Genomic DNA, 67604 nt, shown 5'->3' with positions numbered 1-67604 from the left:
TTTGGCGCAACAATGATAGCAGCAAAGAATAGATTTGACTTGCAGTTGTGTCAATGTCAGAAATGATGTCACCGATGTCATCATAGCAGTAAAAATGAAATGTGTCCTGTTCACTATCTCCCTGGTGTACATATACTGTATTACATGTTAAAGCCACACATATTGGCTTTTGCCGGTGACTTCCTTATCCCGCAAGAAAAAGCATCTGATTGGCTCTCGTTCATACCTAATCCCCACCCCACTTTCAATGTTGCCATTTAAAGGCCCACTGAAATGAGATTTTCTTATTTAAACGGGGATAGCAGATCCAATCTATGTGTCATACTTGTTTATTTCGTGATATTGCCATATTTTTGCTGAAATGATTTAGTAGAGAACATCGACGATAAAGTTCGCAACTTTTGGTCGCTGATAAAAAAAAGCCTTGCCTGTACCGGAAGTAGCGTGACGTCACAGGTTGAAGAGCTCCTCACATCTGCACATTGTTTACAATCATGGACGCCAGCAGCGTGAGCGATTCGGACCGAGAAAGCGACGATTACCCCATTAATTTGAGCGAGGATGAAAGATTTGTGGATGAGGAAAGTGAAAGGGAAGGATTAGAGGGCAGTGGAAGCGATTCAGATAGGGAAGATGCTGTGAGAGGCGGGTGAGACCTGATATTCAGCTGGGAATGACTAAAACAGTAAATAAACACAAGACATATATATACTCTATTAGCCACAACACAACCAGGCTTATATTTAATATGCCACAAATTAATCGCGCATAACAAACACCTCCCCCCTCCCGTCCATATAACCCGCCAATACAACTCAAACACCCGCACAACACACTCAATCCCACAGCCCAAAGTACCGTTCACTTCCGCAAAGTTCATACAGCACATATATTTCCCCAAAGTTACGTACGGGACATGCACATAGCGGCACGAACGGACGGGCAAGCGATCAAATGTTTGGAAGAAAGCTGCGTACTCACGGTAGCACGTCTGCTATCCAACTCAAAGTCCTCCTGGTTGTGTTGCTGTAGCCAGCCGCTAATACACCGATCCCACCTACAGCTTTCTTCTTTGCTGTCTTCATTGTCCATTAAACAAATTGCAAAAGATTCACCAACACAGATGTCCAGAATACTGTGGAATTTTGTGATGAAAACAGAGCTGTTTGTATTGGGACACAATGGTGTCCCAATACTTCCGCACACTCCGTGACGTCACGCACAAACGTCATCATACCGAGACGTTTTCAGCCGGATATTTCCCGGGAAATTTAAAATTGCACTTTATAAGTTAACCCGGCCGTATTGGCATGTGTTGCAATGTTAAGATTTCATCATTGATATATAAACTATCAGACTGCGTGGTCGGTAGTAGTGGGTTTCAGTATGCCTTTAAGAGCTGTGATTGGATATATTCCGAATTTGTCCCACCCATCGACAAGAAGAAATTAAATATGATTGGATTTTGCTTGTGTCAACTTCTTTGTCTCATATTTATACTTTTACAAACATGTCAGTTACTCGTTTTATCATCTTAGTCAACGTGCCTTTGTTTTGATTACTGATCATCTTGTTTTTTTAAATAAATAAAATACAAATAAAATAAAATAAACAGCTTCTAGCCCAGGGCGGGCACGGCTTACACTGTGGGCGGGCCTAGCCAGGACTGGATCTACTAAAGGTTTGCGTGTACTAAAACATGTGCAAACTTGATAGCACACGCAACCTTGATCTACCAAATTTGTGGGCAGAGGATTGCCTCTTTTAAGTGAGCAGAATAAGGAGCGCAATCCATTCAAAATCCCTTTTATTTGGGAAAACACAACAACATAGTGCAGCAGAGAAGTGCACGGATAGGAACCAGACACAGGAAGAATAAGGAAAGCTATGCAGCATGAGAAGATATACAAAAAAATAATCCAGCCTAGTTTAGAGTACAGGGATTGCATAAAAGGTATCCTAATTAGCGATTGCCAATCATGGACAGGTGAGAGAGCCAGGCAAACAGGATGTGAAAACAAAAATAAGAGCGCTGGACTGGAAATAAGAAAACTATCTAGATTCCAGCATCAAGGCTTGTGAGACACATATACTGTATAGTGAGAAAAAAATGAATGATTATAACTTATTTACATGGTGAATCATACTTTATACTGTTTCTGTTAGGGTTGTCCTGATACCAATATTTTGGTACCGATACCGTTACCAAAATGTATTTTGATACTTACTATAGGGAACCACAAAAATATGTATTTCTTGGCTTTTTTTTAACATAAAATGTTATGATACATTAAGCATATGTTTTTTTTATTGTAATCAAAGAGCAATTTTGTTATTAAAAAAAATAGTGAACATGCTGGACAATTTCTCTTTTAGTAGTAATTAAGCAAACGGGTTACACAGGCTCCTAATTTGGCTGCTGATGTATGCAATAACACATTATGTTATTTTTTCAAAATTGTGAGGGACAAGCGGTAGCAAATGGATAGAATATTTATCTACGTGTTCATTTACTGTTAACATCTTGCTTACTTTCTGTTTTAACATGTTCTATCTACAGTTCTGTTCAAATGTAATGATCACTTAGTCTTCTGTTGTTTGGATACTTTACATTAGTTTTGGGTGACACTACAAATCTAGGTATTGATCCAAAACCAAGTAGTTACAGGGTCATACATTGGTCATAATTAAAGTTCATCTGTGTCCAAGGATGTATTTCCTGATTTTATAGACAATAAAAAATTACAAAATATTTTGTGTTAATAAGAAATTTGATGTAATATTGTAGTATCGGCGATATATACAGGCCTTGTACTTGGTATCATTAAAGTGGATGTCAGGTGTAGAGCCTCCCATGGCATTTGTTTACATACAGGAGCGCTAGCTTGTTGTTAGCGGTGAGCTATTGCATCCTCCCACAGTGTGTAGTGAGGATGGTTTGGCTACTCCTTGTCCTGCGGGGAGGATTGTAAGAAACATAGTTTATTTTTCTCCATGGAGGCAGGGATTAGGGATTTAGAAGTAGCTAAAACACTGCCGACAGCGGATAGTCGTTAGCCGCTAGCCAGCTAGCCATGTTTTAAAGCATCTCTTGCTGAGCGGCGCTTCAGTGTTATAAGTTCAACTTTATTGTTAGTTTTTAAGTCAAAATGCGCCCATTCTCCCTTTTCTGTCCACAAACTGTGCCTGCTCATAAGTACTCAGTGTGTGGGTGTTGCTTAATATGCACCTCTGCTCGTAAAACCAGCAATGTCACGACGTTACGGTGGCGCCATCATGTCCGTAAAAAAAAAAGGTACAGTACCATTCTTTATTTATTAGTACCGCAGTACTTTATTAGTACCGGTATACGGTACAACCCTAGTTTCAGTTTATTCTTATTGCTGCAATTAATAAAGGCAAACCAGAATTACAGCAACACTTGTCAGTCCACAACTTATTTATTATACAAACCCCGTTTCCATATGAGTTGGGAAATCGTGTTAGATGTAAATATAAACGGAATACAATGATTTGCAAATCCTTTTCAACTCATATTCAATTGAATGCACTACAAAGACAAGATGTTTGATGTTCAAACTCATTAACTTTATTTTTTTTTGCAAATAACAATTAACTTAGAATTTCATGGCTGCAACACGTCACAAAGTAGTTGGCAAAGGTCATGTTCACCACTGTGTTACATGGCCTTTCCTTTTAACAACACTCAGTAAACGTTTGGGAACTGAGGAGACACATTTTTTAAGCTTCTCAGGTGGAATTCTTTCCCATTCTTGCTTGATGTACAGCTTAAGTTGTTCAACAGTCCGGGGTCTCCTTTGTGGTATTTTAGGCTTCATAATGCGCCACACATTTTCAATGGGAGACAAGTCTGTACTACAAGCAGGCCAGTTTTCAAGTACCCGCACTCTTTTACTATGAAGCCACATTGATGTAACACATGGCTTGGCATTGTCTTGCTGAAATAAGCAGGGGCGTCCATGGTAATGTTGCTTGGATGGCAATATACGTTGCTCCCAAACCTGTATGTACCTTTCAGCATTAATGGCGCCTTCACAGGTGTGTAAGTTACCCATGTCTTGGGCAATAATACACCCCCATACCATCACAGATGCTGGCTTTTGAACTTTGCGCCTATAACAATCCGGATGGTTCTTTTCCTCTTTGGTCCGGAAGATACGACATCCACAGTTTCCAAAAACAATTTGAAATGTGGACTCGTCAGACCACAGTACACTTTTCCACTTTGTATCAGTCCATCTTAGATGAGCTCAGGCCCAGCGAAGCCGATGGCGTTTCTGGGTGTTGTTGATAAACGGCTTTCACCTTGCATAGGAGAGTTTTAACTTGCACTTACAGATGTAGCGACCAACTGTAGTTACTGAAAGTGGGTTTCTGAAGTGTTCCTGAGCCCATGTGGTGATATCCTTTACACACCGACGTCGCTTGTTGATGCAGTACAGCCTGAGGGATCGAAGGCTTAGCTGCTTATGTGCAGTGATTTCTCTAGATTCTCTGAACCCTTTGATGATATTACGGACCGTAGATGGTGAAATCCCTAAATTCCTTGCAATAGCTGGTTGAGAAAGGTTTTTCTTAAACTGTTCAACAATTTGCTCAGGCATTTTTTGACAAAGTGGTGACCCTCGCCCCATCCTTGTTTGTGAATGACTGAGCATTTCATGGAATCTACTTTTATACGCAATCATGACACCCACCTGTTCCCAATTGGCCTGTTCACCTGTGGGATGTTCCAAATACTGTATTTTTTGGAGCATAAGTCGCTCCGGAGTATAAATCACACCGGCCGAAAATGTATGATGAAGAAGGAAAAAAACATATATAAGTCGCACTGGAGTATGAGTCGCATTTTTTGGGGACATTTATTTGATAAAACCCAACACCAAGAATAGACATTTGAAAGGTAATTTAAAATAAATAAAGAATAGTGAACAACAGGCTGAATAAGTGTACGTTATATGACGCATAAATAACCAACTAAGAACGTGCCTGGTATGTTAACGTAACATATTATGGTAAGAGTCATTCAAATAACTATAACATATAGAACAGGGGTCACCAACGCGGTGCCCGCGGGCACCAGGTCGCCCGTAAGGACCAGATGAGTCGCCCGCGGGCCTGTTCTAAAAAAAAAAAAGTAAAAAAATTAATAAATTTTTTTTTTTTTTTTTTTTTAAATTAAATCTACATAGAAAAAACACAAGATACACTTTCAATCAGTGCATCAACCCAAACAACCTCCCCCATGCACACTCATCCACACCCACTCACACAAAAGGGGTTATTTCTTTCTGCTACCAATATTCTGGTTCCCACAACATAGACAACACATCTGCAAGGGACACAGTCCCTGAAGCACACATGATTGTATAGGCTGCTGGTCCACTAACATTTTCATTAATTACTATTTTTTATGTAATTATTTTTATATTGTTTTACTTTTTTTTTTATCCAAGAAAATGTTTTTTATTTATTTATCTTATTTTATTTTATTTTTAAAAAAAAGGGCCTTATCTTCAACAGACCAGGTTGTCAATGAAATTAGATTTGTTTAAAGGTTTTTTTAAACCAGGCCCAGTCCAGATAATGTCCAAGTCGGACTCAGCAACACACACCTTCATTCATGTACACAGAAAAAAATTAGGGAACACAACAGATTGCATATAATTTATAAACAAAATTACATTTTCAAAATAAGCATTTATGTACAGTCCAGATTATGTCCAGGTCACCTAAATTAGGGAACACAACAACAGATATCATATAATCTATAAACATAATTATACTTTCAAAATAAGCCTTTGAGGACTTCTCATCTTTTTTTTAATGTTTTTTGGCATCATTATCGTTTTCAACCATGTAACTTTCTAAAATTAGAAAATACTGAATCAATGTTTTAAAGAAAGTAATACTGAGTGAATATCTGTTTTGGCCTTAAAAATAAACATTTTACCGAGTACTATAATTAAATTGACTAAATCATGATTGTCAATGAACTCTCCTAAAATAACAGAAACCACATTAAGCTTCATAAACAAACCAATCCTTAAAAACATTTTTTCAACTTCCACCCAAAACAAAGACACAATATGACAATACCAAAACAAATGCAGGGTGGATTCAGGCTCCTGACAACAAAATCGGCAATCAGCTGACTCTGTCATATTCCATAATTTTAACATTTTCCCTGTGGGTAAGAAGTTATAAATAATTTTAATTTGAAAATAACGATTTTGCACATCGATAGTGGTTTTATAGATTAGTTTGAATATGGCAAAAGTCCTCCCATTTTCCATTTGTGTTGTATGAGGCAGCCTTCAAAGATTTCTTCATTAAATAAAAATTATATCTTTTTCTATTTATTTTAGTTCCTTTTTGCCAACTAGAATTTCTTATTAGAGGTTTACAAACTAATAATTTAGTAGTTCCATAATTAATTATGTGTTTCCATCTTTTCCCAATTACTCCAGTTAGTTGATAAAATGAAAAGCTTGAGCAAGCATCACCATACATAGCTCTAAATTCATCATACTTCATAATTTTACCATTCTCATTGATAATATCATTGACAAAAATGATTCCTCTTTCAAACATATTTTTCCAAAAGAAAGGCTTTCCATCTATTACAATATTAGAATTCATCCATATTAACTGCTGCAAAATAACGTCTCTTTTTTCTGGCACATAAAATTGAAAACACCACTATGAGTGGATTGTTTCCTTTATGAACCCCGCCATGTTTCCCAGCAGACTCTCTGGGAGCGGATCACTTGTAAAAAAGGGTACAATTTCTTTTGATACAGTACATGTTTTTTGTCCAACAGGACATTTGTGTACCACTCAATGTTTAAATACATCTTTGGAACAATTGATGCTTTTAAAGACAGACACATAGCTTCAAGGTTGAGAAGTTTCAGGCCCCCATATTCATACTCTTTGTACAAAACCTTTCTTTTAATCTTTTCTGGTTTGCCGTTCCAGACAAAATCAAAGACCCTCCGCTCATAAATCTTAAAAAAGCTTTGTGATGGAGCTGGTAATGACAAAAACAAATAAATAAATTGAGGAATAATTAACGAGTTGGCAATATACATTTTACCATACAAGGTTAGGGATTTCACTTTCCATAATTGCATAATTTTGTCCAGCTTTCTTAGTCGATTATCATAATTTACTGAGCCTAGATCTTCCAGATTTTCTGGGACAACAACACCAAGTATGTTAACTGGTCCATTTGTCCACAAAACAGGCACTTTGCATTCCATTCGAAAGGACGTTCCCTTTAGATTTCCGATCCTTAACATTTTACATTTATCATAATTAAGCTTAAGGCCAGATTGCTTTGAAAATATGTCCAAAAGATTAAGAAGGTTCCGCAAACAATGAGGAAAAATCTTATCTTTGTGAATCAGCCTTTTCTGACATGAACTTCATCAAGAACAAACACAGAACACGCCTCACTGATGCACATCTGCAAGACTCACTCAGAGTTGCAGTGTCAAGTTACACACCAGAGTACAACACACTAGTTAACAGCATGCAATGCCAGGCTTCCCACTAACTGACAAAGAAACAGATAACAGATTTGGTGTCCAGTTTAAAGTGTGACATGATTTAAAAATTTGAGAGTTTACTTTTGTATTTTACATGAGTTATTATTTGTACAAACATGGTGCAAAGTAATTCATGATTTGTTAAAAAAATGTTAGTGGCTAGCTAGTTAAAATGGGATATTGTGATTTCACAAGACTGTCTTAGAAGTTATCATTTGAAAATGTTCAATTTGAAAAATGTGCACTTAGAGAAAATATAAAAATAAAGTGTTGCATATTGATATTTATCTGTTTCTATATACATTTATTGTGAGAAATCATTAAGATGATCAGTGTTTCCACAAAGATATATATCATTAATTATTAATAATAACAGAGTTAAAGGTAAATTGAGCAAATTGGCTACTTCTGGCAATTTAATTAAGTGTGTATCTAACTGGTAGCCCTTCGCATTAATCAGTACCCAAGAAGTAGCCCTTGGTTTCAAAAAGGTTGGTGACCCCTGATATAGAACATGCTATACGTTTACCAAACAATCTGTCACTCCTAATCGCTAAATCCCATAAAATCTTATACGTCTAGTCTCTTCCGTGAATGAGCTAAATAATATTATTTGATATTTTACGGTAATGTGTTAATAACTTCACACATAAGTCGCTCCTGAGTATAAGTCGCACCCCCGGCTAAACTATGAAAAAAAACTGCGACTTATAGTCCGAACAATACGGTAAGTGTTTGATGAGCATTCCTCAACTTTATCAGTATTTATTGCCACCTTTCCCAACTTCTTTGTCACGTGTTGCTGGCATCAAATTCTAAAGTTAATGATTATTTGCACAAAAAAAAATGTTTATCAGTTTGAACATCAAATATGTTGTCTTTGTAGCATATTCAACTGAATATGGGTTGAAAATGATTTGCAAATCATTTTATTCTGTTTATATTTACATGTAACACAATTTCCCAACTCATATGGAAACGGGGTTTGTACATTTCTGCAATACAAACTATGAAGTACTTATGAAATGTAATCCCGGCAGGCACAAGACATCAAAACAAAGTTGAGAACTTGTTGAATTATGTCCTGATGTTGAGCACTCAAACCTAACGTTGAAGCAACATGCTTTTTGACAATGTATAATCAATGTTGGATTCTGACGTAAAATTGACCATTGAAATTTGGTCATGTCCCAACCAATATTTTACAACACAAATACAACGTTGAAACTACATGCTTTTTGACGACATTTATTCAATGTCAGGTTGTGACGTTGTTTTGACCTTTGAAATGATGTCATTTCCCAACCAACGACGTGGACCAACATTTGACATCAGCGTCGTTGTTTAGAAGTCAGTTTGAAAACACATATATGTATAATCAACGTTGTATCAATGTCTTGTGCCTGCTGGGTTATGGTATATACAAATATTGGTTTTAAACATTCAAATTTACAGGACCATTACACTGAATAATTATCATCCAAACATACTTTAATCAGTTTATTACAATTATTACATACAGTCAGAATGTACTAAGTTACTTATATATTTTGATACAGAATTAATCTTTATATCATAGCATAATATACCTTTGTCTAGCTTTATTATATTGGTTTTCTACCAATCATTATCTCGCTACCTTTAGTGGAAGACAGAAAACAGTGGATTATTTGGGCTTAATCACAATGAATGACGACTGGAGGAGAAAATGTACTTATTACAACTCATCATCGCTGATATACTGTAAGCACAACACAGTGTATTATGTGTGACGTTTCTACGCTCTGTTTGCTTGCACACCGAACCTGGTTCTGCTCGTGTTGCACCAATTTAGAGCGTGTGAAATGTGTTTAATCACACCGGCTGAGGGAGTGTGTTACACTACGCTGAACACTTTATTCTAATTTTGTGTGAGTGCCCTTGAGAGGGAGGCTGATTTAGGCGATGAGACACACCCAGAGACAAGCACCGCTTCAGGGATGCTCCATTTGGAGGCAGAAGAATGGAAATGATTGCTTCTGTTTATCAAAACAATGTGTGCCGTCAGGGGATATTAGTCTATTTTTTGACACGTTCGGCGAAACATACAGTAAGCACTTTCAAATCTCAGGAAAAATAGACATTTATATCCTGGAAAGGCCTGCATGTTGGCTTACCTTATTTTGCTCACTATTGCATAGTCCAGCTGTTTCTTTCTATGTGTAAAGTTGTCACATAAAAGTGCAACACTTATCAACATTACTAAATCAAAAATGTTGCTGAAAGTATTTTTTTCTTTCCATAAACTAATCTTCCGAGTTCACCTCGGTTGAAGCCAGAGGTCACAGGTTGGTAGCCTTGATCCCGCCCGTCTCCTCCTCCGACGATTGGGTCCGCTCCCAGCCCTGTCGAATGCGGGTGAGAGTGCGATCCACACACGGCAGCAGGATGAGCATTTTGAGCACGAGCACCACCGACGGCACCACCAGACACAGCATGTAGCCTGGCGGTGTGTACCACTTGTACGTGGCGAGGCGCAGGAATTTATTCCAGCCGTAAATGTAACCGTGAGCAGTGCATATGAACAGCGTCACGTGGCCCAGTTTGGACTGTGGAGGATAAAAAAAAGATGCATTCTCATCAGAAAAGTGGGTACAGCAAAATTAATTCAATACTACTTAGATACACTTAAGTAGTCAATGTATTTGTCACTTCCTGTCAATGGGAGAAGACGCACAGAAAATGGCCCCGCTTTTGCTACTACTTTAAAAAATATATTTTTAAAGCTTTTTTGACCACTGATTTTGATTACCGCCACAGGAGAGTTAGCTGGCATCTTGGAACTCCATTTGGTCCGGTGGGAGGCACAGATTAGCTGACATAAGGCGAATTGGAAGAGCCGTTAGCCTCAAGCCAACGGCCCACACCACAATTCAAAGCGGTTGCCTAGTAACCAGAAACTACACTGAGATTGTACGGAGAGAGTTTGAAGCAGTTTTCAAGTGTTTCCGACCTCACAGAGTGATCTCAGTTGACGGGCTGACACCTCCAGTTGATCTTCGAATGGCGATCTTTGAATTGTTGAAATAAAAGTGCCGTAAGTCGCTGAAAGGGCAACTGCCATCAACAAGCTGCTACGATGTTAAAAGCTAAAAAAACCCAACTTAAAATCCCGGGAACATTCGGTGTCGTCTGGATCAAATGAGTCTTTGGACACGATGGGAAGCAAATATTAAAGTTGACACTGCTTCGACAACGGCAATGATAATGAAATCTGACAGTAAACCAACACCTACATTCCACACCAATACTAATACGTTCCAAGAGCCAGGATTTTGAGCATGATATAGATCCAGACACAATTTTTTTCTCCAACATCGGTAACAATTGTTTTTATTACACGGATGAATGATATACACTACCGTTCAAAAGTTTGGGGTCACATTGAAATGTCCTTATTTTTGAAGGAAAAGTACTGTACTTTTCAATGAAGATAACTTTAAACTAGTCTTAACTTTAAAGAAATACACTCTATACATTGCTAATGTGGTAAATGACTATTCTAGCTGCAAATGTCTGGTTTTTGGTGCAATATCTACATAGGTGTATAAAGGCCCATTTCCAGCAACTATCACTCCAGTGTTCTAATGGTACAATGTGTTTGCTCATTGGCTCAGAAGGCTAATTGATGATTAGAAAACCCTTGTGCAATCATGTTCACACATCTGAAAACAGTTTAGCTCGTTACAGAAGCTACAAAACTGACCTTCCTTTGAGCAGATTGAGTTTCTGGAGCATCACATTTGTGGGGTCAATTAAACGCTCAAAATGGCCAGAAAAAAAGAACTTTCATCTGAAACTCGACAGTCTATTCTTGTTCTTAGAAATGAAGGCTATTCCACGAAATTGTTTGGGTGACCCCAAACTTTTGAACTTTAGTGTATAAGCAACAAAAAATGTAGTTGCTATTAGTGTTGTTCCGATACTAATATTTTGGTACCGGTAGCAAAATTATTTCGATACTTTTCTGTACTTTTCTAAATAAAAGGCACCACAAAAAATTGCATTATTGGCTTTCATTTAACAAAATTCCTTACAGTACATTAAGCATATGTGTTTTATTGCAAGTTTGTCCTTAAATAAAATAGTGAACATACAAGACAACTTGTCTTTTAATGGTAAGTAAGCAAACAAAGGCTCCTAATTTAGCTCCTGACATATGCAGTAACATATTGTGTCATTTTCCATTCTATTATTTTGTCAACATTATTAAGGACAAGGTCATTTTCAGATGTGGTACAGTACCGAATATGATTCATTAGTATTGCGGTACTATACTAATACCGGTATATCGTACAACCGTAGTTGCTATATAGTTAATTATTCATTTCAATAGCACACATTTGTACGGAAATTGCAACGGCATGAGGAACTTTTTAGAACAATTCCACAAACCTTTCAAAGCGATCGCTGTCAGAGAAACATGGATTGATGATAAAAATTGAATATATTTTGACCTCCAAGGATGTGAACTAAAATACATCGTGGAGAAAATTATAACTGGGGATCTGAACACAGATATTCAACGCAAAGATGCGCCTGTCTTCAGATACTTCAGCAAGTTTTGTAATCTGCACAGTCTTTCCCAGCTAATAGCGCTACCTACAAGGGTGTGTGATTCCACCCAATCAACCATAGATCTCATTCTCACTTCAGACCGGCCTAAAATAAAAAATAGTGGGGCCATGATCTGTGGTCTTAGCGACCACTATCTAACCTTCTGCACCCGTAAAATAGCTAAACCTAAAGCCAATGGCCACATAACAGCCCAATCCAGATCCCTCAAAAAATACTCCAATGACAATTTCAATTTAAAATTAGATGAGTGGGACTGGTCCCCTGTGCTCTCGAGCAACATGGTCGATGTTGCTTGGGATCGCTTCAAAACGGCGTTCCTAAAGATACTAAATGACATGGCTCCCGTGAAAACAGTCAGGATCAAAGCCCGCTCTGAACCATGGATGAATCCGGACCTATTAGCTGCCATAAAAGACAGAGACAGGAAATACTCTGAATACCAAAAATGTAAAACAGAAGTAGATAAACAACCCAATAATATCAACCTCAAATTACTCCTTTCAACTCTCAAAAAGCAATGCAATAAATTAAGAAATAAGTCAACCAACCTGACTAAATCCTTAAAAAAAAATTACATTAACGACAAAATAGAGGAAAACACAAATAAGCCACGTGAGCTCTGGAAAATTCTCAACAACCAGCTTCCTGGTTGCAGCCAGAAACTTAAAACAAGACTCACCAACATCAGCATCAAGGAGGGTGACTCCCTCATTACAGACAAAATGGAGGTAGCTAGCAGACTTAACATCTTTTTCACCAGCATAGCCGCAACTTTTCTCAACAAGCTGTCCCACCACTCTGGTCGCTTTGGTGTAGAACACATTAAAGCCTTCTACAGAAAGCTAGGAGTATCCAACGATGATTTCAAATTAGAAATGGTCACAGCTGATGAGGTGTTTAAAAAATTGAGCGCGCTCCACCCTAACAAGGCCACCGGCCTTGATAATATTCCCTCCAGATTCCTCAGGGACTCTGCCTCCATCATTGCCCCGATCATCACGTACATAATAAACCTATCAATTACACAAGGCCAAGTACCAAAATATTTTAAGATAGCAAGAGTAACTCCCCTCTTTAAAAAAGGAAGCAAATTGGAACCTGGCAACTACCGACCTGTTTCTATTCTCAGTTCCATTTCGAAAGTAATGGAGAAAATAGTTCATGAACAGGTCGATAGTTACCTTGCCACTAATAAACTCATGTACAAATTCCAATCCGGCTTCAGAACTAACCACTCCACTGACACATGCCTTCTCTATCTGACCGACCACATCAAACATGAGGTGGACGCGGGCAAATACTGCGGCATGGTCATGTTGGACCTTCAGAAGGCCTTTGACACCGTTAACCACGCTATACTGTTGGATAAGCTCAGAGCAATCGGATTTAACAAAACCTCATGGAGCTGGATGCAATCTTACTTGGAGGGGAGGGAGCAGGTGGTAGAGGTGAACGACACCGTGTCGTCCCCCCCCCCCCCCTTCTCTGTGAGCTGTGGAGTCCCCCAAAGCAGTATATTGGGACCTTTACTGTTCCTAATATACATAAACGACATGTCATCGGCATGCGACTGTGAATTGTTTTTGTTTGCGGATGACTCTGCCTTGCTGGTATCCGGCAAGGACAAGTCACAGGTGGAGAAAATCCTCAGTGCTGAGCTCTGTAGAACTTGCACCTGGCTCGCTGACAACAAGCTATCCATACACTTGGGTAAAACAGAATCCATCCTGTTTGGGTCCCACATCAACCTCAAGAAAGTCAATGACTTCACCATAAAAGTAGGTGACATTGTTATCACCAGGAAAGATGAGGTCACCTACCTAGGTTCCATTCTAGAGGCTAACCTTTCCTGTGATAAAATGGCAACCAAGGTAATCAAAAAGGTTAACCAACAAACGAGATGTCTCTACAGAATTTCCTCTCTGGTCAACAAAAGCACCTTGAGGATTCTGGCGGGAACTCTCGTTCAACCCTTTTTCGATTACGCATGCACCTCCTGGTACCCCAGCACCTCCAAAACCCTCAAATTTAAACTCCAAAACATCTCAGAACAAGCTAGTCAGGTTACTTCTAGACCTCCACCCCAGATCCCACCTCACTCCTACCCACTTCTCTAAAGTGGGCTGGCTCAAGGTGGAGGACAGAGTTAAACAACTTGCACTGAGCCTAGTCTATAAAATCCGCTACACCTCCCTGATACCAAAGTACATGTCAAACTACTTCCTTAACGTAAATGACCGCCATAACCACAACACCAGGGGGAGCTCCACTAACCACGTTAAACCCAGATTCCGAACTAACAAAGGTCTTAACTCATTCTCTTTCTATGCCACATCAATGTGGAATGCGCTCCCAACAGGTATAAACGAAAGGGCATCTCTATCCTCCTTCAAAACCGCAATAAAAGTTCACCTCCAGGCAGCTACAACCCTTAACTAACACCCTCCCCGGATTGCTAATAATCAAATGTAAACAATCAAATGCAGATACTTTTTCTTATGCCTTCTGATCTCTCTCTCTCTCTCTCTCTCTCTCTCTCTCTCTCTCTCTCTCTCTCTCTCTCTCTCTCTCTCTCTCTCTCTCTCTCTCTCTCTCTCTCTCTCTCTCTCTCTCTCTCTGTCCACTACTTGATGTCCATATCCTACCCCCCCACCCCTCCACACCCCTGATTGTAAATAATGTAAATAATTCAATGTGATTATCTTGTGTGATGACTGTATTATGATGATAGTATATATGATAGTATATATCTGTATCATGAATCAATTTAAGTGGACCCCGACTTAAACAAGTTGAAAAACTTATTCGGGTGTTACCATTTAGTGGTCAATTGTACGGAATATGTACTTCACTGTGCAACCTACTAATAAAAGTCTCAATCAATCAACAGACCCAACAAGAACGGAGGAGACGTAGCTGTATACGTGATGGAGAGCCTGAACTACAAAGTGGTAAAAAAAACATGTAATTTGCTATTGATAACATCTCAGAATGCATTACCAGTGATGGGGGTTGGGGGGTAGTAAAAAAAAAAAAAAAAAATATTATTATTTTTTTTGTCATAAAGAAATACAATCATGTGTGCTTACGGACTGTATCCCTGCAGACTGTATTGATTTATATTGATATATAATGTATATATTGGGTTTTTTATGTTGATTTAACCCTTGTGTGGTGTTCATATTGTTGTTACTCAGCCAGTGTTTGTGGGTCTGATGGACCCGTTGCTTTTTGTGGCTTTTAATGCCTCACAATGAAACACTTTTATGTTAAAATACTATCCCAATAAACATCTGTTCAGTATTTTAACATAAAGGTGTTTGATTGTGAGGCATTAAATTCCACAAAATGCTATGGGTCCATCAAACCCACAAACACTGGCTGAGTAACAACAATATGAACGTGGCATGGAAATTTCTCTGCCAGTTTCTGCATCCCATAGGGATTCTTCTTTTGTGTTTCTGCACCTGCGGTTACCACACAAGGCTGCAACATTGTTTGTCAACACTGTCTGCTCTCATTTTCTCGCACATTTGACCCTCTGATGTTCTGTGTACCTACACTCTGTCATCCTCCTGTCTAGGCCTGCTGCGTGTGTGTGTGTGTGTGTGTATGTGTGTGTGGTACACAGAACATCAATTTCCACACTTATATTAGCCCCGGGTCCAGTGGACCCGGACATCTTATATGTAATAGAAATGTGTAGGGGGGGTGTATGGTGTGTGTTCATTAAATATGTATTCTGATATATGTTCTTCACAGAAAATGAGCCAAAACCAGTGAGTCTCAGTTTGAAAAATTAAATAATTGTATCATTTTTCTTTTAATAAAAATCGAAAACGGGTCCGACAGACCCGAACACCACACAAGGGTTGATAAACAAATAACATTTTTTTTTTTTTTTTTTTTTTTAATTTCTTGTTTGGCCGCGGCCCGGTACCAGTCGGTCCACGGACCGGTACCGGGCCGCGGCCCGGTGGTTGGGAACCACTGCAGTACACGATGTTTGAATGTAAACATGCTGCTATTTTTACTCAAAATTAATAAAAAAGACACATAGCACCCGGCGGCGCTATTGACAGTTAACTCTTTTGGAAACGATCGCTGTCGAACCTCCACCTGATGGGACGACTTTGACTAGTAAGACTTTTTGCTCTGTGTCATAAGAAAGGTGCAACATTATTTTCGTTAGAATGTAACCTTGAATGTATGTTCAAAATAAAGTAAAACCATAACCATAGCCAGGGTTTTGTCCCTCGAGAGGACGTTTGCTAAATATTGGGAAGGACCAACCTCAACAAGAAGAACACATGCATAACATTAAGCATAACATATGTCACATAGCGAATGTTGCTTTGGACTAACGTGATGGGTTTTCGTGGAAGGATCGAACTACTCTCCCGCTGACTTCATGAATAGAAATAGTCACATTAAGTTTAATAGTGAAAAAAAAAATCCCTTCTTCCCAGCTGTTGCAGAATAATTGGTGGTGTGGCCCATGTGTCCTTTGCTGTTTGGTTATTGTTAATCACTTAGTCATGTGCGTCCTTACACTACGCTCCTGCACAGCAAGCAAATATAATTGCAGTACAGTTGTGTCCTAAGATGATCATAATGATATTATTTTAATCACAAATGCAAGTCAAGTGAAAAACAAACACACTTGCATGATGGATATTTAAATCCGAAACATCCTCTTGTTGGCAAATGTGATCACAACAATGATCTATGCAAATCCACCTAACTCATGTTGTTTCTTTTCTCCTCTTCTCAAAGGATCAATTATTTTGACCTCTCTCAAGGAGCCACTTCCTCGCTATCGCTCCATCTGTGCACATGACCTTTACCTGTGACCTGTATTAGCAGGGGGTGGGTGTGGGGATTTTACCTGCTATCATAATTCAGTTTAATGAATAACTTAACATTTCAAATGCAGAGCTAAAAGTAGCCAAGGCATTCACTGTGCGTGCCCGTGTTCGGGAGTTAGTTAACTAGGCTCTGGGGAGCAAAGAGCCCATGACGCATTGCTTTTACAGCACTTTCATAACTCTGATAAGAAAAACTTAGAAGTTAATTGTAGATGATCAAAAAGGCTATTAAAAGAGAATTTGCTGATAGTAAGCGTAGGATAAGAACAATAGCGCTGGGGTGCACGTCATGACTAAAAAAATGTCTCTTTTTTTATTTTATATTTTAGTCCTACTGAATGGTCTCTTATCTAAAAAAAAATATAAATCATCACTTTTATCTCTGCCTCTTTCTGATGCTTGTCACAGTCATAGTTATAACATCTGATAAATTAAGCTTCAGGACACTCATGACAATTATTTTACTACAACAAATTCAAATACTATTATAAACATACTTGAGACAGTTTTTTATTCAGATCTCAAAGTTAGTTCAAACATTGTTATAACATTATTATTTTTTCTGTCTGTTTTATCTTAATATTGTATTAAGATATACACACACACACACACACACACACACACACACACACACACAAGAAAAAAATGAAAAATAAGTGTATTTACATATGGTTAGTATTTACATATTAATAAGTCACCAGAGTCACCAGTCAAAAAATTGAGAAATACATTTTTAAATTGTATAAAAAACTGACTTAAAAACAAACATTATTTGTATTTAGTCCGAAAATAACACACCAAAATAACTAAACACAGAATAACTCATATCTAGATACAGTATATGCATATTTTGCACAGCCTCTTTTTGTTGTTATTCCTTGGGAATACAGGCAAATAACTTGATTCTTAAATAATAATAAATGTTTTAATATATAGTACTATACATTCTTATCAGTTGATTTTTAAACTTATGGATGCAGATAAACATATACATAAAAAAAAAACAAAAAACATTATACTTACAACAACATCGAAACAATATTTTAGTCATGTCTAACACTGTTCATTTTGGCAAATAGTGTGATAAGCACAACGAGTAACTGAATATGGTTCCTGAAAGGATAAAAACTTAAAAACTAAACTAAAAAAACCAAACGAGTACCAATTCTCAAGTCCCCTAGAAAAAACACCTGTATTTAAAAGAAATTGAACGCTAAACTGCATATGTCATGGTCAGTTTGTAACAAACGCACCCAAGTTCCCCGGGTGTCTTTGCCACTACGCAATTAAGGAGTCACGGGTGGGACCTGATATTCAGCTGGGAATGATTAATATATTAAATAAACACAAGACATGTATAACTATTAGCCACAAAACGATCAGGCTTATATTTAATATGCCACAAATTAATCCCGCATAGCAAACAACTCCCCCCTCCCGTCCATATAACCCGCCAATATAAATCAAACACCTACACAACACACTAAATCCCACAGCCCAAAGTTCATACAACACATATATTTCCCCAAAGTCCCAAAAGTTACGTACGTGACATGCACGTAGCGTGACATGCACGTACGGGCAAGCGATGATGGTTTGAAAGCCGCAGCAGTGTACTCACGGTACCGAGACTGCGCATCCAACTCAAAGTCCTCCTGGAAAGAGTCCCTGTTCTCCCGGTTCTCCACAGGCCAATGGAAAGCACACCAAAAAAGTCAAAAGGCAGATTATTCCAAGAAGTGGCTCCGTGGCAAAAAACACTGCGTCTGACAGGTGCTCCAGGTGGTTAGTGACGTCACTTTCCGCTTCCGCCCGGTCTGATAGAACCGGATGCCTTTTATATCCCCACATATTATTTACGTACATATTTAATATTAACAAGATTATTAAATACGCCTGTAACAGTTTATAATAAGTAAATGGATGACAATAAGTATATATATATATTTATTTTCCCAGCTGAGCACAAGTTAACTGTGACTGGCAATGTATTATATATATATATATATCGATGGACCCCTATGGCCATTACATTCCCCCCCCCCCAGCCAGCGGCTTATGGGGACCATAATAGGGTTTCATGTTTACCACATTAATAGTATCCACCTTACACTTATCAGTCAACCAACGAATACTGTAATTTACAGGACCCAACTTCTTCTCTACCCGCACAGGACCTAACCATCTGGGTGCTAGTTTGGCAGAGAATTTACTTGAAGCTTTGGAAAGTGGGTGCGCCCTAATCCAGACCAGATCCCCAACTACAAAGTGTACATCTTTGTGTCGTGCATTATAATATCTGGCTTGTCGAGCTTTGGACGCGCCTACATGTCTCTCCACTTCCTCCTTTAGGTGTGTGTGTGTAAGTATGGTGTGATATGCAGATGTGTGTGGTGGTGGAGCTTTGTGCACCAGTCGTTCCAGGGATCCCATCAGATTCCGCCCGAGAGTCAACCTGGCAGGGGTTGAACCAGTCGTCTCATGGACAGCGGTGTTAAGGGCAAACCGGAATTCAGGCAGCCACTTATCCCAGTCTTGATGATGGTTCCCTACGAAGGCGGCAATCATAGTCTTGAGGGTGCGATTGACTCGTTCTGTCATGTTGGTTTGGGGGTGGTAAGCTGTGGTTAGTTTATGGGTTACCCCCCAGGATTCGCACAGACGGGACATCAGTTGGCTTGTGAACTGTGGCCCTCGGTCAGACACAAGATATGTGGGAACTCCCCAGCGAGTGAAAATGTCATTTTTGAGAATTTGGCAGACCTTGGGAGTTTTGGCGTCTTTCAGGGCAAAAAGCTCTACCCACTTGGAGTAGTAGTCCACCACCACCATCAGCACAGAGTTCCGGTCCTTACTGAGGGGAAAAGGTCCCATGAAGTCCACCCCCAGCATCTCTCCTGGGGCGTTGACAGTAGAGGACTGGAGTTGTCCAGCTGGCTTGTCGTTGGGGTTTTTGTATTGTTGACAAGTCCTGCATGCTTGGACGTGACTCCAGACGTCTTTCCTTACTGTCGGCCACCAAGCTACTTCCAGAATCTTCAAGAGCGTCTTCATTCTCCCCAGATGTCCTCCGAATGGACTGTCATGAAAGTAGGCCAGGAACTGCGGCACCAGAGACAATGGCACTACCAGCTGATAATTGAAGCCGCCATACTTAGATGGTACTCCCCGGTACCACACCCCTTGCTGAAGTTGATAGTGGATCCGGCCAGGTGTAGGTTGGTCAACAGAAGGTCCACATTCCAGACATGTTGTATCAGTTTTTTGAGCCTCAGAAAGATCTTGCAGTGTGCTGGGGAGATCTGACCAGTAGGTTTTCGGAACAACAAGGCAAATCTTCCCTTCTGGTGATTGGGGTGCCCGTGACAATGCATCCGGTACCACATTGCAGCAGCCCTTCTTGTAATGGACTCTGAATGTGAATCCCTGTAGTCTCAGCGTCCATCGTGTAAGTCGGGACGAAGTCTTAGGGCAGTTGAATGCCCAGGCAAGAGCACTGTGGTCCGTGAAGACATCAAAAGTTGTTCCCTCGAGGAAATGTCTCCACTTCTCAACTGCCCACACCACAGCCAAGCACTCTTTTTCGGCAGTGGAGTAGCGGGCTTCAGCTCCTTGGAGCGCTCTGGAGGCAAAGGCAATTGGCCGTTCTTCACCTTCAAGGCGTTGCATCAGGACCGCGCCAAGGCCCAAGTCACTGGCATCACAGTGAACCTGGAAACTGATTTGTGGATGGGGCTGAGCAAGCACTGGTGGAGACTGTAAAAGGGATTTGAGGTGGTCGAAGGCCTCCTGGCAGGTAGGACTCCACTCCCAAGGAACATCCTTCTTCTTTAGTTGGTTTAGAGGAGACGAAATGTCGGCCAGCCTGGGGATGAACTTGTGGTACCAGCCGACCATGCCAAGAAACCTCTGAAGACTCTTCAGGTCTGTGGGAGGGGGGTATGCAGTTATTGCTGATATTTTTTCCGGATCTACTTCCACTCCTTTGCCTGATATTAGGTGTCCAAGGAAGGTGAGCTGATCTTGAAGCAGGTGGCATTTCTTGATGTTGAGTGTAAGGTTTGCTTGTTGTAATTTTGCAAACACCGCTTCAAGGTCAAGCAGGTGTTGTTCTTCTGTTTGTGAAAACACAATGATGTCATCAATGTACACGAAACAGATCCTTCCCCTAAGCTCACCCAGAACTGTCTCCATTAAACGCTGGAAGGTCGCCCCAGCATTGCGCAGTCCAAATGGCATGACTTTAAATTGATATAGGCCCAGATGTGTGATCATGGCAGTCTTTGGCTGGCTATCCTCATCCATGGCAACCTGCCAGTAGCCACACTGCAGGTCAAGGGAGCTGAAATATTTTGCACCTTGCAATGACTCCAGGATCTCATGTATGAGGGGCATGGGGTAGGCGTCATGCTGGGTTTTGGCGTTCAAGCCCCTGTAGTCCACACAGAATCGGGGTGTTCCGTCCTTCCTGGGTGTCAGAACAACAGGAGAGGCCCACGGAGATGTTGATGGCTCTATCACTCCAGTGCTGATCATTTTTTTGATTTGTTCCTCGATTATTTCTTGTTTTTGACTGGACACTCTGTAAGCCCGCTTCCTCACAGGCATCTCATCCATGGTGGTGATTTGATGTTTAATTACCCTGGTGGCCCCAGTAGTCTCAGTCCACACAGTTGGCCACTTCTGCAGCAGTGGTCGCACCACCTCAGGTTGGGATTCGAGGAGGGGGATGGCAGACTGATTAACTTGGGGTTCTTCATTTATGGCCATGTAAAAATTAATGGAGGAACCTGGGTGAGTCCAGCGAAGCATTTCTCTGCCTTTGGGGAGAAATTTGAATTCTCTCCCTCCGGGCATGACATACCTCCTGAGATGAGGTTTGAGTACCATTTGTGATGTGGTCATGAAGTCGAGACCTAACAACAAGGGCATACATAAGTGGCCATCAGCCATCACATGAATCTGTAGGGTGGTATGACAGTCATGCAGATTGAGGAGCAGGGTGGCTTTTCCAACTGCTTGGTTTATTTGTCCATTTGCCATGACAAACTTTGGAATGCCGCTTGGCTCCAGAACCTCGCCGCACTTCCTCACAGCCTTCCACAGCGTATGACTCATTAGTGAGTACGTGCATCCGGAGTCCAGGACTCCATCTCCTTTAGAGCCGCGCATGCTAATAGGGACCACCAGGAGGGATTGTTCGCCCATAGCAGCGGCAAGGTCGGCCCCACTTCGACTCGGCCCATGCTCCATCTCCTTGCCAGATCTTTTTGGAGGGTTGCTTTGTTGGACACGACTCCGATAGTCTTTACTATTTGTCCAATCTAGTTCAATCAGGGAGCCCACCTTGACCAGCTGTTCTACCGTTGTCACAATTCCACGTAGACCACTGGCCAACCTGGGATTGCAGGCACCGAGTATGCGGCGCACGATCTCGGCTTCCTCCATGTCATGTCTCCACTTCAGGCAGAGGGCACGATAATCATATGCGAAATCTCGCAAGCACTGATTAGGAGTTTGAAGAATGGAGTGGAGCTGCATCTCAATCTCGGATTGGTAGTCAGTTGGCAAAAAGGCTTCCAGGAAAGACTGCTTAAATGTAGACCAGCTGGTTATGGTACTGCGGGCTGCCGACCACCAACTCCTGGCAGGACCTTTTAAGACAGCCTTGAGTGTTCCCACCAGCTCAGCATCGCTCAGAGGGCGGAGTGCTAAAAAGTTTTCACACTGTTCGATGAAATCGGTGACATCGGCCGAGCCTCTGGACTCTCCAAACTGAGGAAACTCCATCCTGATGGGTGGTCTGACTGTGGCAGCAGGTGTAATGGCGGTGACAGCAGGTGGTCTGGCAGTGACAGCAGGTGCAATGGTGACAGCAGGTGGTCTGGCGGTGACAGCAGGTGTAATAGGGAAGGTGATGTCTCGGACAGGCGGGTGGTGGTGGACTGGTATGGCGGCTGCAGGAGTGGAGAAGCTAGCTGGTCGCCAAAACCTTCGGGTTTTAACAAGGGTATTTTTCAATTCCTCTCCCCACCTTTCATCTCTTCGACGCAGACATGCTGCGACAGCTTGGTCGAAGTTCTGCACCTTCGTGTCCACATACGCTTTCATCTCTGCCGCCATGGCCTCCATCGCTGCCCTAAGTCCATCCTCCCGGTTAAGGGTGCTGTCGACCGCTTCTGTGAGTCGGTTCTCCAGAATGTCCACTCGTTGTTGCAGCGTTAGAAGTTGCTCCAGGACAGCTTCTGGTTCCACCCCATCCTCTTCCTCTGCTGCCGCCTCCTGTCTGGACTGTTCTAAATACATAGAGTCCAGCAAGTTAGTCAGCTCAGCAACACCATTTGGATTGGGCCTACTGGTGACATGGCGGAAAGGGTCAAGGGGCGGAGTTGAGTCCTGGGCTGCATCAGCAAAGTCCTGTCTGTCATCTTCCTCCATTAGGGAGTGGCTGCTGGTTGACATTGCTCCAATTAAACTAATTATGTGTAAGTATTTATTAATTGTCGTATATGTAAGTGTCTATGTGTGTAAATGTATAAAAATAGTATGTCTTTATGTACCAGAAAATGGATGTATATATGTATCAAAATGTAGAAAAAATGGTGACACAATAGGAGTGTGTGTCACACTGATGACTATTTAAGGGTAAAAATGAACCCAATATGAATTTATATTTTAACAAGACAAATAATGTTTATATACTACTTATTCCCCTTAAAGTGCTTTGCAAAAAACAACGAAAATATGAGCCGCTGATATCAATGATACACTAAGCCCCGCTACCCCCCGTACGGGCCACCACTCTGTAACAAACGCACCCAAGTTCCCCGGGTGTCTTTGCCACTACGCAATTAAGGAGTCACGGGTGGGACCTGATATTCAGCTGGGAATGATTAATATATTAAATAAACACAAGACATGTATAACTATTAGCCACAAAACGATCAGGCTTATATTTAATATGCCACAAATTAATCCCGCATAGCAAACAACTCCCCCCTCCCGTCCATATAACCCGCCAATATAAATCAAACACCTACACAACACACTAAATCCCACAGCCCAAAGTTCATACAACACATATATTTCCCCAAAGTCCCAAAAGTTACGTACGTGACATGCACGTAGCGTGACATGCACGTACGGGCAAGCGATGATGGTTTGAAAGCCGCAGCAGTGTACTCACGGTACCGAGACTGCGCATCCAACTCAAAGTCCTCCTGGAAAGAGTCCCTGTTCTCCCGGTTCTCCACAGGCCAATGGAAAGCACACCAAAAAAGTCAAAAGGCAGATTATTCCAAGAAGTGGCTCCGTGGCAAAAAACACTGCGTCTGACAGGTGCTCCAGGTGGTTAGTGACGTCACTTTCCGCTTCCGCCCGGTCTGATAGAACCGGATGCCTTTTATATCCCCACATATTATTTACGTACATATTTAATATTAACAAGATTATTAAATACGCCTGTAACAGTTTATAATAAGTAAATGGATGACAATAAGTATATATATATATTTATTTTCCCAGCTGAGCACAAGTTAACTGTGACTGGCAATGTATTATATATATATATATATCGATGGACCCCTATGGCCATTACAAGTTTTTGTGCTTGTATTATGAACAGAGAATGACTGGTTCCTATTGAATACTTTCATGTATTTCCACATTTGGTAAAGAACAGGGGTCGGCAAACCGCTGCTCTTTTGCATCCCTGTTGTGACTCTATTTGCAGAGCTGATATCTTTTTTTAAACATCAGAGTGGCGGAAATGTGCATTTTCTAAAATATTTTTTAATTTTCTGGTGAAAATGTACTGGCTGAGTCCTGACTAGTGATTGGATGAGCGCTAAGAAAGACACGGGAAGGGAAAGCGAGTGTTTGTGTGTGCAGACGTTGTCTTCTTGAGTGTGCGACAATGAATACATCAATCTGTGAAAACAAAATATGTGCAAATGTGCTCTGACCTGAATGAAGCTGAACTCTCTCCAGCTGAGTGAGCCTCCAACAGAGGGCAGCGACGTCAGGCCAAGCAGGACATAAAGAAAGAAACCAAGGATGCCTAGTACGTAGAAGGAGTCAGTTCCCCATGCTTCTGTGTTATCGAAGTCAAACGGCGTAGTTTTGTTGTTCTTCATCTGCAAAGAGAGAAGCTCTTAACTAGAACATACCTCTTGTAAATGTATTGATCACCTGCTAAAACAAGTACCTCGTCCACCACACGAGAGATGAGTTTATGCCTGACAGCGTAGCGAATCGGAATGATGAACGTATGGATTGCATGGAGAAAGGCAAACCCCAGCGCAATCAGGCCCATCTGCTTCCTGCACAGCATCCAACGGTCCAGCCAGTTAGGGAAACGCCTGCATGAAGAAGTTAGTTTTGGTTTTAGCCACGTACATCCTGCGGCATGTTTAGTGGACTTTTAAATGATTACCTGTACTTCGTGCCTCTGTATAGCTGAAAGAAGGCGGCGATAACACCAGGCAGGTAGCATAAGGACAACATGACAAGTGAAACGATCGGGAAAACCTAAAGGATGAAATGAAACACTATTAGAGGAAAGGGGACTTACAGGTGACTGTAAGAAGTTAGGTTAAACTTGTGTGGTTAAATTTAGTTGAAACTAGACACCATTGACAACATCTAAATATTGTTGATTGAGGAAACTTAATATGTTACACAATTCCTGGTAAGGATCCTGGTAACTATCAAAAATCTAAAACATTCTGATCAACTATTTACAGTATTGAAATATGCCTGTATTGATGAAAAGTATATACAATATAGACCACGATATCACCATTCTACCAGATGACAAGGGAACACGCACTGTGATCCTCAACAGTACAAGGAAAAGCTGATTGCTGAGGAGGGATCCAACTACTGAACACACAAGAATATCATTGACTCTATTCAGAAGCTAGAGAAAGAGGAAGGAATTGGCCACCAAATGTACTATCACCTGTACCCAAGAGAAGCAACACCTTGCATTGATGGTCTTCTGGAAATTCACAAGAAAGCAGCTCTGAGGAGCACTCAGGGTCCTAGCCAGCAGCGATAACTTTGCCACCATTCTTACCCCACTGGTTGTCAACATCCCAAACCATATCCCCTATTTATCCACAGACTTTACCAACAAGGTCCAGAACTTGAGACTTGCTGAAGATGAAGCCTTGATGTGGTCATGGAACGACTGAAACAAGACTACAGTCTTCAGGAGAGAACCAACCTTACTCTCCAGACTAGGTATATGAACTAATTCAATGTTTCCTTAGCACCACTTACTTTTAACTTTACAAGAAAAACATGGCTGTGGAAGTACCAAGTCCAGCCACTGGTTCATACTGTTGACAACACATGGGTTAAGACAAAAACCTGCGAGGTAGATACACCTGGGAAGACATCAAAGAAGACACATTGCCTTTTTTAGAGTGCCAGGTGTAGGCATAGAAGCCCCACACAGACCAGTACCTCATCTTTGACTTATCAAAACCCTCGCGGATAGAGTAAAAAAATATCCTCACCACTGACAAGGAAGACAGACAAAGCAGATATAGACAGGAAGGCTCTTTTTTGAAGGTATCCTAACTGGGCCTTTGTCAAATCCGCAAGGACAAGAAGGGCCACAACTCTCCACCCCGAGGTGAAATATGGTGGTCCCATATGTAGCATACCAATGCATTTTAAACCTACACAGTCAGACAAAAGCTGGTTCACCCCAAAGACAAAATTCCTCGAAGCAAACTAAGCAATGTTGTCTGGATATGAACTCTACATTGGAAAGACCAAACAACGTTTACACAAATGCATGGCACAGGCACAGGAGCCTGTGCCATGCATTTGTTTCATTGGATACAGTGTCATCAGTTTATTTTCATCTTGAAGAGAAGGAACATTACTTTGAATGTCCAAATTTTGAATAAAGAGGACTGTTGCTTTTAAAGATGTGTGAAAGAAGACATCTATGTACTAGAGGCCCTTGCTAAAGAGGAGGAGGCTTATGTCATCACCTGTCGTCTGTTTGTAGCAGTGTCCTGACATCCCTCCCCCAGAGATTGCCTTGTTCCACTGGAGAAAGGACCACTAATGAGATGTTTTGCCACTAAACAGATCAATAGCTCATTGCCATGCAGAACGGTCATTACCCAAGCAAATTTAAATCCCACACCTAAAACGTAGAACTGAAGAAGACTTGTGGATGAATGGTGGAACATTTTCAAAAAGCAATAAGGGTCCAGTTGCCTCAGTTTGATTCTTGCTGATTAGTGAAAATGTTAACTATCAAAAGCCTACTAGCTAAATTGAACAAATAAACATCAAAAATCAAAAGGACATGTTTCTACAGACATTTCCTAGATAAATGGACAGCAACATTTTTACCTTGTTAGCTAGGGACACCATGATTCTGTAGGAGATGTCTTTCCCTTGCTCCACATAGGCGTAGATGACGTCTCTGATGAGCAGATAGAAATAGAAGAAAGCGGTGAGGCTGACAGCAATTCGGAGGGGCAGTCTCCACTCTGGGAACAGCCGCAGAGGGAAGTCCTCTAGGTCTCTGGCTGCAGAGAGAGAACCTCTGTCCAAAACCGTGAGACCCATCTTGGTGGCCACCTCTGCTACGGCCTGTTTTGCTTCTGTACTGTTTCCACACAGGTAGACCTAAATGGAGTTATTGTACATTACACTATTATGATATAATTTTAGAAAGGTTTATATAACAGACTTACAGAAAATGGCTTAACTTTTAATCATTAACCCATTTTGAAAAAACAATTCTTAAAGGTGATATATGCATTTTTTTCACAGAGTAAAACAGTTCCTTGATGCCATAAGGTCCATGCCGGTTTCTCTCAAATTGTGATGAGAAACATTTTCTCATCACAATTTGAACACTGCACCAATGCAGATTGCCGCGGTAATACCACAGATCTACAGAAAATGCGGCCGGGTCCTCCACCCTCCACTCCGCATCAACCGCAGTGCCCTCATGTAGCTCCTTGATGCTTCCGTGTTTAACGCTACCACCTCTGTGTAGTTACCGTGTTCACATTGTGACGATCTAGAGGGAAAATGTGAGTGGCCGATTATGTCGATGTTAACACAGTATTATGACGGATCTTGCGGTGCAAACACAGAGGCTGTCTTTCTTTACACAGTGAAAGGCGTTTTGAACATGGTTCCCCGCGGTTCTCAGGGTTCATGGCAGAGGAGTGACGGTTGACCAGGTTTTATGTCCGGTGTTAACACAGTCTTTGGCGCAGCATGGTGAATTGCTAAACTGCCATTTAAACTGGTAATGTGTGAACACCTTCTTAAATAACATGTCTGTAATATGTATTGCTCTCTCTCTCTGTGACAATAACTACAGCACTATTAAAACACCCATGCTCAGAAAAGCCAGTTTTGGAGTTTGTGAGTGTTCTCTTCAAACAAGCCATGTCACCCACCTTAAGCAGTCAGAAACAAGCGGGCAACTCTCACTAAACAACGTATCTTTCACTCCCAAAATTAGGAAGCAGATTATCCCTGAAGTCCAGACATTACAAACTTAAGCTTTGGAACAGAAATAATTGGAAAATAAAATGCATCCACTTTTTTTTATGAACTTTGCAGCTTTGCTCAACTGTCGTTTCTTGCGAGGGAAAAAAATGACGGCTCTTTACCAAGGTAGTTGCAAAAGACATTTTCTTACATAGGCTGCTCACAAAAACAATGACTTGGCTTTGTAATGTTATACTTTACGGTTGGCATGGACTCTAAAGACCTAAATACTGTATGCTCAGGGCATTGAACCGATTACAACTGGACTGTTCGGTTTGTCTTAGAAGAAGTGTGACCTCTCATCCATGTCAAGCTGAAAATACAATGACCTGGATGAATGAGAACATGCATAGAAAAAATACTGGATGCCTACCTAAGTTTTAAAAACTTAGATTTTTTATAGAATGTTTTCCTAATGTGTTGAAATGCCAAATTAAGTCTATGAGCATAAACTGATAAAGCCTACAGTACTTGGATGAGAGGCGAAACGTCTTCTTGGACAAACCTGAACAGTCCAGTTGTGATCGATTGAATGCCCTGAGAATACAATAACTTGGATGAATGAGAACATCCATAAACATTAACATAAATAGTTTTTCACAAATGTGACCCGTGCTGGCAAAATGAGTCGGAATACGCACAGGCTAATTTTGACCTACAGGCAAATAAGTGAAAAAAATGTATCTAGGTTGAAATTGAGATTTTCACAAAAATGAGTCCATAAAGCCACAATCTAGCGATCCCAATCATCGAAATAGTAAGAAAACATATTAAATCACCTTTATTTGAAGGTTTTGTACGAGGTATGTCTTCAGAAATTAGTCCTTTGTGTTAAAATTCCTTGAGAAAATCAAGTGTTTTCAACGCTCACTCGCGGCAATAAGGGGGAATCCCCCTAGCCATATTTGGTATCATTGTGACGCCAAGTTTACGTACTTTCTAAAAATGAGCATGGAATTCCCGATGACGCCATTCTGAACCAATATAATTCGAGTTTTTAAACCTGTCCCGACGTAAACAAATCCGGCTTGTTGCTAACCGGCCGCTGTGAGGCGTACCCTCATTGGTTGAATCACCCCGCGCAATGCATTGTGGTATCATGGCAGCGCCCTGATGAAAAACAACACAGTAATTTGAGCGGAAAAAAGGTGATTTTCGAACATTTAATTATTATTTTTGTGGATAAGTTAGACGGTTTTACATTCCGTAATGGATTTAGAAGGTGGAGAGGGTACACAGGCGGTTGCAAGTGTGCTAAATTCACTGCAGTCGGCGAATTTTCTTAGTGCAGCTGGTCAGGAATATTACGGACAGCTGACCAGCTGTCAAACTGACCAGTGAACAAAAAAACTGTGACATAAGTGTTGACATTTTTGTACATAACCGTTTTCAATAGAGTTGAATATATATTTTTCCTTTAGACATGGGATTTGACTTTAATCGTACCAATTTTGGTGTTGCTACAATGACTTTTAAGGTATGGTTGCTATGGAGTTTTGTTTTGTAACATTCTGTTCTGGAACAGTAAACTTTAAGCTGGTTTTTCTCAAAACGGACCCTCAAACTTGGTCGACTTCAATCGGATGTAACTCTGTCATTTTCTGTCCGATTCCAACAAACCATATATCATTTTGAAGGTCTTTAGATGGAGAATGTGTAAATAACAATAACTCAGTTTTTAAAATTTCCTCATTGTGACTCATTTTGCCAGCACAGGTCACAAATGTCAATTCTTCACCCAACGGCTATAAATGTGTATAAACGGGCTAATCCATTAAAGTTGATCTAAAAGTGTCCTCTTCTGTTGTTTCACACTATCCAAGTAAAAATAGAAGTGTTTTCATCATGTTGCACTCAAACGTTTTGATGAACTTGTTTGGCTGTTGCTGATAATTAAAAGATGGCAGTTAGATGAGTCATAAGCGCATGACAGCACTACTGGTATCTTCGTCTTGGAGTTTTTTTTTTCTTCACGTTGGAGAAGTGCAAAGCAGGTGATACAGTACAGTACACGCGCCACTCAATCACTAATCCCATTTCTAGAGCTCACCTTATTACTGAAGCTTATTACCACTCTTGCTGTCAGGTGATAAGGCGATTAAGATGTTGGGAGATGAAAGGGGAAATTTTGTGTGTGTGTGTGTGTGTGTGTGTGTGTGTGCGTGCATGCGTGCGTGTGTGTGTGTGTGTGTATCTAAAAGAGATGGAGGTTTCAGCGAGCTGGTGGCGGATGGAGGGAGAGGCCTACAGTTTGACAGGCGAGTCAACTGAGCAGTTTTCCCCCAGGTGTGTGTAAGTGGACCGGGCAGCCAGCCATGTCTCCTTAGATTACGGCAACATAACAGCAGGGGACAGCCGACAGACTAAATCTCCATCTGAATGTAAAGTGAGAGCAAGAGAGTAAGAGAGAGAAGCGAGAGAGAGAGAGAGAGAGAGAGAGAGAGAGAGAGAGAGAGAGAGAGAGAGAGAGAGAGAGAGAGAGAGAGAGAGAGAGAGAGAGAGAGAGAGAGAAAGAGAGAGTGAGAGAGCGAGCGAGCAGTACTCTGGGTCCCATCACACTGCTGGTCACGTAATTGCCGGTGTTCTTACAAACAAGAGGCTGGTATTATTTCAAATCTATCATGTAGCATGTTTAGGTTGTTTTTGAAAACTATAAGCCCTGTAATATCAATCATTTGCAGTATCTGAAAAAAAGTCAGTACAGCCGTACAGCACATTTTAGCATCTCAAACAAATCGGTTGAAAACTATAGACATAAAACTCAGAGGTATTAAATAGGGCAGACCTGGGCATTTTGCGGCCCGTGGGCCGCATCCGGCCCTTTGTACGTCCCTGTCCGGCCCGCGTGAGGCCAATCATAAATTACAAAATACATTTTAAAAAGTATCTATCTCGAGTGTGCAATACAACGGTGCTGCTTTTGTTTTGAAAAGCGTTATATGTATAACTTCCATGTGGACGTATGCTCGTGCGCGCAGCGGCAATCACAAATTACAAAATACATTTTAAAAAATCATATATGTCGTGCATGCAATACAACTGTGTTACTTTTATTTTGAAAAGTGCTATTTATGGGCGTATGTCCTGTGAGGGAAGGCGCACAGCGACAAGTGATGCCCGGTTATCCCCGAGACGCTAAAAAGAAAAAAGTTGATGATGAATGGCGTGTTTTCAACAAGACATGGACTGCCAAGTAAAGGTAATGCCGTGTGCTTAATTTGTGGTACACACGTTGCTGTGTTTAAAGAATATAGTGTAACGACCTGCTGAAGTTGATGCTGTCTTCTTGAGTTGCGTAAATGAGGAGTGAGGAGACGTGCGTGTGGAAGGAACGAGATATGTTGAGCTGTGTTAGTATAGCTTGCTCAATAAAAGTTGAAAAAGAGCATCAGACTTGGTGTGCACTTCTTTTGGACGCTACAATTGGTGTCAGAAGTAAAACTTTGCGCATACTGCACTGTTTGTGTGCTACGTCATCGGGAGGTACGTGCCACGTGAGGAGCTCGCCCCAAAGAGAGAGAGAGAGAGAGAGAGAGAGAGAGAGAGAGAGAGAGAGAGAGAGAGAGAGAGGCAGCGTTTACAGGTGCAGCCACGCTGCTTGCCATGGGGGAATTCCGCCCTCAATGAAGACTCCCAGGTTTGATGGCAAGGCGAACTGGGAGGCATTTCATCCCACTTCTGGCATCAATTGCAGCGTCCAGAAGAAGTGCACACCAAGTCTGATGCTCTTTTTAAACTTTTATTGAGCATGCTATACTAACACAGCTCAACTTATCTCGTTCTTTCCACTCGCACATCTGTCCTCACTCCTCATTTCCGCAACAGCAACGCTTCCTCATTATTCGCCAATCACCTTACAGGCGTGCTACGTTCACAACAAAGAGGATGCAGGATAAAGTGACAGAAATTGAAATTTTTGCATTGTATTACACATCAGGAAGTGTTGTGTAAGGAAGTGTTAAAAATAAAACCATCAAAAGCCATCTGCTTTTGTATAAAGATAAGTTAGGTTAAATGAAAATATTATTATTATTATTATCTATCTTACGGTACATCAAAAATAATTTGAGCAAAATTTAATTGAAATATTGTCGGTGTGGTCCTCCAGGAGTGCTCGGGTTGCTCATGCGGCCCCCGGTAAAAATTAATTGCCCACCCCTGAAATAGGGGGTCCGCGGCTTTTTAGGGCAAGGGCTATTTAACTGGTGGAATGACATCATACCGGAGTTCTTTTCAAAACTTGGGGGACAAACATGTATGCAGCGAATTCTTAAGAACAATGGAGTACTCCTGTATAACTTGGACCATTGTAAACATATTAGCAGATATTTGCTTTGGAATTTAACCCTGCTAGCAAACATTGAACACTGGAGCCCAAACTTGTGGTTGACATATGTGAGACGTTACTCTAGGCACCCTTTTAAGTCCTGTCCTTTTTGCAAGTTCCATTTTTTTCGTAATGTGATTTATGTAATCAAGGTGTTGCTGTAGTTTGTTTACTTTTGATGCAGTCATGAGTGGTTTTTTAAGCTTCTTTAGTTATACTAGTGGTGTTCCTCAAGGTTCCATTTTAGGTCCTCTCTTTTTCATAATTTAGGCTTTCAACCGGTGCCTTGTGAATTCAGTTAAAAAAACTTCTAAGAGTCCTACATTTTTGCAGAAGATTCTTAAAACATTAGTGTGCCGTCAAAGAGATGATCTTTTACTAGCTTTTTTGCATGAGGGCTCTCAACGAAGGCAGACACATTCTTCTCCCTCGCCCTATCTCTCCTGCTTTGATCCTTCATCTTGTCTTGCCTTAACTTTGTAAGAGCCTCTCTCTCAGCGCTGTTCTCTGAAATCTGAAATCTAAAACATGGAATTAATAAACTGGTCTTTCAACTCACTTAACAAGATCTTATGAAGTTTTAGAAGCTGTGTGCTTCTTCAGGACTCTTGGGAGAAGTAGAGTGTCATGTCCCTGGCAGTAGTGTGTCATGTCCCGAGAAGTTCTTTCCATCAAAGATATTGAAAATATCTATCTATTTGGAACTGTGACAACAGTTTATCTGCTGAGTGGACTGAGCGTTGCCATGGTCTATCGACAAATTCGGAAGACAATGGCAACTGTTCAAGGAGCCCAAAGGTTGCCTGTCGTGATGGATTTGGATAGAGCTGTGCATGGACACTCAAACTTTGGCGATCTCGAAATTGAATTGCAAATTGGATAAGACCTCAGAGAAGCGTTCCAAACCGGATAACTAGAGCAGACAAACCAGTGAAATGTGATTGCTCACCCTATCCAAAACAATCTACAATTCGGCTTCCTCTGCAATGGCCTTGGTAAGGCCATGCTATAAACCCCCCAGTGAGACCATTGCAATGAAAGACAGTCTGAAAATCAATTCACCCTTCTTCAAACACACCTGGGAAGATGACTGCTCCGGGACAGGACGCCGAGCTGAGCGACCTCCAGGCTTATAGACATGGAGTACTACACAGATTTGCACACATACACCCACCCGCATGCTTTCGCCGCGTCTACCTTTTTTACCCTTTTAGGCATTTTTTTTGCTTTATATTTGGTCATAACTCTGGTATTTTTTTCCTGAAAGGTTTTTTTTCATGTCCTTTTTTAAATATTTTTATTTCAAGTTCTTTTTAATAGCTACGATACACAGGGAGCATTTTTTTTTAGTCCATTAGGGTAGTGGCAGGATACAAAAGTCCTCAGGAAGTTAAAAGTGTATAAAAAAACTGACTTCAAAACAGTCAAAACCTTGTGAGAAAAACTTGACCAAAATTGTATGTCCAATCGAATTCCAATTTTGAAAAAACGAAGTGTACTTTTATTCCACAAAATCAAAGCCTGAAATTAGAAACAGGAACAATGCATCAAATTAGTTTAATTACTAATCCAGAGGACACATTTCACCACATCTAAGTGTGTGTGTGACAATCATTGGTACTTTAATCTTAAAATTAATCATTACAATTTTATACAAGATATACAATATACAATTTCTCTGGAGAAATATCTCTCTCTCAATTAGTTTGGGGTCCTTTGCTTAGAAAATGTTAAAACACAAACAAAACAGAATGTTGGGCAAAACATGGTTAATGTCTGTCTCAGTCACATTGGAATCCATAAAAATCATATAAAACACTGACAGTAAAAATGAATACAAAAATTAGAGGGACAAGCGCTAGAAAATGGTTAGTGGATGGATGGATTTCCCAACTATTGGGGCTGTGTCATGTGCACTTTGTCGGGTCTTCACCATGATGAGGGTGAGTCTACGCCAGGGGTCCCCAAACTACGGCCCGCGGGCCGGATCCGGCCCCCCAGCATCCAAAATCCGGCCCATAGAAAGTCCCAAGTTAAAAAAAAAAGTGTTTTAATTTTTTATATTTTTTAAAATCTTTTCTTTTGAATCCATTTCATACCGCTTGTTACTCTTGGTGTCTCCTAGCTGCTCAGGCAAATCATATTGTCTAAAAATAAATGTTCCCATCGATAACGTGACAATGTTAAATGTTGATGAACATCAATGTTATAATAATAATAATAATAATAATACCTGGGATTTAAATAGCGCTTTTCTAAGTACCCAAAGTCGCTTTACATGTTTTTCTGAACCCATCAATCATTCACACCTGGTGGTGGTAAGCTACTTTCGTAGCCACAGCTGCCCTGGGGTAGACTGACGGAAGCGTGGCTGCAATTTGTGCCTACTGCCCCTCCGACCACCACCTATCATTCATCATTCATTTCACCGGTGTGAGCGGCACCTGGGGCAAAGGGTGAAGTGTCCTGCCCAAGGACACGACGGCAGTGATTTTTTAGATGGTAAGAAGCGGGGAGCGAACCTGCAACCCTCAGGTTTCTGGCACGGTTGCTCTACCCACTACGCCACGCCGCCCAAATGTTAATTGATGTTAAATGACAAAACGGATTAACTCGCCAAATTTTTTTAATCCAATGCGGCCCCCGGGTCAAAAAGTTTGGGGACCCCTGGTCTACGCGCTAAAAGGCTGAATGAATGATTGTGTGAGTGTGTTGTATTTAATGTAAAACAATGTATTTGTTCCATCGTGACCTGTTGGGCAATTTCATTGGTCTGATATAACAAAGCAAAATTTATTGGTGGCATGAGAAGCAGGTGAACCAAAAAAGTGCAGGTTTTTAAATATAAATACAACATTTGTGTCTTCTAGTCCAAAAATTACAGCACATAGGATAACATAGTCCGTCCAATCCATCTGTCCATACTGGCATACTATCATACAGTTTTATGATGGAACCAGTTCGACACTGAAATTCATTATTTAATTTTGAGGAAAAGCTAACAAGGTCAAACAGGATCCTGAAATAAATTGTTTTAGTCCTCAGATGGTCCACTGTATTGAAATATAAATATTTCTAAATTAATTGGGTGAGGTACACATGTAGTCATGGAGGGATTCCACTTTTCAGTTATTTTCATTAAAAATAGAGCACTGCAGTGGTACGAGCATGCAGAATGATGTGTGTAGGTGTGTTTGTGCGTATGTGCATGTGCGTGTGTGTGTGTGTGTGTGTGTGTGTGTGTGTGTGTTTGTGTGGGTGGGGTGTGGGTGTGTATTGTTTATGTTGAGAAGGATTTGAGGCAGATTCAGGTTTGGTCCCCAGAGGTTCCCCACATGTTTGTGTTTCCCTTTGTAGCGGCGCAGTGGAAGCTCCAATAAACACTGGTCTTTCAACTTTGTAACATCACAAAGTGCATTAGCTTGTGTGTTCTTACAAGTACTGCCCTCATTTTTCTCACATCAGTATGGAAACATGGAAAAATCAATAACGTGCAATACATAACACCTATAACTTGTTTCTCCTATAAGTGATTGACTTATATGCAGGATTTTAGGTCCTAAAGATAAGAGATGATATTGGAACACAGCAACAATTTAATATGATGTTCTATCTTCCAAGGGGCTCCGTTACAATACCCTTGGTAGCATTGTGTTATTGCCACTTTGATTCTGCTCACATCTTTTTACTGTTTTCCCCTTTCTCCCTTCTCACCTGTTTTCCTGTCAGAAGACCATTCTGCAGAGCCCAGGCAGACAGAGTGTTCAGGCCTTTCACCACAGTGGCTCCAGGGACCAGTCTGGCGAACACATAGCAAAGACTTTAGCTGACATTTTTTAACACTTCTCTCAAAAGAAGAGAAGGGGGCAACAATAGAAGCTGAGGGGTCTGAATGTCACAAATCAATGTCTCCACTTCAACTAAATCTACAGTCAGTGAGCTGTCCTGCCGCCAGAGGAGTGGGTTTTAGTTTCTTTAGGATTCATTGGGCACCTTTTGATGTCCCCCGTTCTAAAGCAGCCGTTCAGAACACTTCCTTTCTAATTAACAATGAGATGATTAATATAACTGTGCTGTCCAGAATGCCAATCAGAATTCGAATTAGAATTCGCTTTACTGTTATATCTGGTTGTGTTACGCATCTGAGTCGGATTTGTAAGTATGCATTTATTTCAGTTTTTTCTCAGTGTGTTGACATTGTCAGGAAGTAGTCTATCGGAATTAATTTGAAAGTCTTGTCTTTAGTTGAGCCACACCAAAATTACCAAATTTGGAGGTGTTGAAAAATCTCCAATGCTAATCAGCAGCGTGCATATGGCATATTCAATATAAATTACCATGGAGCTAGTGCATTTTGAAAAATTGAGCCTTACTTTTGAGTGCTTTCTTTCAGGCTCAGTGTGGTATCCGGTAGTACAGACGAAATTCGGTTGGTACTATGAAAGTACAGAGTTTGGTAGCCATCCCTACACTGTATGTTGCATTCCTGTACTTTCTGACTGCTTTTCTATCTCTCTCCAGTATCTGGATGCGGGATGAAGTTTGAAGCTTGGGGCACACGTGTTGGCAATGACTAGTTCATTATAATAGCTGATTGCACTCACCTGATGTTGCCATTGTTTTGTGTTTTATCTTCCTGTGCTTATATTAAATACTTTGTTTGTACGCACAACTACACCCCTTCTGCTTCTGGGGTCTGCTACAAGAACGTAACAGAAAGAACCAGCCAGACGGATGGACACATCTGAAGCGGACCGTCTCAAGGGGGTCCTCCATAACCAATCACTACGCCTACACCAAGCTTTGCGCCACTCTTCCTAGTCCTCCCGCCAAGATGTTACGATGGAGGCTCTAGAAGCTCAGTTTTCTGCAGTACTCACTACACCCCAGCCCGGCTCACCACCAGCGCACCACCAACTCGCTGATTCCTGCCCTTTGCTGGAGCTTTTCTGGAGACTCTGGCGATGTCCATCCATTTCTCATCTAGTTTCAGCTGCACTTTGAACCTCAGCCAGCAGCGTTCCAATCTGAACGGGTCAGCATGGCTTTCACTACCTCCCACTTGTTTAGAAGAGCAGCAGCATGGACCACGTCAGAATTAAGTTGACAGTCAACACTCTGCGGCTCTTTTCCTGCATTTTCAAAGGCAATGGAAAATATCTTCCAGCCGACTCCACCAGGAAGGGAGGCTGCTCGGGCTCTCCTACGGCTGCAATAGGGGCACCGAAGGGTCTCTGATTACGACGTTAAATTCCGGACACTGACAGTCGAAAGTGACTGAAACCCTGGCGTCCTCTTTCTGCATGCCACCTTGAAGTCAATCGGACTATGTTTCTTCTGGCGCAGCGTTTTTGGTGACCCTCCATGAGGACCAACGTCAAGGACTTTGTTGCGGCCTGCGCCATCTGTGCACGCAGTAAGCCATCACACCAGACTCCTGCTGGACACCTGAGGCCACTGCCCATGTGGCACTGGATTTTGTCACAGGATTCCCACCATCTAATGGCAACACGGTCGTTCTCACAATGTTGGACTGTTTATCCAAAATGGTCCACTTCGCTGCACTACCTAAACTCCCGTCCTCCCTGGATACTGTTAATGTGCTGGTCCAACATGTGTTTAGTCTGCACGGGATTCCTGTTGACGTTGTCTCGAAGAGAGTGCAACCATTTGCATCAGCTTTGTGGAAGGCGTTTTGCAAGTCGTTGGGGGCCTCAGATAGTCTCTCATCCGGCAACAATCCACAGTCCAACGGCCAGACGTAGCGAGCCAACCTAGATCTGGAGGCAACCATACAACCTGTTTCCTGGGCTCTCAACCTTTTCTGGATCGATTACGCCCATATCAGCCTTATTCAATACCGCTTACGGTTTTCAACCGCCTGCATTTCTATCATTGGAGTCGGAGTCTGCCATGCTGTCTGTTGCCGCCCACCTTTTGTGGGCTCACCTGGCCTGTCGCAATACCAGAGCTGTACTGTCCCTCACCTTTGAGTACAATCAGAGACTGTCTAATCGTCACCAAGTTCCTGCACCCGATTACAAACCACGGGAATATGCACAAATTCACGCAAACGCCAACCCAGATTCCCACCAACTTTCTACTCACTATTTGTTTTGCTACTTTGTATTTTTGTTGTGGCCTGATTCCCTTCATCTTCCTCTTAGCTAGTATTTTTGTTTGCTACTTTGTCTACCTGATTTTTTGTGGCTTTTCCCATTAGTGCCATTGATTTATGTTCTACCTTCCTGTGCTTATATCAGCTATTTAGTTTGTACGCACAACTCAGCCTCTTCAGCTTCTGGGGTCTATATATATATATATATATATATATATATATATATATATATATATATATATATATATATATATATATATATATATATATATATATATATATACTACCGTTCAAAAGTTTGGGGTCACCCAAACAATTTTGTGGTATAGCCTTCATTTCTAAGAACAAGAATAGACTGTCGCGTTTCAGATGAAGGTTCTCTTTTTCTGGCCATTTTGAGCATTTAATTGACCCCACAAATGTGATGCTCCAGAAACTCAATCTGCTCAAAGGAAGGTCAGTTTTGTAGCTTCTGTAAAGTGCTAAACTGTTTTCAGATGTGTGAACATGATTGCACAAGGGTTTTCTAATCATCAATTAGCCTTCTGAGCCAATGAGCAAACACATTGTACCATTAGAACACTGGAGTGATAGTTGCTGGAAAAGGGCCTCTATACACCTATGTAGATATTGCACCAAAAACCAGACATTTGCAGCTAGAATAGTCATTTACCACATTAGCAATGTATAGAGTGTACTTCTTTAAAGTTAAGACTAGTTTAAAGTTATCTTCATTGAAAAATAAGGACATTTTAATGTGACCCCAAACTTTTGAACGGTAGTGTATATATAGTGACTAAAAATCATTGTGATTTACAAGAACAAAATATGTGCTTTAGGAAAAAAAAAGTAAATAAATAAAGTCAATGTTAACTAAAAAAATAAATAAAATAAAATAAAACAAGTCAATATTAATCAAAAGTCAAAAAAATAAAGTCAATATTAGGCTCAGTAAATCATGAGTATGAAGTTTAATGGGACACTTCATGAGAAAAAAACTACGGACTTCAACTAAACTGCATTTATGTTATTATGGGCATTTAATTATTTTATATTTAAGTAATGAAATGGAAAGACTATGACTGTTTAAAATCCCAATACAGTATTACTTTGCTTTGCTCTTCATTAGGACCCTAATAATCATTTGTGGAATCGTTGAATATAGTACTGTATAGTATAGTATGTATAATATTGCCATATAATATTTAAAATAAATATGAGGAAGAATCACATAGAAAACTAAGTCTTCACGTACACTTCCAATTATTCCACTTGGCTATTTGGTCAACTATAAAGTTTGGTGGCTCAGTTTAAGTCACAGGTTCATAATCTCTTTGACTTTGGGGCCCAACTTTTTTTACTACCCAGGGGAGTGGTGCCCACTCAAATATTAACACTGAATTAGTAATATTACTCTTGATTTTAATCACATTAATTAACTATATCTAACCTAATTACAGTTTAACTGTTATGGATCACACTCCTGCTGCTGCTCTTCCTGCTGTGCGTCCTGACGGGCGCGCCACGGGCCACGCCCACAGACGCACTCTCTCCGCTGCTGGAGCACCTCCTCGCGCCTGCAACCAATCCGTAATCCACACACCTGCCCGTGATGAGCGATCTGCCTTCAAGAGCCAACGCAACCTGAGATCCGACGCCAGAACGTAGCTTCTCGTACCCTGTACAGTAAGCCCACACGTTCCTCGCTCACCCATTTGTGCATTTTCTCTCCCTGTGCTTCCTCCCCGCCGTGCTCATTGTCGCTTGTGTTGTGTCTTCTCCAGCTCCCCGTCATCCTTCCTTGTCAAGCTGTGTGCCTTGTCACCTTGGACCTTCCCGTGGATTCCCCCTTGCCTTCCTGGATTTTCAACCTCACGCCTGCCCACTGACAACGACGCCGCGCTCCTGCCCTCGACTACCGCCTGTCCTCCAACACTCGAGCCTGCCTTGCCCTTATTTGGACTTCCACCTGGATCAACACGCACCCTCAACATCCTCTAACAACCACGCTCAGATAAGTCTCACATTTAGTCACACTACATCTCTTTGGTTTAATTACACATCTCACTCACATATCCAGCTGTCAATAAACACGCTGACAGCTAAACAAAGTCATCGTTTCTGTCGTCTACTTCTCCCAGTAAAACGTCACAGTACGTTCTGGCCATGTCAGAACCAGACGGCAAAAACATGACGCCTACCCCGCTCACCTCCAGAGCCTCCCCTGCACCCAACATCACAGGTGTGCACACGGCACTCCAGCAGCACCAAGACCGCTTTTGTGTACTTGAAAACAAGCTGGATGCTGCTTTTGCTGACATTTTAGCTCGACTAGAATTAATTCCCAGGCTCTTCCGCTCCGCCGGCAACCGAGCAAGTCGCCTCTGCCGCTGCAGTCCCCATACTTCCCCCTACTTCCTGCGAGCCGAAGATCGCTAGCCCCAGAGCATTCGAAGGGGATTTTTAACTTTGCCGTGGCTTCTTGGTCCAGTGTGACATGGTTTTTCGTCACCAGCCCTCTCGTTACACTTTTGACGGGGCCAAAATAGCCTTTATTTTTTCATTATTGACTGGAAGGGCCCTCCAGTGGGCCACGGCAGCAGTTGACCACAACATTGGCCTCAGCACAAATTTTGCCACGTTTCGCTCTGAATTCCAGGCAGTTTTTGATCACCCCGCGGATGAAGGAGACGCCGCCTCGCGTCTTCACTCCCTCCAGGAAGGTTCTCGGTCTGTTGCAGACTACACCCTCGAGTTCCGCACCCTGGCCGCTGACAGCTGGTGGGATAATAATGCCTTGATGAGCGCCTACTGTCGGGGCCTCTCCGACGAAATCAAGGACGGATTGTTGCGAGACCGCCCGGCCACCTACCATGACCTCATCCAGTTGGCCCTGCTCATGGACCAGAGGCTAAAGGAACGGGCAGCGGAACGAAGACTCGCAGCCCGCGAGAGGACCAGACGGCCGGGGTGGGAGAATCGGACCGCTTCCTACTCCCCTACTGCTCCCAGATATCGGGCTGAAGGCGCCCCCTTGGTGGACCAGTCTGGGTTTTTTATTGCACCTTCCAGTGGGGTGGAACCCATGCAGTTGGGCAGGACACGACTTGCCACTAAAGAACGGGAGAGGAGGTTCCGGCAGCGCCTCTGCCTCTACTGTGGTTGTGCGGGTCACATGATCCAGACCTGCCCCACACGACCAAAAGATCAGGCTCACTAGTAAGGGGAGTACTAGTGCGCCATACCACCTTTCCCCAGGGTCGCAGTGACCCTGGCAGCCTCTTCCCTGCTACTTTATCTTGGGAGTCAAAGAGTCTGAGGGTGGGAGCATATTTGGACTCGGGTGCAGATGAGAGCTTCCTGGACCATGGTTTTTGCCTGTCAAGCCGGGATTGAACTTCTGCCCCTGGAGAAGTCCTTACCAGCTCAGGGCTTGGATGGACATCCCTTGGGACCTATCAACCACCGTACAGCACTGGTCACACTAACCCTGTCAGGCAACCACACGGAACAAATCAGCTTTTTGATCCTCAACGCCCCCGTAGCTCCCCTTGTCCTCGGCCGCTCATGGCTTCGCCAGCACGACCCCCATATTTCCTGGATTTCAGGGAGAATCTTGGCCTGGAGCACGGCATGCCATGCTAACTGCCTCAAGGCAGCAGCCCCCGTCTCGGAGAACCCCAAGCCTGAGTCATCCCCATCCGACCTGTCTGGGGTCCCCGCTGTCTACCATGACCTTGCAGCCGTATTCAGTAAGGCCCTGGCACTATCTCTACCCCCGCACAGACCGTACGACTGTGCCATCGATCTCGTACTCAACGCAGTCCTCCCTTCTAGCCGCCTGTACAACCTGTCAATACCCGAGATGAAGGCCATGTCTGACTATATCACGGACTCACTCGCTTCAGGGATCATCACTCCCTCCAAATCACCGGTAGCCGCTGGATTTTTCTTTGTCGGCAAGAAGGATGGCTCCCTCCGCCCTTGCATCGATTACCGAAGACTCAACGCCATCACAGTCAAGAACAGGTATCCTCTTCCACTCATGAGCTCCTCCTTCGAACCTCTTGCTCCTGCAACAGTCTTCACCAAGCTTGACCTCCGCAATGCTTACGATCTCGTCCGGATTAGGAAGGGGAATGAGTGGAAGACAGCCTTCAACACACACCTAGGCCATTTCGAGTATCGGGTCATGCCCTTCGGTCTGACCAATGCCCCAGCCGTCTTCCAAGCTCTGGTCAATGATGCTTTAAGAGACATGCTCGAGAAATTTGTGGTTGTTTATCTGGACGATATTCTGATCTTCTCTCACAACAGGCAGGAACATCAGCAGCACGTCCGCCTGGTTCTACAGCGCCTCCTCGAGAACCGCTTGTTCATCAAGGCAGAGAAATGTGAGTTCCATTCTTCTTCTGTAAACTTCCTGGGCCACATCATCGAAAGGGGTAACATCCGAGCCGACCACAAGAAGATCAAGGCAGTGGTGGAGTGGCCCCAACCCACCACTCGTACTGAACTAAGGAGGTTCCTTGGATTTGCTGGATTTTACCGTCGATTCATACTCAACTTCAGTAAGGTAGCTGCACCTCTCCACGCACTTACATCTACACTTACTGCTTTTGTTTGGAACAAGGAGGCAGACGTGGCGTTCCAGAGCCTCAAGAGGAGCTTCAGTTCCGCCCCCGTTCTCGTACACCCTGACCCGGACATGCCGTTCACGGTTGAAGTGGACGCTTCTGACTCTGGGATTGGGGCAGTGTTGTCCCAACGTTCCAGTGGGAATAATGTGTTGCACCCGTGTGCATTTTTTTCTAGACGCCTCTTTCCAGCCGAGAGGAACTATGATGCAGGGAACTGAGAACTGTTGGCAGTCCACGATGCACTGGTCGAATGGAGACACTGGCTGGAGGGGGCCAAGCATCCGTTTCTGGTCCTGACCGACCATCGGAACCTCATCCACATCCGATCCGCTAAAAGACTGAATGACAGGCAAGCTCGCTGGGCACCATTTTTCTGTCGCTTTAACTACACCCTAACCTACAGACCAGGTTCACGTAACGGCAAGGCGGATGCTCTTTCCCGGCTCTTCTCAGAGGAACCCACCATTAAATCCACTCCTGAGACCATCCTTCCCCCTAACCGCATCATCGGGATGGTAACTTGGGTGATCGAGGGCTTGGTCAAGACGGCCCTACGTTCCGACTCTGGTCCCGGAAATGGACCCCCTAATAAACTGTTCGTTCCTGAACTTTTAAGGGCCAAGGTACTTGACTGGGCTCACTCAAGTGTGTTTACCTGTCATCCCGGAGTCCACAGGTCTCTAGGTTTTATTCAACGCCGTTTTTGGTGGCCTTCCATGGAGGTGGATACCCGTGAGTTTGTCGCCGCCTGCAGCGTCTGCGCCCGGAACAAGGCAGACCACAGGCCTCCTGCCGGCCTCTTACACCCACTTCCCATCCCCAGTCGGCCTTGGTCCCACATTGCTGTTTATTTTATCACGGGGCTCCCCCCCTCTAAAGGTAACACCACAATCCTCACCATCATTGACAGGTTCTCTAAGGCAGCACATTTTTTTCCATTGCCCAAACTCCCATCCTCTGCTGAGACGACGGACCTGCTGGTACAGCATGTGATCAGAATCCACGGGATTCCCTCCGACATTGTCTCTGATCGTGGCCCCCAATTCATTTCTCGGATCTGGCAGGCCTTCTGCAAGGGAGTTGGGGCCACGGTTAGTCTGACTTCCGGCTACCACCCCCAAAGCAATGGTCAAGCAGAGAGGGCAAACCAGGGGGTGGAGACCATGCTGCGCTGTATGGCTGCGCAACAGCCCAACTCCTGGAGCAAATTTATTCCATGGGTGGAATACTCTTTTAACTCCATGACCTGCGCAGCTACTGGTATGTCCCCGTTTGAGTGCTGGCTGGGGTTTCAATCACCCTTGTTTCCTTCCCAGGAGATCGAGGTGGCAGTTCCTTCCACCCGGGCCCACCTGAGACGATGTCGTAGAGTGTGGAGGTCCGCCCGTGCTGCCCTACTGAAGGCGTCTGAAAGGATGTGTCGCAACGCCAACCAGCGGCGCATTCTGGCTCCCGACTACCAGCCCGGACAGCAGGTGCTGCTTCGGGCGAAGGACCTCCACCTCCCGATCTCCTCCCAGAAACTTGCACCACGTTTTGTTGGACCGTATACGGTAAAATCCAAGATCAACCCTGCTGCAGTACATTTGGATCTTCCACATTCCAAGAGATCCCACCCTGTCTTTCATGTCTCCCAAATCAAACCAGTAGTTAGCAGTTCCCTGTCCCCCCCCCCACCCCTGCTCCTCCTCCTCCTAGGGTCCTCGAGGATGGGGACCAAGTCTGGACGGTCAAAGAGATTCTCAGGGTCCGGCGACAGGGGAGGGGATGGGTATACCTTGTGGACTGGGAGGGTTATGGTCCTGAGGATAGGTCCTGGGTACCGGCATCTTACATCGCCGACCCCTCCCTGATCGAAGACTTTCACAGAGCTCACCCTGAGGCACCCCGAAGCACGCCGGGAGTCTCGCATAAGGGGGGGGGGGGTCCTGTTTTGGATCACACTCCTGCTGCTGCTCTTCCTGCTGTGCGTCCTGACGGGCGCGCCACGGGCCACGCCCACAGACGCACTCTCTCCGCTGCTGGCGCACCTCCTCGCGCCTGCAACCAATCCGTAATCCACACACCTGCCCGTGATGAGCGATCTGCCTTCAAGAGCCAACGCAACCTGAGATATACTGCAAAAATATACTGCAAAAAGTGACTCAAAAAATAGGTAAAATACATCCATCCATTTTCTACCGCTTGTCCCTTTTGGGGTCGTGGGGGGTGCTGGAGCCTATCTCAGCTGCATTCGGGCAGAAGGCGGGGTACACCCTGGACAAGTCGCCACCTCATCACAGAGGTAAAATACATTTACATACAATTATGTAGTGCTAAAATAAATACATTCTAACTAAATGAATAATAAATAATAATTGATATGTTACTTAAACATTATGTCAATGGAATTTAAGTGAAAATGAAAATACAGCTTCACCACATTAGTCGTCATTTTGGCACTCGAGGAACTTAACTACATACTTGCCAACCCTCCCGATTTGTCCGGGACTCTCCCGAATTTCAATGCCCCTCCCGAAAATCTCCCGGGGCAACCATTCTCCCGAATTTCTCCCGATTTTCACCCGGCCATCAATATTAGGGTCGTGCCGTAATGGCACTGCCTTTAGCGTCCGCTTTTTCACCATACAAACAGCGTGCCGGCCCAGTCACATGTTGTATGCGGCTTCTGCATACACACGAAAGTGACTGCAAGACATACTTGATCAACAGCCATACAGGTCACACTGAGGGTTGCCGTATAAACAACTTTAACACTGTTACGAATATGTGCCACACTGTGAACCCACACCAAACAAGAATGACAAACACATTTCGGGAGAACATCCGCACCGTAACACAACATTAACATAACAGAAAAATACCCATAATCCCTTGCATCCCTAACTCTTCCGGGCTACAATATACACGCCCCGCAATATACACGCCCCGCTACCACCAAACCCCGCAACCCACAACTCCGCCCACCTAAACCCCGCTCCCCCACACCTCAACCCCCCCACCCCAGTATGCTTATCTATGACTTTAGCTCCAGACTTCTGCTGGTAAAAAAGTGTATTACATCTGAGTACCACTTCCGCCCATACGACCTACAGCTGACAAACAGATTATTTTGCCGGCCTTCTAGGAGGCGCTGGCGTCCCAACAATGGGACCCTACCCTATGTTTAGGAAACACTGATTTAAGTGATAAAAGAGACAAATTAGGAGGGTCACTTCCATTTGTCAAACAACATTTGAAGACAATGATAAATATTTCTCAGGAACACTTCACTCATCTTTTTTCTTCATGAGAGTTTGTTACCTCTGCAAGTAGACAGCGTTGGCTTCTGGGTATATGTCTTTCTTCAGGTTGTTACTAAGGTCCACTAACACCTGCAATAAACAGGTGCAAGGATCAGACACAATTAAGACATCAAAACCTCTCCTTTACCTCGCAAGAACTCATAACATACTCAGAAATTTACCAAACCCATGAGCATGCTTTGGCTAACAAAGTGGAAGTGAGCGCAAAAGCCTTAAGTGGATGGTAGGAAGCATTAGTTGTATCAGAACTTGAAATCTTTCTTCAGTAAAAGAAAACAAAATGTGACCAATAAAATGCTCTTTTTGTGTGTAGTATTTTTAAACATTTAACCCCAATATTATCATTAGTCTCAATTCAGCTCTAAGAGGAACATTCTCACAACATTAGTTTTATAGTTCTTAATTATGACCCCTTTATTTACAAATGTTACAAATGATTCTTCATGGTACAATGTAACCTCACATTGGACACTTTTTACGGTGCACAATCTAGTGAAAAAGCTGTATGAATAAGTATGTTATTTATATGTATATTCATTTTATAATCATTACAATTTGACAATACTGTTTGATCCTGATCTACAATAAAATTGTGTGTACTATTAGTGGGCGTGTTGCGGGTGATCTACTATGACTGCATTTACAATTGATTGGTTCTGTCACAGTGGAAACACTCATTTCCTTCCACATTCATGATATCATGCTCCTTGATCGAGCGCAAGAAAATGCATATTGCGAGATGTTTTTTTCATATGGTATGTTAATAATATCAATAATAATCTCTTATATTACCAAACTAATACAATACCAATAAAAACACCAGCATACACCAAAATGAATTAATTGAATGTGTTTTATTTAGCCCTAAAGTCACCTAGTTAGCTATACAATTCGAAAATGATATTGCTGAATTGACAATGTCTATTATTTTATTTATTTATGACCGTCCAAATATGACACATACTGTAAACATAAGACGGTTTATCTTCTGTCTTTGCAGCATGATGGCATCACAGCATTTAATGCATAACAGTGCCAGTTTGCACATACACATTTTAATGTGCCAAATAAAGACGCAAAACAGCAGCCTCAGAACAATTTTATGCTTGATAAATCACAGTGTATGTGCTAAATTATTATATTTGCATCTCCTCATCCCATATTGTGGCCGTTCTGATACCGCATACATTTTGGATATACATGAAGACAGACACTATAAATAGATTGCTGTCTCTATTTTGCTCTTTCTAGAGATGCAATCCCCTGCGCATTAGCTTATTAGATCAGCTTTGTTTGTGCTATCAAGTTTGCATGTGTTTTAATACTCGCAAACCTTTAGTAGATCAGCCCCTTTATTTTTTGGTGTGTTGCACTAAGGCAGGGGTCGGCAACCCAAAACGTTGAAAGAGCCATATTGGACCAAAAATACAAAAAACAAATCTGTCTGGAGCCGCAAAAAATGAAAAGGTGTATATATGTGTTATAATGAAAGCAACACATGATGTAAGTGTTTGTATTAGCTACATTAGTGTACTTTCAAAATGACTATGTGTCACAGGCTGAAGCAAATCTCTGTTGACAGAAATGTTGAAATTCAATATTTATTCTACACGTTTTTACAACATTAAAAAACATTGGTAAATCAGAGGCTACTCAGAAGGTGAGATAACTGGAAATGGAAATTACTGTCTTTTAATGACCAAAGGTGTATGTAGCAGGTATATAATATATATGTTATGCATTCCACCAAAATTCCCTCACGTTTTATATGATTGCTCTATTGTATTCATTGTCACTTTTATTTTGTATTTTTTTCAGCAAATAGTTCGTTTTGGGAGCATTTGTCATTTTATTTTGAAGTCCCACCTTCTTCCGGTAGTGACGTTGTCTTCCTCACTTGCTGTTGAGACATGCCGTGAGGAGGTGAGTGTTTTTCTCTGCTCTCGTGTTTTAAAGAGAATGTAACTGTGAAACGAGGTTATAAGTTACTCTTGTGCTGCTAATGTTGCTGACATGTTCATGTACACTTGTTTTGCTCAGAGTTTGAGTGTGTTAGCAAACGTTTTTCTAGTGTACTGTTCGGTAGCACAACCCATCCCCCAGCAACCCTACCTGGCCTCCTCCTCCCTTCCCTCCCCTCCCCCTTTCTCTCCCTCCCCCTTCACCTGGAGGACGATCAATATGCCCCTCTCTCTCTCTCCTCTCTCTCCTTGCTCTTCAACTGCAACAGCAATAATAACCAACAATTTTTCTGGTCAGTACCACAACACAGGGGACTCTGATGCTCTTTTTGGTTCCAGTGGACTACACATCATCCACCTTAATGTGAACAGCCTCTCTGGAGCCAAACTCGACCAAATCAGAGAAATGTTCCTCAACACGAAGGTAAAAATCTTGTGTTTCTCTGAAACCAAATTTGATCAAAGTATTTCTGACTCAGAGATAGAAATACAAAACTTTTCGGTTATCAGAAAGGATAGGAATAAACACGGTGGGGGCGTTTGTATGTATATTCACCAGGATATTAAATACATAACTCGCACTGATCTTAACCACAATGACCTGGAATCTGTGTGGGCGGAAATCAAATTTAAAAACGCTAAGCCGGTACTAATAGGGACTGTTTATAGACCCCCTAATCAGAGTGATTTCTATGGGGCTTTGGAAGAATGCTTGGCAGGGACAGACAACATGGAGAAAATTATAACTGGGGATCTGAACACAGATATTCAACGCAAAGATGCACCTGTCTTCAGATCCTTCAGCAAGTTTTGTAATCTGCACGGTCTTTCCCAGCTAATAGCGCTACCCACAAGGGTGTGTGATTCCACCCAATCAACCATAGATCTCATTCTCACTTCAGACCGGCCTAAAATAAAAAATAGTGGGGTCATGATCTGTGGTCTTAGCGACCACTATCTAACCTTCTGCACCCGTAAAATAGCTAAACCTAAAGCCAATGGCCACATAACAGCCCAATCCAGATCTCTCAAAAAATACTCCAATGACAATTTCAATTTAAAATTAGATGAGTGGGACTGGTCCCCTGTGCTCGCGAGCAACCTGGTCGATGTCGCTCGGGATCGCTTCAAAACGGCGTTCCTAAAGATACTAAATGACATGGCTCCCGTGAAAACAGTCAGGATCAAAGCCCGCTCGGAACCATGGATGAATCCGGACCTATTAGCTGCCATAAAAGACAGAGACAGGAAATACTCTGAATACCAAAAATGTAAAACAGAAGTAGATAAACAACCCAATAATATCAACCTCAAATTACTCCTTTCAACTCTCAAAAAGCAATGCAATAAATTAAGAAATAAGTCAACCAACCTGACTAAATCCTTAAAAAAAAATTACATTAACGACAAAATAGAGGAAAACACGAACAAGCCACGTGAGCTCTGGAAAATTCTCAACAACCAGCTTCCTGGTTGCAGCCAGAAACTTAAAACAAGACTCACCAACATCAGCATCAAGGAGGGTGACTCCCTCATTACAGACAAAATGGAGGTAGCTAGCAGACTTAACATCTTTTTCACCAGCATAGCCGCAACTCTTGTCAACAAGCTGTCCCACCACTCTGGTCGTTTTGGTGTAGAACACATTAAAGCCTTCTACAGAAAGCTAGGAGTATCCAACGATGATTTCAAATTAGAAATGGTCACAGCTGATGAGGTGTTTAAAAAATTGAGCGCGCTCCACCCTAACAAGATAATATTCCCTCCAGATTCCTCAGGGACTCTGCCTCCATCATTGCCCCGATCATCACGCACATAATAAACCTATCAATTACACAAGGCCAAGTACCAAAAGATTTTAAGATAGCAAGAGTAACTCCCCTCTTTAAAAAAGGAAGCAAATTGGAACCTGGCAACTACCGACCTGTTTCTATTCTCAGCTCCATTTCGAAAGTAATGGAAAAAATAGTTTATGAACAGGTGGATAGTTACCTTGCCACTAATAAACTCATGTACAAATTCCAATCCGGCTTCAGAACTAACCACTCCACTGACACATGCCTTCTCTATCTGAGCGACCACATCAAACATGGGGTGGACGCGGGCAAATACTGCGGCATGGTCATGCTGGACCTTCAGAAGGCCTTTGACACCGTTAACCACGCTATACTGTTGGATAAACTCAGAGCAATCGGATTTAACAAAACCTCTTGGAGCTGGATGCAATCTTACTTGGAGGGGAGGGAGCAGGTGGTAGAGGTGAACGGCACCGTGTCCCCCCCCCCCCTCTCGGTGAGCTGTGGAGTCCCCCAAGGCAGTATATTGGGACCTTTACTGTTCCTAATATACATAAACGACATGTCATCGGCATGCGACTGTGAATTGTTTTTGTTTGCGGATGACTCTGCCTTGCTGGTATCCAGCAAGGACAAGTCACAGGTGGAGAAAATCCTCAGTGCTGAGCTCTGTAGAACTTGCACCTGGCTCGCTGACAACAAGCTATCCATCCACTTGGGTAAAACAGAATCCATCCTGTTTGGGTCCCACACCAAACTTAAGAGAGTCAATGACTTCACCAAAAAAGTAGGTGACAGTGTCATCACCAGGAAAGATGAGGTCACCTACCTAGGTTCCATTCTAGAGGCTAACCTTTCCTGTGATAAAATGGCAACCAAGGTAATCAAAAAGGTTAACCAACGAACGAGATTTCTCTACAGAATTTCCTCTCTGGTCAACAAAAGCACCTTGAGGATTCTGGCGGGAACTCTCGTTCAACCCTTTTTCGATTATGCATGCACCTCCTGGTACCCTAGCACCTCCAAAACCCTCAAATCTAAACTCCAAACATCTCAGAACAAGCTAGTCAGGTTACTTCTAGACCTCCACCCCAGATCCCACCTCACTCCTACCCACTTCTCTAAAGTGGGCTGGCTCAAGGTGGAGGACAGAGTTAAACAACTTGCACTGAGCCTAGTCTATAAAATCCGCTACACCTCCCTGATACCGAAGTACATGTCAAACTACTTCCTTAACGTACATGGCCGCCATAACCACAACACCAGGGGGTGCTCCATTAACCACGTTAAACCCAGATTCCGAACTAACAAAGGTCTTAACTCATTCTCTTTCTATGCCACATCAATGTGGAATGCGCTCCCAACAGGTATAAAAGAAAGGGCATCTCTATCCTCCTTCAAAACCGCAATAAAAGTTCACCTCCAGGCAGCTACAACCCTAAACTAACACCCTCCCCAGATTGCTAATAATCAAATGTAAACAATCAAATGCAGATACTTTTTCTTTTTCTTATGCCTTCTGATCCCTCTCTCTCTCTCTCTCTCTCTCTCTCTCTCTCTATGTCCACTACTTGATGTCCAACCCCCCCCACTCCCCACACCCCTGATTGTAAATAATGTAAATAATTCAATGTGATTATCTTGTGTGATGACTGTATTATGATGATATTATATATGATAGTATATATCTGTATCATGAATCAATTTAAGTGGACCCCGACTTAAACAAGTTGAAAAACTTATTTGGGTGTTACCATTTAGTGGTCAATTGTACGGAATATGTACTTCACTGTGCAACCTACTAATAAAAGTCTCAATCAATCAAAAAACTTCTCACTCACACACAGTGGCTGCGGCACTTCATTGAAGTTTTCCCTCCATTTTAGACTGGTGTGCTGCAGACTCGTGTGTTAATGCTGCTGCATTATTTCCTGTGTATTTCATACAGGTATGTTTCTGTTGCTCCCAAAACTTTATTCTATTTTTCTGTACTGTTTTAATTTATTGTTTATTTTCCTATTGTGTAAAATATTTGACTGTGTTGTATTAATGTTCAGTGTATTTTTAATTGTGATGTATAGGTTTTGTGACATTTGTGAATGTTTTATATAGCATTTCTGGTCATTTAAACTCACTTGCTGTTGAGACATGCCGTGAGGAGACTGGTGTGCTGCAGACTCGTGTGTTAATGCTGCTGCAGTATCTAATAAGGGGATTTGGTATTTTTTTTCTTCATGGAAAGTTAAAAAGGCATTTAAAAAAAAAGAAAAAAAAGTGAAGTGTCAAGTGAACGATAAGGAAAAAAAAAAGCACTTTCCATTTGTTAATGTAAATCAATAGTTATATATTTTTTTAATTTTTGTTGACATCAACTAAACTATTTTGAAAGATGGAATCCAATGTTGTAAATGGGAAAGCTGTTCGAACTCCAATTTCTGGTTTTGGGAGGGGGGCACAGCTGTTTAACACTCCAATTTCTGGTTTTGGGAGGGGGGCACATATGTTTAACTCTCCCGTTGCTGGTTTTGGGAGGGGGGCGCAGCTGTCTAATTCTCCAGTCACAAGTCCAGGTGTTGTGGGATCACCAGCGCTCAGCTCCACCCATTCAGTTAATGTACCAGACAGGAGTGACCCAGCTTTGAGTGACCTCATCACACACATCGCCCAGCAAGTAGGACAGTCCATATCAGCTCAGTTAAAGGGAGAGAGTCAGACAATTGAAGGCGATCAAGCACGAGTTCAGAACTCAGGTGCAGGTCAGTCAATAGTTGACTCCCCGCTTAACCTGACTGGTGTGAAATTAGTCATGCAGTCCGATGTGAGGGAGCCTCCTGTGTACAGAGGGGATGGGTCCGACCAGCTCTCAGTACATGAATGGGAAGAGCTAATGGACACATACTTGAGAAAAAGGAACATACGTCTAGAAGAGCAGCATCAGGAGATGTTGTCTAGATTGATGGGGAAAGCTAGAGACATTGTAAAGATAACACTCCGTAGCAATCCATCACTGATGCCTCATGACAACCCAAAAGTTATTACTGACTTACTGAAACAGCATTTTAGTGGTGTGTCATGTTCCAGTATGCCTCTTGCAGACTTTTATAGCACTGTGCCTGTAACAGGAGAGAACCCAGTCGAATACTGGATCCGCCTTAACAAAGCTGTTGATGCAGCTGAGGAGGGCTTGAGCAGGCAGGGGCGGCATATTGATGATCCTCGTCGAGAGGTAACAATGATGTTTGTCAAATATTGTCCCGATCCCTCCCTTGCTGCAGTGCTGCGGTTCAAAGCACCAGAGAGATGGACTGCTGGTGAAATACAGGAGCACGTTGACCGTTACCAGATCGACATGAGAGAACAGCTGAACACCAGAACAAACTGTCTTGCACCAGCAAGACATGTGACTGCTCATATTCAAACTCCTGTGTCTGAGGAGGTGTCTACACATAGCTACCCAGAGTTGCCTCCTGTCCAGGCCGAAGTGAGTGCCAAGTTTACGCCTCAGGTTGATGATAATTGTCTAAAGACTCTGATTGGTCTGCTTGACCGCACACTCGCCCAGAACAGCCAGGCGCTGGCTCTGAAAAATCAGCCAATGTATAGACAGCGCCCGTTTGACCAGTCACAGAGAAAACCCTGCAAGGTGTGCAAGTCTGTGGAACACACCACTTTAGTGCACTGCAGGCGGGACTACCTGTGTTTGTCTTGCTTTAAGCCTGGCCATTTAAAGAGAGAATGTCCAAGCTACACTCCCGGACGGGAGGATCAAGCTGCACATCCACCTCCAGAGCAGCAGGGTTTAAACTAACTGACCCGCATTGGGAGAGGGGACGTGTGGGTGAGGACAATCAATCCCTCAAAAGTGACAGTGAATTTGAACAGTGTTATTTGAAAGTGAGCAGTGCAGCACCGGCTGATGTGAAGATAATAGCACAGAACACGCATAGAGTTGAGCCATATAATGAACTGTTCTATACTCCAGTTAATGTGAATAATATGTTCCAGTTGCAAGGAATGCTTGATTCAGGTTCCATGGCCTGTACTTTCAGTGAAGAAGCAGAAGGAAAGATGCTGAGTGAAAAAGTCTTGTTAGGACCAAAACTGATGACACAGGCAGTGGTTTTAATTGGGTGTGGAGGAAAACTCACTAAACCGAAGTGTATGTATGAGGTTGAACTGAAGGTGTATGGGATTAGCTGTATCGTTCCAGTTCTGGTGGTGCCAGGCCAGCGAGATGATCTCATCATCGGCACAAATGTGATTAAGTTTCTCATGCACCAGTTGAAGAACAGTGATGATTACTGGCGGCTTATCTCTGTTTGCAGTCCTTTGTCATCCCCAGAGTGTGAACAGTTCTTGGACCTCATGGCAAATACATCTCGTTGGAGGGGTAAAGAGCTACCAGACAAGATTGGCACAGTCAAGCTCAAGCAGTCAGTAACACTTTTAGCGATGCAAGAACAACCTCGTCTGGGGCAAGTTGCCTAACGATACGGCCATGTCACCAGGAAGCACTGTGTTGGTTGAGCCGACCTCATCCAGGTCCATGCCACGTAACATCATGATTGGCTGTGTTGTGACACCTCTGTGGGGTGATAGGTGGGTCCCCATGAAGGTCACCAACCTGTCTGATAGACCAGTTACACTGAAGAGGAACTGTAAGTTGGCAGATGTGTCCCCTTGTTTAGCTGTGGAAGATTTTGAACTCCTCCAAGGCTCTTGTCAAATTGACAAAACTCTAACAGGCAAACACCACACACCAATCAGTCCTTCAGATCTCAAACAGAGACTACGAGATGTTGGCCTTGGCAACCTTGACATAGAGCCCTGTCAGACTAGCTACGCAGGAAAGGAAAAGTTAGTGCGGCTGCTCGAGTGTTACAACGATGTCTTCTCCAAGCACGAAATGGACTGTGGTGAAGCGAAGGGCTTTGTCTACCGCATTCGACTTACCGATGACCGGCCATTCCGCCTTACTTACCGGAGAGTACCCCCCGCTCACTACCACAAGCTACGTCAAGTCTTGACAGAAATGGAGGAGCAAGGGATCATTCGGCAGTCTGTTAGTGACTATGCCTCACCGTTACTGATGGTATGGAAAAAGGATGGAAACTTGAGGATTTGCACCGATTTCCGCTGGTTGAATGCGATAACACTCAAGGACGCCCATCCCCTTCCACACCAGTCAGATTGCTTGGCTTCCTTGGGAGGGAATACCTACTTCAGTACCATGGACTTAACGTCCGGCTTCTACAACATCCCCATGGCTGAAGAGGACAAAAAATACACGGCCTTTACAACACCGCTAGGCCTGCATGAGTATAACAGGATGCCGCAAGGACTGTGCAATAGTCCGGCCTCTTTCATGCGCATGATGCTGTGTATATTTGGGGATCTGAATTTCAGTAGCCTGTTATGTTATTTAGATGACCTGCTCGTATTTGCAGCGATTGAAGAGGAGGCCCTACAGAGACTGGAGGTCGTATTCCAGCGCCTGCGAGACCACAACCTGAAGTTGAGTCCCAAAAAATGTCACCTGTTGCGATCATCCGTCAAGTTTCTGGGTCACATCGTAGATGGAAGTGGAGTGGCCGTGGACCCTGCGAAGGTAGAAGTCATATCCAGTATGTCAAGGTCTAATCTCATGGAAGATGACGGATGTACACCTTCAGTGCGAAGGATCAAATCCTTTTTAGGCATGGTGTTTTTCTACCAGCATTTCATCCTCAACTGCTCTTCCATAGCCAAGCCATTCTTTGCTCTAACTGCTGGTCAAAAGAGAAGAGGAAAGAAAAAAGTAAACGGGAAGGCAGGAACATTCAGGAAACTCAAACCTGATGACTGGACTCCAGAGTGTGACGTCGCCTTTGTCAGTCTTAAAGAGAGTTTGCTGGACTGTGTGGTCCTTGCACATCCTGACTTCCCACGTCCCATGATTCTGTCGACTGATGCTTCCTTGGACGGGCTTGGTGCAGTATTGTCACAAGTACCGGCTGGTGAAAGTAAAGCGCGGCCCATAGCATTTGCAAGTAAGACCCTAAGCAGTTCTCAGAAAAATTATCCAGCTCATCGGCTCGAGTTTTTGGCGCTGAAGTGGAGTGTGTGTGACAAATTCAGCCATTGGCTGAAGGGTAATTCCTTCACAGTATGGACCGACAACAATCCACTCACATACATAATGACTAAGCCCAAACTCGACGCCTGCGAACAGCGATGGGTTGCAAAGCTTGCTCCATACACATTCAGTCTGAAGCACATTGCAGGAACCAAGAACAAAGTGGCTGACGCTCTCAGCAGGGACCCATTTGCTAAGACCATTGGGAATAGACTAGTCTCAGAGTCCTACAGCAATCTGCTTGCCGAACCTGATGGATTTGGAGAACATGGAGTTCAGGATGTCTTCCGTTTAAAAGTCCAGTGTCACCAGATGAAGAGGACAAAACGAGGTGCAACTCAATCCCGTTGTCCCCCATCTCTGGAAGGCGACATTGTGAAGGCTGTTCTTGATTCTCACGACCACTGGGGGGCAGCTACAGAGTCCAGAGTGACAGAATTGGTTCAGTCCATTCTGAACCTTGTTTCACCGGGACACGATCTGCTACCTGTCTTTTCCGTCGAAGAGCTCCGGAAAAGTCAAGAGCTTGACCCAGGCATTTCTAGAGTCATGCCATTTATCAATCGGCAGAGGAGGCCCTCAAGGCGAGAGAAGGATGGTCTGGACACGAGTGCCCTGGTCCTTATCAGACAGTGGGAGAGGCTTAAAGTTATTGATGGGGTGCTCTACAGAGTCGCCAAAGATTCCATGAGCAAACAGAAGAGGCATCAGTTTGTGTTGCCCAAGAGCCTGATAGAAAAGGCCTTGCGCGGTGTGCATGACTTGGCCGGACATCAAGGGCAGGCAAGAACAATTTACCTGGCAAGACTACGCTTCTTTTGGCCTAGAATGGAGCATCAAATTAAAGACTACATCAAGTGTTGTCAGAGGTGCATCCTGGCCAAGACACCAGATCCTTCCGCCAGAGCTCCACTTGAGAGTATCAGGACCTCGGCTCCAATGGAACTAGTGTGCTTGGATTTATGGAGTGCAGAGGATAGCAAGCAGCGTTCAGTGGACGTTCTTGTCCTGACGGACCACTTCACAAAGTTGGCCCATGCCTTTCCCTGTGCAAACCAACAGGCGAAGCAGGTTGCCAAAAAGTTATGGGATAATGTCTTCTGTGTATACGGGTTTCCAAGACGCATCCACACAGATCAAGGTGCCAACTTTGAGAGTGAACTTATTGCGGAGCTGCTTAAACTATCAGGAGTCTCCAAGTCGCACACTACAGCCTACCACCCCATGGGGAACGGAGGGACCGAGAGATTTAACAGGACTCTTGGGAATATGCTGCGTTCGTTGTCGCTGAAAGATAAGGCCAAGTGGCCCCAGCAAATCCAGACCCTGACATTTGCATATAATGCAACGGTGCATGAAACAACTGGATACGCGCCTTTTCATCTCATGTTTGGGCGGGTTCCGAGGCTCCCCGTTGATGTGATGTTCAAACGGGTCCTACATGACCCGGTGGTCGTTGACTATGACAGCTATGTAACATCTCTTATGTCTTACCTCCATGAAGCAGCCGGCATCGCACAAAGGCATGCTATCAAAGAACAAGACACGCAAGCCAGAGGTTACAATCGGAAGGTCAAGGGGACTTACCTAAATGTGGGAGACCGAGTACTCCTCGCCAACAAAGGCGAGAAGGGAAAGAAGAAACTTGCAGACAAGTGGGAACCACCAGTCTATACTGTCATGGACAGCAACCCGCAGACTCATGTCTAAAAGTTGGAAGATGACAAAGGAAAAACGAAAGTGGTACATCGCAACCTTATCCTGGACATCAGCTTCCTGCCCATAGAGTCTGCTGATGGAGACATGTTCAGGAACTGAGGACAGTCTTGATGATTCAGAGGATGAGTGTCAAATGGAGGATATCATCGACTCTTTGGAGGGGGAGAGTTTGGAGGATAGGACGAGTGCATGGGTATTGAGCGGGGCTGAAGAATCCGCCAGTCACCAACCCTGTGACGGAGTGTCTATGGATGCAGCCCAGTCTGATATGGAGCAAGACTCTTCTGATACAGAGATAGACCGGTCAGTTGCACCAGATACAGTATCAGTGATTGATGCAAGTAGTATCCAGTCATTTCAACCAGTTACAGTGCCAGTTGGGGTACGGGGTCGAGTAAGCCAGGCATCCACACAAGAAGGCGGTGTGTTTAGAACACGTGCTGGCAGGGTTGTTAAGAGGGTCAGCCGCCTAGTAGAGACAATGGCTCAGACGCCGATTATCATGGAGGGTTTTTAAACTCATTTGGTTGGTAATCTTTGCGTCTTCTTGCCCTATTCTGTTCTAAAGGGTTGTCTTGTGTTTTTCATTTTTGTCCTGGGATATTGTGTCTTGTATTGTTGTTTTTATTTTGTTTTGCACTTTGCCGCTGTAAGATGGTACTTAGTGTGTATCCTTGCAGGTGTGGCTTAAGAGTAAAGTGGGCCGGGTAGTTTGGTGTACACGGCACCAGGCGATTCTAGGAGGGACTAGGGCTTGCACAACCCTTTGATTTCTCTAAACCTTTTTGTCAGGTAGCTCTCAAGCTGAATGTGAAGATTAGATCTTAATGTAAACCTTTGCGTATGGCCCAGTGTTACTGGTCATGTCCAGTTAGCTGCTCAGGATTTTGGTGTAATTCAGGAGGGGTGTATGTAGCAGGTATATAATATATATGTTATGCATTCCACCAAAATTCCCTCACGTTTTATATGATTGCTCTATTGTATTCATTGTCACTTTTATTTTGTAATTTTTTCAGCAAATAGTTCGTTTTGGGAGCATTTGTCATTTTATTTTGAAGTCCCACCTTCTTCCGGTAGTGACGTTGTCTTCCTCACTTGCTGTTGAGACATGCCGTGAGGAGGTGAGTGTTTTTCTCTGCTCTCGTGTTTTAAAGAGAATGTAACTGTGAAACGAGGTTATAAGTTACTCTTGTGCTGCTAATGTTGCTGACATGTTCATGTACACTTGTTTTGCTCAGAGTTTGAGTGTGTTAGCAAACGTTTTGCTAGTGTACTGTTCGGTAGCACTTCTCACTCACACACAGTGGCTGCGGCACTTCATTGAAGTTTTCCCTCCATTTTAGACTGGTGTGCTGCAGACTCGTGTGTTAATGCTGCTGCATTATTTCCTGTGTATTTCATACAGGTATGTTTCTGTTGCTCCCAAAACTTTATTCTATTTTTCTGTACTGTTTTAATTTATTGTTTATTTTCCTATTGTATAAAATATTTGACTGTGGTGTATTAATGTTCAGTGTATTTTTAATTGTGATGTATAGGTTTTGTGACATTTGTGAATGTTTTATATAGCATTTCTGGTCATTTAAACTCACTTGCTGTTGAGACATGCCGTGAGGAGACTGGTGTGCTGCAGACTCGTGTGTTAATGCTGCTGCATTATTTCCTGTGTATTTCATACAGCAATAAATATGCCACCTGTTTCGGCTAAAGGCAACCACCGAGTCCCCTTGTCTTCAAAGCAACACCAGCAATACACAACGCAGACTCAATCCGGCTACATGTAGATGTGTCTAAGTTAAAGGAAATGGCAGGCTGTCTTCTTTTAATAGATGTATTATAATATTTGCAAGCTAGGAAATGTTTGCTGTGGTCTGGAACAACATGGCACACAAACAACTATCTGAAATGCAGCCAATATTACATACAGATAATGTAAAGGATATTAAAGGAGCTCAAATATACCTACAGATAAGGCATAATGATGCAATATATACATACATACAGCTAGCCTAAATAACATGCTAACATTGGTTAGCTTGCAGTCATGCACTGACCAAACATGCCTGATTAGCACTCCAACAAGTCGATAACATCAACAAAGTTTACATTTGTGTATTCACGCACAGTATACAACGTTTGGTGGACAAAATGTAAACAAACTGTTGTGTCACAGTCCACACTATGGACTGTGACACAACTAACCGCCGAAATTAGTAGAACAAAACGATGTTCACCAAATGCTCTCATCAGAGGAGCATACACACACACATTAAACAGTGGGGTTTCTAAAAATTGGGAAGGTTTGTGTCATGTTTGTCCTCAAACAAAAAACATACTAAAACAAAAAAAATATTTTTCCCCATCTTTTTCTATTTTCAATATATTTTTTAAAATGCTCCAGGGAGCCACTAGGGCGGTACTAAAGAGCTGCATGCGGATCAAGAGCCGCGGGTTGCTGACCCCCGTACTAAGGGTAAGCATATTAAAAACATATATGGTGCACTGTGATGCAAAACAGAATGTATTGTTTAATGGATGTATCTGTGGCAGCTGAGGTATTTTGCAAAGGAATCGTTTATTTTTGACACATTAGTCTCTTACATAGACACACCTAATACTGTGGAATGTAGATTTTGCATCCTGAATGATTACAGTGAAAACCCTGCACACTAATCATAGTTGTTTGTGTACAATGAAATAATGCTGTTCAGCCACTAACTCAATAGTAGATGTATTGCACCATTAGAGACAACATCCATTTACCTTTCCTTTCAGATAAGTCGCCAGCGTCTCCATGAATGTGTAATGTTCTCTGTGAACACAAATGAAGATGAGTCGCGCCGCCTTGGCCGCTGCCTCATGGCTCATCACCTGCGCGCCGCAAACAAGCGTGATTTACTTGCACAAACATCTGTTATTGTTGATAGCTGCTAAGCACCCTCGTGCGTTTTACCTCAGCTCCTTCGGGCAAAGGGCCGCAGCTGTGAGGTCTGCGGCTGCCGTACACCACCCTGCAGCCCGTCTGGAGCAGGCGCAGACCCAGGGAGCGGCCCAAGTCCCCCGTACCAAAGATGCACAGCGGTTCCTGTTCAACTCTTCCTCTCAGGGGATGGAGGGTCACCTGCTCCGGCTTGGCCTCCTCTGATACACCACTCGTCACGGTCATGTTGATGATGCTTAGCTTAGTTCCCTCTTCTGTTGTTATATAGCGCTGGAGTCTACAACCTGCCTCGTCTTCCTTGTCACGCAGTGTACACAAACATGTGACAGCCAACCACAGTTGTGTATCATCGCTTGAAGATAAGGTCAACCAAAGCAAGGTGTTTTTTACACAGCTAATCTCTCCTCATGTGTGTAAGAGTGTTTGTGAAATCATTCCATGTGACTCAGCACTTCACCCTTCAACCTGTGTGTGTGTGTTTATGTTTTTATTGATGATTACACATCAAGACTGTCTGACGTCGCCTGACTTTGAACGGTTAAGGGTATGGAAACATCACAATTGACCTCAGCTTTACACACTCACCAGATGCTTCATCAAGAACTTTGTCTTCACTATATAGAGAGCTTTATCAATAACTCACAAAGGCTGCAAAGATAAGAAGAGCACTTCAAGACTTGTGCCAAAGTGTGAAGATTTGTCATCAGCGTATTAAGAGATCAGATAAGATTAAAATTAATCTGGACATGTTAGATGAAATTACGAGTGCTGTGATATGAATCAAATCCAGGTGACACTTGTTGACATTGCAACATCTGAACGGCCATTCATGCATGTCTACTGATTGTACACGTTCTAAAAGACATATGTCTATCATATCATTGTTTTTTATAGTAATTCTCCATTTTCCTCCCGAACCCCAACACTGAGTTGCAGACAGCTACTCCAAAACGACACACTAATAACACAATTATTTCATATTGAAGTCAGCCCTAATGAAGAAAAGCGCTGCAGGACATGTACCACGTGGAATCAAGACAAATGCCTTATTGGCAGGAAAAAATGTGTGTAACTTAGTTTTTCTGTCATTATTAGTACGTTGTGTGTCAAGTTGTCAAAACAAATGAGAAGAAGTGAGATCCTTTTGACCTCATTCCGAGAAATCCGAAAAGACGACCCAAGTGGATTACAGCCATAAAACATGCTTGAAGTCTGGAGAAAACTGAATGCTGACCAACACGCCGGATTGTAGTCACCTGGAGGCCATCCTAATGAAATTAAACAATGGATGTCCGCTAACTTTTTGCAACTCAACGCTAAGAAAACGGAAATGCTGATTATCGGTCCTGCTAGACACCGACACCTATTTAATAATACCACCTTAACATTTGACAACCAAACAATTACACAAGGCGACTCGGTAAAGAATCTGGGTATTATCTTCGACCCAACTCTCTCGTTTGAGTCACACATTAAGAGTGTTACTAAAAAGGCCTTCTTTCATCTCCGTAATATCGCTAACATGTGTTCCATTTTGTCCACCAGCGACGCTGAGATCATTATTAATGCGTTCGTTACATCTCGTTTCGATTACTGTAACATATTATTTTCGGGCTTCCCTATGTCTAGCATTAAAAGATTACAGTTGGTACAAAATGCGGCTGCTAGACTTTTGCGGCATCTGCGGTCCCCTCCAAGGTTTCTCATTGTATCCCATTGGGCTGAGTTTTTTCTCGCCCTGATGTGGGATCTGACCCGAGAATGTCGTTGTGGCTTATGCAGCCCTTTGAAAACACTCGTGATTTAGGGCTATATAAATAAACTTTGATTGATTGATTGATTTGAATGCTCAGAGCGATCGAACATTTTGTCTGTGTCGTGTACAATTCATATCAGGTATGAAATATGTTTTCTGCACTACTATATTGTGTATTTCATGATCTGTCATCATGATTTCCTTCTTTTTTTAAAGAACAAAAAGTAAAGCATAGTAAAAAATCCTTTAAAATCTAAACTTAGTCCAGACAGTGATCCGAATTGCCCCAAAATCAATCAATCAATCAATCAATCAATCAATCAATCAATCAATCAATCAATCAATCAATCAATTAAAGTTTACTTATATAGCCCTAAATCACGAGTGTCTCAAAGGGCTGCACAAGCCACAACGAAGTGTATTTACTTATTCCTTATCCCAGCTGACATCTCCTGAAAGTTTCATCAACATCTGCCCATAACCTTATGAACTATTAACAATCAAGCAAACAAACCAAAAGCAAATACATAACATTCTGTCGGAGGTAAAACAAAATAAAAAAAGACCCCCTGCATGGTTAACAAACTTTACTTTTGATAGAGAAGTACTGTATGAATAAAAAAATATTTGTATTATTGTAGTTTGAAGAGATGGAGAACATAATTGCATCATATTAAGAGGTGTACCTAATAATTGTACAATCTAGAGCTGAATCGTTTGACTACCAGAAAAATAACTATATTGTTAAGTTAGTACCAAAAGTGAACATATTATTCAGCTTTGTGTTGGACGTGATTAAAATTTGCTCACATACCAAATGAGTCTACATATTGGTTGTATGTTTTCTATTGTTACTTTATATGTCACTATAGTGAGGACTGGAGTTTTTTTCCCCAGTCGACGAAAAGGAATTCTGCTGTTTTTCAGTGCCGCCTTCTTTTATACCTTCTCGTTTCCACTCTCGACACTTGTGGCACGTGGGAGCTGCAGGCCCACAGATTCATTATCATTTCAAAACCCACTCTTCCAACCAAGTGGCTGAGAAAATAATTTGTGCAAATTCAGTGCTTGTGTCCCCACGGCAAACGCATTTGCAAAGTTGTGACACGAACAGATGCAACAGTGCAGAAATGAAGCGTGGCACATATGTAACTGCTTTGTGTGAACACACACACACACGTGCACACTTTACAGTACTTGACTGTGTGTGTGTGCACTAATGTGGGTCGGAAGACCAGTGGCATTGCATTATATCAAGTTTACTGACTATTCACTCCTTTCCACGTAGAGGCAGCTCAAACAGTGCATTTGCATACCAAGCAAAATGTATGCATTACCTCAAGAGCTTTTACGCTCAAGTCCATAACTAAAGCATTAATGTGTACCTTAGGGGGTATCGTAGCAAAAATGAGAAATTGTCTAATGTTTAACCTTTAGGCATCCATTCACTTGTAGCACTGTTCTAGCACACCTAATAGAACAATAGATCCATTCACTTAACTCATTCATTGCTCTGCCTTTGGGTCATGCGTCTTTTCCTCACTTACTCCTCACTTGCTAAAAATCACAAAAGCCCTTCTTTTGGTTTGGTTAGGTTTGGTAGAAGTTTATTTCCAACAGTTTCAATATGATACATTACATATTTAACATATTTTCATTGTTTTTGTTTTCTATAGAACATGTCTGAAATAGTTTGTCCTTCATGTGAGTTCATTCTTGCTGTAAATGAACAAGGCTTCCACTCACTGAGCAAAATCAACAATCCCTCACCTGATTGCACTTTGCAATCAAGCCTTCTTCAAGGATCTATAGCGTCCAAATTGCTGAAATATCACAACATTCTCTTAATGTAGATTTTGCTCCTGAAAATTAATCTGGCAGTCAGTTCCCATAATGAGTAATCAGTAGACTGTACTGTATATGTAGTGTATATACGTGTACTGTATTAATAGTTACCTGCAGCTACCCAAGTGCCACTGTCTCTGACATAACCAAAAGGCTACCTAATGTCCTACGAACAAATCCAACAGCTACTGTCGGAGTGTCCAAGCCAGGACATTGCCATGGTCACAAGTGACAGGCTTAAAGAAGATGTTTGTGGACCCTATGGCCTGGGATCACCCAACGAGTGAGTGTAACCGGTGGTGGAGTTCTACCAAGACTATGGTCAGTTTATCACAAACACACCATGTGAAGTGGCGCTATACATGGATGTCCCCAGGAGGACTGTACAAGAACTAGATCGACTACATCCTGATCAGCAAGAGATGGCGAAACAGTGTCATCCACTGTCAAGCATACCACTGATCAGACTGCAGATCAGACCATAAATGGCGGCAAGTCTCAGGCTCAAGATCAAGAAGTGTCATCACTATCCCCAAGAAGCCAGGTACTACCGTTCAGAGTATCGTACCAGCTCCCTGATAAGTCATACTAGCAAAATTCCACTGCGCATCATTTTAAACCGTATGAAAAAGGTGTCAGATCAAGAAATCACAGAGGAACAGAAGGGCTTCAGGAAGAAGGTCGGAACTACGGACCAAATATTTTATATCAGGATTCTAATGTTAAAAGCATGGCAAAGTAATGTACAGCTTTTTATGTCTTTCATAGACCATAAAAATGATTTTAACTCAGTAAGGTACAAAACGCTCTGGAGTGTCTTGGAAATAATAGGAGTCCCCAAGTATATAATCAACTCACTAAGTCAGCTCTACAGATGTCAACAGGCATCAGTGAGACTGACAGGTTTGACTTTAAAAAAGGTGTACGGCAGGGAGGCCTGGGCTCTCCAATCTGTTTCAACTTCTACATGCCCCTAAAGCTGACCAACACGCCGGACTGTAGTCAGCTGGAGGCGTGTCTTAATGAAATTAAACAATGGATGTCCGCTAACTTTTTGCAACTCAACGCTAAGAAAACGGAAATGCTGATTATCGGTCCTGCTAGACACCAACATCTATTTAATAATACCACCTTAACATTTGACAACCAAACAATTAAACAAGGAGACTCGGTAAAGAATCTGGGTATTATCTTCGACCCAACTCTCTCGTTTGAGTCACACATTAAGAGTGTTACTAAAACGGCCTTCTTTCATCTCCGTAATATCGCTAAAATTCGTTCCATCTTGTCCACTAGCGACGCTGAGATCATTATTCATGCGTTCGTTACGTCTCGTCTCGATTACTGTAACGTATTATTTTCGGGCCTCCCTATGTCTAGCATTAAAAGATTACAGTTGGTACAAAATGCGGCTGCAAGGCTTTTGACAAAAACAAGAAAGTTTGATCATATTACGCCTATACTGGCTCACTTGCACTGGCTTCCTGTGCACTTAAGATGCGACTTTAAGGTTTTACTACTTACGTATAAAATATTACACGGTTTAGCTCCAGCCTATCTCGCCGATTGTATTGTACCATATGTCCCGACAAGAAATCTGCGTTCAAAGAACTCCGGCTTATTAGTGATTCCCAGAGCCAAAAAAAAGTCTGCGGGCTATAGAGCGTTTTCTATTCGGGCTCCAGTACTCTGGAATGCCCTCCCGGTAACAGTTAGAGATGCTACCTCAGTAGAAGCATTTAAGTCCCATCTTAAAACTCATTTGTATAATCTAGCCTTTAAATAGACCCCCCCTTTTTTAGACCAGTTGATCTGCCGTTTCTTTTCTTCTCTCCTCTTCTCCCCTGTCCCTTGCGAGGGGGAGTTGCATAGGTCCGGTGGCCATGGATGAAGTGCTGGCTGTCCAGAGCCGGGACCCCGGGTGGACCACTAGCCTGTGCATCGGTTGGGGACATCTCTGCGCTGCTGACCCGTCTCCGCTCGGGATGGTTTCCTGTTGGCCCCGCTGTGGACTGGACTCCCGCTGATGTGTTGGATCCACTGTGGACTGGACTTTCACAATGTTATGTCAGACCCACTCGACATCCGTTGCTTTCGGTCTCCCCTAGAGGGGGGGGGTTACCCACATATGCGGTCCTCTCCAAGGTTTCTCATAGTCATTCACCGACGTCCCACTGGGGTGAGTTTTTCCTTGCCCGTATGTGGGCTCTGTACCGAGGATGTCGTTGTGGCTTGTACAGCCCTTTGAGACACTTGTGATTTAGGGCTATATAAATAAACATTGATTGATTGATTGATTGATACTCGGAAGTAGGGATGAGAGCCTGCAGGCAAATTCTCATGGATTGGTGGCATCATCAACGGGAGGATCATAAACAATGTAAGATTTGCAGATGATATCTTAATTTTAATTATAAATAAATGATAAATGGGTTATACTTGTATAGCGCTTTTCTACCTTCAAGGTACTCAAAGCGC

General features: G+C 42.7%; 1 protein-coding gene across 1 annotated transcript; it reads right to left on the bottom strand.

The window, feature by feature from the left end:
- Positions 1 to 9895: 9895 nt before the first annotated feature.
- Positions 9896 to 61750, bottom strand: LOC133659974 (metalloreductase STEAP4-like). The gene is made up of 9 exons (XM_062062935.1): positions 61538 to 61750; positions 61348 to 61455; positions 46989 to 47059; positions 36642 to 36726; positions 27440 to 27718; positions 25494 to 25588; positions 25266 to 25419; positions 25024 to 25194; positions 9896 to 10162 (listed from the first exon to the last, which is right to left on the bottom strand). Exons 1-9 carry the CDS (start codon positions 61748 to 61750, stop codon positions 9896 to 9898), a joined length of 1443 nt encoding a protein of 480 aa, XP_061918919.1.
- Positions 61751 to 67604: the final 5854 nt, after the last annotated feature.

This window comes from Entelurus aequoreus, linkage group LG11 (genome assembly GCF_033978785.1).
Source record: "Entelurus aequoreus isolate RoL-2023_Sb linkage group LG11, RoL_Eaeq_v1.1, whole genome shotgun sequence".
Lineage (NCBI taxonomy): Eukaryota > Metazoa > Chordata > Actinopteri > Syngnathiformes > Syngnathidae > Entelurus > Entelurus aequoreus.
Note: the sequence above shows the minus strand (reverse complement) of the source record. Positions and strands in the feature narration are given on the sequence as shown.

Excerpts from the sequence above, each read along its gene's own strand:
- LOC133659974 (XM_062062935.1), bottom strand. The coding sequence starts at position 61,750 with ATGACCGTGACGAGTGGTGTATCAGAGGAGGCCAAGCCGGAGCAGGTG. Across the intron at positions 47,060-61,347 it reads CGACTTATCTGAAAGGAAAG|GTGTTAGTGGACCTTAGTAA; the intron begins GTAAATGGATGT and ends TGTTTATTGCAG. Across the intron at positions 10,163-25,023 it reads GAGAGTTCAGCTTCATTCAG|TCCAAACTGGGCCACGTGAC; the intron begins GTCAGAGCACAT and ends TATCCTCCACAG.